Source organism: Myodes glareolus, chromosome 13 (genome assembly GCF_982192425.1).
Source record: "Myodes glareolus chromosome 13, mMyoGla1.1, whole genome shotgun sequence".
Taxonomy (NCBI): Eukaryota; Metazoa; Chordata; class Mammalia; order Rodentia; family Cricetidae; genus Myodes; species Myodes glareolus.
Genome location: NC_142038.1, coordinates 53,874,432 through 53,937,833, shown reverse-complemented (window position 1 = coordinate 53,937,833; position 63,402 = coordinate 53,874,432). Strand labels below are relative to the sequence as shown.

The 63,402-nt window shown below is 43.0% G+C and overlaps 1 protein-coding gene and 1 long non-coding RNA gene across 2 annotated transcripts; both read right to left on the bottom strand.

Moving 5' to 3' along the window:
* Positions 1-3,872: 3,872 nt before the first annotated feature.
* On the bottom strand, positions 3,873-36,771 carry Nrep (neuronal regeneration related protein). Its single transcript, XM_085700006.2, has 7 exons — positions 36,710-36,771; positions 34,692-34,772; positions 32,943-33,023; positions 31,604-31,914; positions 31,114-31,157; positions 10,013-10,090; positions 3,873-5,672 (listed from the first exon to the last, which is right to left on the bottom strand). Exons 1-7 carry the CDS (start codon positions 36,769-36,771, stop codon positions 5,547-5,549), a joined length of 783 nt encoding a protein of 260 aa, XP_085556132.2. The 3' UTR covers positions 3,873-5,546.
* Positions 36,772-39,532: 2,761 nt separating this feature from the next.
* On the bottom strand, positions 39,533-43,188 carry LOC148120028 (uncharacterized). Its single transcript, XR_015734719.1, has 2 exons — positions 42,762-43,188; positions 39,533-41,156 (listed from the first exon to the last, which is right to left on the bottom strand). It is a non-coding gene; the product is annotated as an uncharacterized LOC148120028 (long non-coding RNA).
* Positions 43,189-63,402: the final 20,214 nt, after the last annotated feature.

Genomic DNA, 63,402 nt, shown 5'->3' with positions numbered 1-63,402 from the left:
ATCAATTTTAGGAAAAGAACCCAGAAGACTTTAACACAAACTTTCTTAAAGTTACCCATAAGCATGTGAGCATGCACTCTGGCGAAAGCTGCCATATAACCCAGTTTGAACGTCATGAATCTCTTCTGTTCATATATAGTCTGAACCGATCCAAGACTCCCCCCCCCCTTTCTAGAATCACAAACCCTCAGTTCCTGGAGGAGGATTACTGGTCATTTCCAAGGAGAACCTGAGATGGGGCCGATGATATCGCAGCTGTCAGGCTGTTGGATCAACATGGAGGAGCTTGTTTCTAGTCTGGTTAGTGTTCTGACAAGTAGTTCCACTGTCAAACAAAAACTCTTGATAAAGGTTCCTGGTCCTTTGTTAATGAAGCAAGGGCACCACTACTCCCTGTTGCAAACTGCCTTTCCAGCAGAGGCAGATGATAGAAACAGAAGAAGCAGGGAGTGAGAACAGAGGTCACGGTGAGGGTCAGCTGGAGGAGGAAGCAAGCTGCATCCAGAGGTAGAGTTTGCTCTTCAGCTCCGTTCTCCTGTTGCTACAGCTTCCATTTTTCTACCTCAAGGTTTATGTGGAAGCTCTCAATTTTTAGGCACTTGTAATTAATCAACATTCTTAAAAACTCACTGTAGGTAATGCTTGTGGGGTTTTTTTGTTTGTTTGTTTGTTTGTTTTTCTGCTGGTGAGAGGACAAAGCCTTTAACCAAAGTTTGGGGCTCCTGCTTGACCCTAGCCAGCCTTCAAATTCAGTCTTCCCCTGCCACAACAGGTGTTAACCATTAACAGTTTAGTAGCTGCTTCTGAAATGATTCTTGTAACTTTACAGTGCAGGGCAAGGTCAACCATCTATCATCGGAAGCTTTGTGGAGGCTGAGTGAGTCGTCTTCAGTGGCCTCCCAGAACACCATAGGTTTTTCTTAGAACTGTAGCATCATGTATTGCAACCTCTGTGTTTTTACAACTGCGGGTAATGATTTCTTGTGGGGCTAACAGCACTCTGATTAGAGAATGGGAGCTTTGCTGCCCTGTGTTGTTCTGGATGTTCACCTCATAACCGTGGTCCCAGGGCTCCAAGAACTTTCAATATTTGAAGCATCTGTAATTCCAGGTTTCAGATTTTCCCACATACACCTCTTAAGCTACAATAAAACCTGAGTCCTTTCACTAGAGATGGTATATTATTTCAAAATTATGTCCCCAAATTCTTTGGTTTCCCCTTTTTGAGGAGATAAAACTTGGTTTTTGATCCTGCCGAGTATACTTTAAGGCTATAAACTTAGTAGCTGATTTACATGGTCAGAATATGATGGTATTCAGTTTGGGGGATTTTGTTTGTTTGCTTGCTTTCTATTTTCTTTCTTTCTTGTACTTTTTTTCTGGTCTCACATTGTAGGACAGGCTGGCCTGGAACTCACTATGCAAACCCGGCTGCCTCAAACTGGTAGTAATCCTTTGGCTTAGACTCCTGAGTTCTGTGATTATAGATGTGAGCCACATTCCAGCATGATGGTGAGATCTGAGATTTGATCATAGTTACTTGGACTTGTTCCCAGCTCTTTTTCATGGGTGGTGTGGTGTGGTATGATGTGTGAGGTGTGTGTGTGTGTGTGTGTGTGTGTGTGTGTGTGTGTGAGTGAGAGACAGAGAGAGAGAGAGAGAGGGAGGGAGAGAGAGGGAGAGAGAGAGAGAGACAGAGACAGAGAGAGGTGTGTGTGTGTGTGTGTGTGTGTGTGTACATGTGTTGCTGTAGATAAAGTCCAAGATTTTGCGCATGCAATGTAAGCTACTCTACCAACTCAATGATATTCCCAAACCTATCTTGATAGATAAATTCTTTAGGAAGGCAGAAGTTATGGGGACATCTAGATAGCTCTGCAGAGAGACCTGCGAATAGAGGGACTGAGGCACTGTGGTAGTTTGAAAGAAAATATCCCCCAAAGGGAATGACACTACTAGGAGGTATGGTCTCATTGGAGGAAGTGTGTCACTGTGGCAGTGGGCTTTGAGGTCTCTTTTTGTCAAACTTCCCTCAGTGTGACAGTCAGTCTACTTCCTGTTTCCTCTGAATCAAGATGTAGCACTCTCAGCTCCAGCACCACATCCACCTGCATGCTGCCATGTTCCCCTTCATGATCATAATAGACTGAACCTCAGAAACTGTAAGCGAGCCACCCACAGTTAAATGTTTTCTTATAGGAGTTGCTGTGGTTATGGCATCTCTTCACAGCAATAGTAAACCCTAAGACAGGTGCCCAGCCAACAGCCAAGGGTGAGAGCGTGGTTCAACCTTAGCTAGACCATCAGATAGCTGCAGCCCCATTTGACATCTTGGTTGCAAAGAAATACACATAGCCACCAGCTACACTACTGCAGAAATCCTGACATGTAGAACCTGCAGAATATGAATGTATATGGTTTCAATATGAAAAACATGGTTGTAATCTCTTTAGTAGTAACAGATAATTAAGCTGAATGGAAATAAAATAACAGAGAAATCCACTCCAATGGCTCAGTCTCATCATCTTTTCATAATCTTAGCTTAAGAAGGTAATAAAACAGAATACATCCCCCCAAAGCTGATACCCTTCCAAAACCAGGGAGCTTTTTGAGTAGGAAAATAAGGATTGTTTATAAGTAGAAAGGTAATCAAATAAAAGAAGCCCTTCCCTTATGTGCAGAGGCATTAGCCTCTGGGTGTGTATACAGGTATTGGTATCTCACCTGAGATGTGCGTTAATCCATAACTAAACTCAATAATCTCCCAATTTATAAACTACTTCATGACATGCATAAGCAGGAACCAGGATCTCCCCCAAGCACCTTCTGTCCACACTACTGAGGACACCCTTCCAGTGTTGGGGTGGTAAGACACACATGCTCTATCTCTTTCTCTACAGTTCTTTACCCTCTATTGAGTAGAACTCTCTGTATCTACACCACACCAATGATTTTGAAGCTGTTGCATAAGTCAAGGTGATGCTTCAGTCCTACAATGGACAAGGAAAGCAGCAGAAAATTCCCAACAGACAAGATGTCAAATGGAGCTAGAATCATCTAATGCTCTGGCTGGGGTTGGAGAACCATGCCCACACCCTTGGCTGTTGACTGGGCACCTCAATTCCTCTATTTATAGGTCTCGGAGCTATCTAGATGCCCCCATAACTTCTGCCTTCCTAAAGAATATATCAAGAGAGGTTTGGGAATATCATTGAGTGGGTAGAGTAGCTTACTTTGCATGTGCAAAACCTTGTATTCTATCTACAGCAACACATGCACACACACACACACACACACACACACACACACACACACACCACAGAAAAAGAGCTAGGAATAAGCCCAAGTACTTATGCACCATGAATCCCCAATTTTGTTTTTAGCGTCACTTGAGACCTCTAAAAGGCTCTGATGATGGCATCTTGTCAGCCACAGGGTTCCAAGTGATTACATACCTACACATTAATGGCTTAAACATTCATCCCAGAATTGTATCCTCTTACAAATGTAAGCCTTTTGTCTGTGTGAAGGTGAAAACCCTTCAGAATGGGTCTTAATGGCAAGGAGAGGGTGAGAAAGTGCATTCTGAGTATGTGGGAAAGCCCTAGAGAGTAAACGTCTAGAAGTGAAAGGATTTGGATTTAATTCTCTTTTTCTACTTTGTGACCAAGGCAATGATGTTAATACCATCTTAATAAGCCCCCTACCTTTCCCCAACTCTCATAAAACCGTCAAAGAGAAAATTCTTAAAAGGTAAATTTCTCTTCTGGCCCATGGCCTGATTTGAGGGGTCCTAGAAACACAGTATTACCTTGAATCTGCATTGGCATTAATTAAGAAGTTGGACTCAGCAATGACGACCCAGACCATAGTTATCTTACAGCTTGCATATTTATTGAACAAATACTACTAAAATAGCTAAAATACATTGGGTACTTATGAGAGCAAACAGTAAGGACCACATATTACAAAAGCCAGCATTTTCAGCAGTGCACACCTGCAACTCTACAGAAATGCCACAAATGCACAACACTGTTTTCTTGCTCTATTTACATAGCTGATATGTCTATCCTAACGAAGGTGGGGGTGGGGAGGGAAGAATGCACGAGAAACTCAGGCGGGGGGGGGGAGCAAGAAGAGAAGGAGGAGTTTACAGTGCATGCGTCATTGGTGTTTAACAGTCAGAAGCGCAAACAGTTCAGAACAAGGCCTGCCCTGTCAAAGGAAGAGCTAAAGACATTGTATAAAAATTAAGGTGGGTTTTCAGTCTGGCTAACACAACAACATTCCGTGAAGAGATGGTGTTATCGGATTTTATTTTTGTTTATCCATTTCATTGGGAGCAAGGACAAAAATGTAAAATCTACACCTTGCTTATCAAATCTGCCAAAAAAAAGGTGTTTTGCCTTTTATCATCATCATCATCATTGTTATCATCATCGTGATAATAATCAGTATTTTGTAAAGACATTTTTCTAACCTCAACTTTTGGGAAGGTATAATTTTCAAATTCCTACTTGGATGTCAGTACTTTGGATTTTTTTTCCCCACATGGCACTTATTTAAAAAGAGTTGACATCCCTCCCCCGCCCCCCAAATATCCAGTCAAATGAAAAGAATCTAAAGAGATACCTCCAAATGCCTGTGGAATTATTGCTTTTCTTTTTCTAGTCAGGCAGGTGAGGCTGCAGAACGGAAGAGTTCTGGTAGGTACATTACAGTTTTGTGATTGCTCCCGCTACCATGACGGCATCTCCACCAGGGCCAGCCACAAGAGGACAGCCCCTCACACTCTTGGTAGCATCCACTCAACCTACTACACTGAAGAAGAAAGCCACACTGAAGACACCAGGAAAACAAGACAGTCCAGTCTGGAGAACAACATTCGGGGAAACAGAGTACCAACAACACCTTCTCAGAACATGGAAATAAAAAATAACTCCATCAGAGCTACCTCGCCAAGGAGCATGTTGAAAGTCCAAAATAGCACCATTCATCAGTGTCTCAGGTCCTGTGGCAGCATCTCGGTCACGTACCACAAGGAAACGATGAGTTTCAAACTACTTCTATACATCAAAAGAGTACATGGATAAAATATAGAGATATACAGACAATCGATGAACATAAACTACTAGGCTTGTTACATCTAAGTGAGAAAAAAAAAGTGGGGGGACTCTCAGCCTCTGCAAGAAGCAGTCGGGAGCCATGTGATGAAGAGGTGGGTGTGGACCAGTCATGTGAGCGCAGTGGGAGTTTTGAGTTGTGGAAGACATTGTTGTAGCGAACCAGGCCTGAAGGCCCACCTGTAGGGGTTGTAAACGTGGATTCACAGTGTGAAATTCTGAGCATTTTCACTTGAGTCAGAATGATTAGAAACTGTTTTGATGAAACCTATTTGTCCACTGTAAATTCTCTAAAGCAAGGCTTAGAGTCCCATAGTTTCTTCTTATATTTGATGATTTACACAGAAAAAAAATCCCATATATGATACCAAGACCTCATCAAAACCCCATACACCATATGCAATACAAATGGAGGTGTTACGATTAAAAAGAGTAGAGGTAACTGATATTTGGGGAACAGAGTTCATAGCTGCCTTCTGGAGTCAGGGAGGCAGCGCTGATCTCCTCCATCTTCTTGCGGTTCACTTCCTTTGGCACGGGAAGTCTTCCCTGAAGAGAACACACAGACAAGCAGAGAGACAGACAGACACACACACACACAAAGAAAGATACTTTTAAACCATTTGAAAAGGGTTTTGTTTTGTTTTGTTTTTTACTTCTACCCACGTTTTATTCCTTGAACTTCTGCTATTTTGCAAACAGTTTATATATTAACAGTATTCTCTTATACGTAAATATTAGGTCAGCGGGTGATGAAACCATTAAAGATGGCTTTTCTTTGCTTGTGTGGAGGCAAGTGCTTCTCTCATGGTGGTGCAACGCTCCTTAGAGTCAGTACCCAGGATCAAGCTGGGTTAGGAGAGCACAAAAGAGTGCCAATACATATTTTAAGGATTTATTTCATGTGTACAAGCATTTGCCTGCATGTATATATGTGTACTACATTTATGTCCAGTGTCCATGGAGGCCAGAAGAGGGCATTGGATCCCTGGAACTGTGGTACTGATGGTTGTGAACCATGATGTGGGTGTGAGGAACTGAACCCAGGTCCTCTGCCCGAACAGAAGGTGTTCTTAACCCCTGAGCCCTCTCTCTAGACCCATACTTTTATTTTTCAGTGAGTGATGTGATGGAGGGAAGACAGTAATCTACTTTCCATTACACAATAAAATATTTTAAAATATATCACAATGCATGAATCTATGTGAACTTTCTATAAGCAACTGGCACACTTCATATAAGCTCTAATGTCAGGACTAAACCGGTACCCAAGATGGAAGTGTTTGGGATGTGCACAATGTAAAGAAATCTCAGCTGGCAGCCACAGGGAGGAGGAGGAGAGTGAGAAACCACATCCAGAGGCTGGTGAGATGCAGGCAGCCTAGAACTCAAGTCTCTTCTTACAGAGCTGAGGACTAAGATGATGGGCCTCACCGATGGCTGTGCTGCTTCTGGACACACAGGAGGAGGATGAGAGCCTCCATCAGAACCTAGCAGCAAGAGAGCCGGATAGTGGGGTCCACTGAACAACTGAACAAAAGCCTTAATTCATTAAAAAAAAAAAAAAGACTGCATGCCCCATCCAGACATACTCACAATGAAGACAAAGATCTTTCTTAATGAAACCATTACTTGTTGATATTTTCTTGGGGGTGGGGTGGGAATAGCCTTTGTGGGTTTTGAGAATTTCTTTTCTTCTCTTTTTCTCTTTAAATCTCTTTTTGCTTTGGTTTTAGGTTCTAACAAGAAAGTTTCAATCAATGAAGTTGCCTGGATGGAAGTGTTTGGATTGAAGTGATAGTCTCATTTTGTGACTTGCAAATTACACACTTTGAATTTATATTAAGGATGAATTTGGGAGCCAGGAATTTCTAAACAACCTGAAGCTCAGTATTATTTCCAGCAGCCTCAGGGTAGGTCATTCAAGCCGAAGAAGCAACACCTACTACATGCAACACCCAATGTGCCTATAACTTTGAAAGGAATTCCACATGAAAGCCCTAGATGAAACCCACACAGCGTGTCCCTGAACAGTCTGGTCTAGGTTGTGATTTCAGAGGGTGTTCTGATGTCAGTAAATAGTCAGAAAAGTATAATTCTTCACACATCATTAAGGGTCTAAACAAAATTCCTCAAAGCATGTTAAATTGGGGCACTCAATAATAGTGCATAAACAGTGTTAAAATGGTAATTGTGGAAAAAAATCTCAATCTTGAAATTTGGTATATAATCCACAAATTACAGGACAAAAGCAAAACCCACTGATACTTTCCAAGAAATGCCACCACCCATCTGACCGTTAGTGTGGCCTTGAAACTGTTCCAAAGTCAGCACACCACTGCGTCTCAGTTTATGAGGCTCAGTCCCACTAACCTTTGACCTCCATAAAAAGCACACTACTAAATGAAAACTGGGAAGAGTTCTCTCCCGAAGAGAGACAGAAAGCTGGAGTATTTCAGATGTGAACAGAACACTTGTACTTAGTCTCCCCCATGCACACAATCACTCATTACTGCTCTGAATGCTTGCACTCAGTACTGGATTTTGGGCCTACAGAGAAACAGCAACAAACTGTCCCTACCCAGCCTGCCCTTAATTAATTTGCTCTATGGGAGACATCCAAGTAACTGGATGACAGAAAGACCATCAAGAAGTCATGCAGAGGCATGCTACTGCAAGACCTCAAGGGCCAATCAACCAAAACGCCTTTAAAGGGAGCAAGTGCCAGAGCCAGGCTCTTTGCACCTCCTCTTCAGAGCCCGGATGTACTAGATCACAATCCTCTTCCCTGACTCCTGCCATTCTGTTCAACAGAACTGTCTGTCTCTGGTATAGCTTGTTTTCCCAGAAGTCAGGCTTTATGACAGTTGAGGTGAAACAGTCACCTCTCTCCACCATCCGCACACAATGACTCTTGGGAGACAGAAGAACTTGGGTAATCTAGAAGTCTGAGGGTGCAGGTCAAGCAGAGGTGTTCAGTGTCCACAATAGGCCAGGTCCATCAGAAGTCACATCCACACAGATGGAGTGCCTTCTGGTGACTGCTAGCTTGGTCCCAGCTACTAAGTAAGGTGCTTTGAACCAAGTAAATTGAAATCATCTTTCATGCAGCTATGAAAAAGTATGGTTTTCCAGAAGAAAAAAGGGCAAGTATTTTATGCTTAAAATGCCACTCCATTGTCGAGAAGAGACAACCAAAGGGCTGAAGGTGTGGTACCCAGTACCCTCCATACCCACCCTAGAGCATGCTTTGGTGTAGGCATGGAGTGAAGGGACACACCACGGACCCCACAGCTCATGGAGGAGTCTCACCTAGTCTTTCCAACTTGGTTGATATTGCCAGTATCCAAGGGCACTGTGGGGAGGGCTGACTGAGACAAGAATTGACTACATGGCTTTCTTTTCCACCCTCAGCTGCTAACTTAGGGCAATTATGCTCTGGTCTGGCCCAGAAAAGGATGTCTAAGGACAAAGGCACACATGTATGCATGCAAATAATTTTAAGGGGTGGGGCATGGAGCCAAGCGGCAGAATGTGTACTTAGCACGGGCTCTACCTCTCGGGCCATCAACGCAACAACAACAAGAATAAATAATAAGGAGGAGGAGGCAGTGATGGTAGTGGTGAGGATTGAGTTACTACTACAGGTACGTGGCCCGGGCTGGAGCTGTGGGGTGCAGCTGGATTCTGTACTTCAGCTCCTTTCCACGCCAGCTCTGTCAGACTACCACACTTTTAGTTCCACCAGGTCCCATAAAATGTTCTTCATCGGTCTTTCTGCCAAAAGTTTCAACTTAAACATCGTAAATTCTCTGAATGTCTAAAAACGACTTAAGATTGTATTCTTTCCATGCCAACTGCCAGAAAACAAGACTGCAGTTTCTGAAGATCCTGTTAATCAGGGGAGCTGCTCAAGTCAGTCAGTATAAATACGGTCTTCTTATACAGGAAAATTGCAGCGATATCACATGTGGGGTGGTGCCGATGTTCAACGACATGAAATGTTCATCCTTTCTTGGGAAAAATTATGACTTTTATGTGTAGAGGTCTTTTTCCTGCATGCGTGTCTGTGTACCATGAGCAAATTGTGCCCAGGAGGTCAGAAGTGGGTGTAGAACCCCTGGAACTGGATTTAAAGACAGTTGTGAGCCACCATGTAGATGCTGGGACTCAAACCCTGACCCTCTGGAGAGCAGCAGAACTCTTAACCTCTGAGTTACCTCCAGTTCCCTGAAACTACTGAGTGGAAATTTTACTTTCAATGGAGTCTTTCTTCCTTGTGAAAGTAGCAGATCGGTGCTAAGAAGCACAATCCTCCCCTTAAAGTCAAAATGATACTCACTGTAGTTCACAGAATCTACAGGGAAAACGGGAGACTCATTCTGTAGTTTACAGAATCTACAGGGAGAACAGGAGACTGATAGTGTAGTTCACAGGATCTACAGGGAGAACTCGTGACTGAACTTTGAAATTGTAAAGGACACATTTGACACAGGGAGATTCTTATGTGAAAATTTGCATCTGAGTTATGGATCACAAAAGGCCACGAGGCTGGTTTGCTTGTTTTCTGTTTTTGTTGCTGGCTTGTCTGTTTTGAGACAGGGGCTAACGATGTAGCCCAGGCTAGGCCCAAATCTCTGGCAGTCCTCCTGCCTCAGCCTTTAAGTGCTGAGGTTATTAGGTAAGCACTGCTGAGCCAAGCTCTAGGTTATGTTTTAAAAAAAAAATATGTTATTTCTAAGACCGGCATAGTGTCATATTAGTGGATTATTATGGGAGTGTACAATGGACATTAAGACGAAAGTAAAATAAGCCTGGATTATTTCCTTATGTGTGTTTACACTTCAAACTTGAAAGCAATGTTTACAAACAGCAGCTGGGGCTCTTACCTTAGTAAGACTTCCCTCCATTTCCTTGTATGGAAATGGTTCTTGGCTGACCCAGACCAAGAGCTCCGGGTAGTAAACCTATGGAGACATAAAAGCACACACATTCAAATCACAAAGGTCCATCCTGAAACCACAAGGCTTCACCCCCACAAGCTCAGGTCTTAATGGTCATTCTAGAGCCCACATTCTCCTCTTTCCCTGTCTGCTCAGAGCACCAGGAAACTCATTATACACTTTCTGAATACACACTGTACCCAGGAGAGCTTTGGCTAGTCTTCCAAGATGGAGTCCGACAGAGCAGTGATATCAATCAATGTGAGCGTTAGCAGGCAAAGTGGCAGCTTATGGCGTGTTTGGCAGGGTGCGCTAAGCTGCCGTGGAGAGCTTCCCAAGTATCTTATGTTCCTTGAGGATCCTTGCAAGTCTCCAAGTTTATGACATAAATGTTCAGGTAGTGATCAGCACTCTTAGGCATTATCCTTCACTTATCAGAAGGTTGAAGAACAGGCGCAAAGCCGAGGAGGAGGGCCAAAATGTCTTAAGTTCTCCCCAGCTCCATGCAGCCACTCAGACCACACTGCACCCAGCTCCCTGAAGCAGCCCAGTATCTAAGAGAGGGGCCGGGAGCTGGGCAGCTGCGCAATGAATGATTCAGATAACAAGAGCTGATGAATTCTGAGGGTGGGCGGAGGTAAAGGGAGGGAGGCAAGCTGAGCGAGCCTCCTTTAAATATACAGAGGGCCATTCGCATAAGGTTGCTGACCAGCTGTTCTCTATTTCCAGAAAGCAGGATGGAGGGAGTGTGTGTGGGGGCGGGGGGAGGCTTAAACTACAAATTGCAGATTTAGGTCAGCTATAAGAAAGAACTTGGCACAAAGAATTGTTAAATTACTAAAAGTATTTAGAGTGGAAAACTGTGAAATCTTCTTTAAAAAAAAAACTTAGAAACAGAATCCAACAGCCATCTGTCAGAGCTAATTCACATTTGACACCACGCTGCCTGATGTGGGGGATGAAACTAGAGGCGACTCCTTCCAGGCCTCAGTTTTGTAAGTAACCCTTCTGTACAGTAACAATTAAGAAGCGGATCTCATTAACAGATTAGCAAAGAGACTCACGTGTCGTTTTCAATTTTGGAAGCACTACTTGTTGAGTTAACGGTTACTATTTTGTATGTCTCAACCAGTCTAGTTGGTTGGGAGTGTGAAGCAGGGAACACGGATGGCTAATGCACTCCTTCTCTTGGGGAACATAATAGTAACTGTCTTTGCTGTTCTATCAGTAATGGTTATGGCACACGGTAGATCAGAGTAAGTGTGCACACTATATACACTATTTACAGCAGTGGGCCTATGAATAGGAATATTTTAATTACACAGATGGGAAAAGGAAAACTCATAAAGGGCAGGCCAGCTTGCCCAAAGTACCACACAGTGAGTGGGTCAGTACTGCAACTCGAACTGGGTTCCTAGATCTCAGCTCCCTTCTTCCCAGTATGCTGCTGGTTTCATACTTCCCCTAAAGCAAAATCTCTCTTCCCTACTGCCCCCCCTTTAAAACAGGACCAGTCCACAACCACCACCCACTCTTGGCTCTTAAAGGCCTAGGGGCCCACCCTGGAAGAAGCAGAACCATTTCCTCTCCTTGGAGTGCAGCTGCTTTCTGAGCCCTGTGATTCCCTCAAGTCTACCCCACCTTCCCTTCACACATTTCCCCTCCTCTGCCCAGCTCCTTCTTACAGAATGACACCATCTGCCTTGTTTGGGACAGGCAGATAGTCTTGGCGTTCTCTCGAGCCAGAAAAAGGGGAATTAAATTACAATCAATTAAATTCAATAAGCTTTTGTTTGTGTTGTTTGTTTCAAGGCATATAGCAAAATCATAGCACATAAAATCCCAGTTTAGCCTAACATCCCAGTTTGACCCCAAATCGAAATCAGGAATAAGTTCACGTCATATAAATTGGCCTCAGTGACTGATCACTTTTCAACATTTTCACTGCAATTAAACACACACACACACACACACACACACACACACTAATGAGAAATGGTTTGCTCAGGAACCAAAGGCAGAGTCAAGAGGTGACATCTGTGACTGTGTGTTTCTCTGGGGAGATTCCATTTTAACAAAGTCACACCACCTTAGCATAATCGAAGCTACTAGAGCATGTGTCAACCAAGAGCAAACAAAATCAACATTTAGTGTAACATTCGGAACTTCTGGCAGGACACAGGCTGCTTGGCAGTAAGAAGTTCTAGGAAGGTACTTTGCTATTAGATACTGATGTAGGAATAGGCTGATGGGTAAGTTGAAGGGGAATGTGCTCCAAGCAGGAAGCCTCTCCGGTGACCTCTGTTGGCTCTCAGGACCCAACGGTGTCACAGGCTGTTGTACCCTGCCTGGCTTTCCAACTTGTTCAGAATATTAAGAGCTGGCAATGAGTCCCAATGAAGGCCTGCAAATGTTGCTGGGAATCCGCAAGGGACCCATCTGGAGTCCCTGTGTGATGCCTGAAGCCTCTCTTTCTCCTTGGTACCCATTGGTTCATGCTGCACAACTACACACGGCTCTAACCGCACTCATTTTTCTGAATTCAGGTTCATGTTTTTCATGAAAACTAAAGTAACATTCTCCTTCACACTTTGTTGAGTTCTTACTTTTGGGAACGGTACCTTGCAGCTCAAAAAAGCCAGTATTCTGGGTGACGTACATGAAAGTACCCTAAAACTGTTTTATTAAACAAGTAAAACAAATTATGCCTTGGTCATCACAAGAGAAACAGTCTTTCAAAACTGTCTTCCATGTAGAAAAATAAACAGAGTTTTCTGTCAAATCCTTCTGAAATATTATTCTTAGAATTCAAATAGGGGACCCAGAAATACAAGATATATATGTATATATATACATATATATATATATATATATGTATATATATTTTTGACAACTACAAAGATATGAGTGTTTACTCTAAAATATAGAGAATTGAGCATTTTTTATTTGATGTTGCCTGAAATTGTGTTCCTGATTGTCTCTGAGAATACTAATTAATGTACCTTTTCACACAAAGCTATATTGACATGACTATGTAAAGGTGTTTTAATACATTTAAATGTGGCTTATGATAAAATTTATGATTTCTTTTCTCTAAAGTACTGGACTGCTCGACCTTCATTTTAACTATCCCAGCACAACATACAAACTGAGAATAAAATGTCCATGTTTTTTCTTTCTCTCTCTCTTTCTTTCTTGCCTTCCTTCCTTCCTTCCTTCCTTCCTTCCTTCCTTCCTTCCTACCTTCCTACCTTCTCCCCTCTTTGCTTCTCTCTTTGAAGATTTACTTTACTCTGTCAAGTGCATAATAAAAAAAAATCTTCATTTTTTTTAAGCCTATAGGTAATAAGCTTGAAAGACATTTGCTATCTGGTGATATTATAACTAACAACTAATATTCTAAATTAGAAAAATAAAGTATGTGTGTGTGTGTGTGTGTGTGTGTGTATGCGTGCGCGCGTGTATTGGAGAATAATCAAAGACCAGTCTCATGTTTAAAAGAAAAATAAAAAAAAGCAATCTAGAACACTGCCTAAATTCTTTCAAGCTTTTCCTTTGAAAGTCTGCTCTTTTTTGTTTTATTTTTATTTTTTCCAGTAGTCTTGGGGTCCACATTTAGGGGGCTGGAAAAGTCCTTTGTCCTATTTCCTATGATTCCCAGTACTCCACGGCAGAATTTGATTTCTATGTATTACCAGCTGGTAATTTAGAGGCTTCTAAATTGTCCCCTACTTGTTTACTGCTTTTCCCAACATTTCTTTGAGAAGACTGTCCTGAGATAATGGCCAACAAAGGCGCCATTCTACCTTTACTCTGAGCAAATATATGCCGCCTAGCTAATCGCCACTTACTTAGCTGTTTAACAAACCTTCACAGAAATCTGAAGTAAAGACAACGGCCTGGCTTAGCTGTTAATGACCACAACTGGAATGCAATTCTTTATCCTTGGAGGGGTCCATTGTGTTTCAAGGATGTACACAAATGGCCTGTTTAGGACTTTAAAGGATAGATGCCTACCCCTTGCCATTAAGAAAACAGAGGAGGGGAGCGGGTGCCCAACCTCCACGATTAATTCTTTTCATAGCAAAGGGGTACATTTCATAATTTAGCTGCCAATTAAACAGTGGATGCCTGCGTATGTACATGTTCTACAGGCCTAATTGGCCTGGAGGTTGTGAAACCTAGTCCTAGAATTTGAAGGGAATTTATGTACATATTCATACAGCTCATTTCGGTAAATACCCTCTGAAGTAGCACAATTATGAATCTTCCTCAAAAGCCACTGAGTCCCAGGTGCCGCTGGTCGCATGAGTGAAGACTGTAAACTGAAACCATAGATGAGGAACAAAGATCATTTCTCTCTAAGCAGCACTGCACCGAAGACCACATGGTGCCAAAGGACGATGCACTGTGCTGGCTCTCTGGCGCTCCGACAAAACCTCTCCCAGGGAAAGCACACAGGGAGAAAGCCATGGCCACCGGAAGGGGGAAAAGAAAGCGTGAACACCACTGGGCCACCCAAATGATGTATAGAATCCTTGCAAATTTCAGAAAGCAGAATAAAGGTGTCAGTGCCTAAGTTGGCAAACATTTGTTGAGAACTAAATCACACACACACACACACACACACACACACACACACACACCCTAGCAGTCAGAACAATGAGTAATTGGAGAGAAAACATTGTGAGTCTTGCTGCCAAGAAGGAATGGCTGGCTCGGGCAGTTCTGCGGACGCTCATGCCAGTCTCCACGGTCTGACAAGTCCCTACCATGGAGAAAGTGGGGTGGGGGAAGACAACTGGACCTCACCAGGAAGACAGGGGCAGCTCCCAACTTGGTCAGACCCACTGGTATCAGCTTGACCCTAGGTGCTTGTTCCTCTGATGGGCCGAGAAAATGTTCACGGCCGATTCATAGTCTGAGCGGATTATATGACCACTTCACATCAGGTGTTGCACTATCATCCAAAGACGGCTCATTCTTTGCTGGTGCCTGAAGCAGGTTGCGTGGGCTTTAATAGTAGAATCCTCTGAACTCCTTCTGCTCGCTGTAAAGCCCCTGTGAGAGGCGCCGATGAACACGTGGGAACCTGACAGCTGTGGGATTTTATTTCTAGACTTCAACTAGGCAGAGAAAGGAAACGAAAACCTCCTCGCTGGCAACCAACCGAAAGTATTTACATGAGAAATTAATTGTCGGCACAAAGAGCCCTCACAGCCCTCCCGTTCCACAACGTAAGAGTCTGTTTGGCTGCTGACTCTTTTAGATTTTGTTTTCTAAGAATAACAGCGAAGAGACTTTCAAGGGTAGCAACAAACCAAGGCAGGGACAAGCCACAAAAGGTTGACAATCGCATCTGGCTTTTCTCTTACACCATTGTTTAAACCCATTCATTACGTGAATTCTCTAGGTTTTGATGGGACAAATCCAGGTAGGCGGCACTGACGTGATAGCACAGAGCAATGCTGAGGTCACCTGCAAACACTGACACCAAGCAAACACCCCCTCTTATCCCAGCCTCATTCCTTCCCAATAGGAACTTGCTTAGCACAATAAAAATCCACCTAAAGACGACAGACACCCAAAACAGAGAGCATGCATCGAGGGATTCCCAGTTTTCTGCCAAGACACCTCCCTGGGACTGGAGGTCAGTCTGGTACGGGAAGCAGAGCCAAGTGCGGTCTAGACTCAAGGAAGTAAGCTCAGTGCTTCAAATCTGGACTCCAGTGGTGACTCCTCAGCAATGAAGACAAAACAAAGTCTCCGCAGCCTGTTACAGCTCAAAGCAGAGCACGAGGTGAGGCACAAGACCAAAGCTCTGGAACCCGCTCCTGCTCCCCGCGCCTGAGAAAAGACTTTCCAAACAAAGAGCCAAAAGCTAAGGGAGCTTTTTAAATTCCGAGATTACAGAGCTGCAGCTGAAGAACAAAAGAGAGAACTGGGCGGGGAGATGCCTCAGATGCCTCAGCGAGTCAGGCTTGCTGCCAAGGCTGCCAGCCTGGGTAAGAGCTGGATCGCGTCCTCTGACCGACGGGTACCTGTGCGCACATATGTACACGCATGCGCGGGCACACGCGCTAATTAGTTAACCAAACAAATGTAATTAAAATTATTTTAAAGACGAGGCCACAATATATTTGCCTTTTTCGGTAAAGGGGAAAAATGAATGAGAAAGAAGAGAGAATTAAAAAGGGGAAAGGGAGCTGCAGTCAAAAAGCCCTCGAGGCACGCAAGCACAGCATACGCTCTTCTCTGCCCCCTGACTCCAACAAATATGCTATAAAAATCTTTTACCTCCGTGGAGCAGACCCAGAGTAAATATTTATTTAACACATCTGAACTCTGAGTCTGGACCACCTTATTCCATTAGATGAATTTGCTTGGATGGGTCAGCAAGAAAGGAGAAACATTCCGTCTTGTGATAGTTCTTCAACTTTGAAGGTCCATCAAAAGGAAAAGAACACTGGGCTGTTAGCTCTGTGTCCCGATCTATGTGCTGACCTGCAGCTGTCCACCTCAGGACCGCACTCTCCACCACCGGAAGACTAACACCGCTGTTCTCTCCACAACCCGCAAGCCCAGCGCCTCAGAGCTCCTTCTCCGGCCATCCCAAGGCTAGCAGGAAACTCCAGACTTCAATCTTTTTTAACATTTTAAATTTTATAAACTTTATTATTAAAAAAAAAAAAACTTGCACCGAGTGATGGTGGCGCACGCCTTTAATCCCAGCACACGAGAGGCAGAGGCAGGCGGATCTCTGTGAGTTTGAGGCCAGCCTGGTCTACAGAGAGAGTTCCAGGTCAGCCAAGACTGTTACACAGAGAGACCCTGTCTTGAAAAAAAAACTGCCAATAAATAAAAATATCACACAGCGAAATTGATCATGCCCCAAGCTTAAACAGACTTGATGTTATTGGTGTCAGTCACTTTAGGCAATGCTTTTCCAGGTTTCGGTCTTCAAATAACTATTAGAAGTCTCACCTCTCATCACCAAGGATGCTTTTTCCTCTTCTTTGTACCAAAACATTACTGTGCTACCCATTAAGAATTAAAAAAAAAAAAAACAAAGGGAAGAACAGTTACTTAAAACTGTCTTTCTTTAGCTAAAGCCTTCAGTCAAAGGCTAGTGAGATACTTAATAATCTAGACAGAGAATGCTGGATTTCCCTGGTCTGGGCAGATAATGAGACGGACTTTTGCCCAGGTCTAAAAACATTCTGGAGCCTTCATCTGGTTGACTTTAGTCAAGAAGACCTAGAATACGCTTTCCAGAAAACCTGCATTTCCTCTGTAAGTGTGCAGCCCCAAAGGAAATATTCCCTCTTTCCATCAGTGCCCTGCCTTCTGCTTGGCATTTGACAAAAGTCATTTCACAGGCCAATGCTAGTGAAGTAAGCGCTGCCCTGTTGTGTAGACTGAGGTACCCTCACAGCCTCCTAACAGACAGACCTCCAGGACTGGAGGGAAAGTAGTTTCTATGTAGTAAAACACGGCTTATAAGCACCCTGGCCTTTGCAAGAAAAGGAGCTGAATCCATGGATCTGTATGTACACCCTATGGGTGCTCAGGCCAAAGGGAGGCCACAAAGCAGTTTTCCGGGCCTGTCCTTTAGACAAACCAGCACACACCTAGCTGGACAGGAGAGATGAAACAAGCTCAGAGAGGGTGTGCTACAGCCCTGAACACTTCCTAGTTTTCAACTACTAGGTGGAGCGAGGGATGAAGGCACCTCCCTGTTGAAGAATCCCGGAAGGCAGAGGACCAGAGGAGGACTTCCACCCCAAGTGGAAATGGTGTTCCAGAGCAAGACATCAAGAAAGAAACAATGCCTTAAGACTTGTGACACTGTCTGTAAAGGGGACTCCAAGTTAGAAGGGAATGTGCCCTCCCTGTCTTCCAAGCACCAGGAAAACCCTGTTTAAACTGAGACCATCATTATAAACCTGACTTTACTCCACAGCCTTCTGTTTTATCCTCCATCTTCACTCCACTGTTCACCAAACATCAGAACTATCCTTTTCCAAGAGAAGAGACTAAGGAGAAAGATGTGGGTGTTGTGGGAACCCACGAGGACAGAATGTGCAAAGTCATGGATCCACAGGTACACATGGAACGGCATCACAGAGTCCATGATGATGCTTGCCTCCCTCCCTTCCCCCTTGCAGAAGATGAGTCCAGAGCTAAGCGTTCATTCTATCACTGAGCTACACACCTCAATTTACATGCGTGTTTTAGGGGGAAAAAGTTGTAGGCATGTGGTACTGGGGAGGGAACCCAGCATCTTATCATGCCAAGCCATGAGGTTTCACCCCCAGGCCTGGGCAATAATTTAATCCCCACCATTTTACTGTAAGGATGAAATGAGTCAATACACAGTATTGGCACCAGGGCCCAGTACACAGGTGGGTGCTCCCTGAATCGCTCTCCTCTCTCTTACCATTCTACAGATGAGAAGACTGAGTGAGAGCTGGGGGTTTCCCCAGGGTCACACAGTCAAGACATGGAGAAGGTAGACCATCTCTATCCTCCCAGACTCACCTGTCACTACTTACACTGTGTGTTCTTCCTAGAGCCACCGGAGTGTGTCCCTGAGACCCTCAACAGTATAAAGAGGCCTGCTCCCCACCCCCAAGGGTGCTTATTACCCCCTCTTAGTGGCCTGGAGGTGAAATGTAGAGAGAGGTCTGATACCCACTGTCAAAACCAATTTTCTCAAATTATTTGTTTTTCCAAAGCCTATTTCCAGCAAATAGCCACTCCTTCAAATAGAACTAACCTTAGGGAGAAAAAAAAAAACAAAAGTCTTACATGGAAACACAGGATTTGGTCCCCAGCGCTCAAGTGTTACTATTGCTGCTGTGGAAATCTCCTTAATGCATGGCTGCATTAAGGTTTTGGATGTTACTGAACCCAACCTGAGAAACACTGGCAGTCTCCTTTTTCCAGTTTCCTGTCCCCTTCCCTCCCCTCCTTCCCTCCCTCCCTTCCTCCTTCCCTCCCCCTTTTCCACTTCCCTGGAAGGAAATGATCAACACAGCACCAATGTATCTAGCAATTGCTGCAGCAAATGACAAAGACCATTTGCTGAAAAAAACCACGTCATTTTAATCTGACCCCCAAATGAACTCCCCGACAGCCCCTCCTCAGATGGCCCTCAAAGGCCGCTCTAATTCTGCACAGGGTTCTCTTTCATGGAAGAGACTTGAAATCTTGCTCACTATAACTCTGCTTTTCAAAAATTTAGTCAGCTTTAAAACACACTGCTAAGAGAATTCGAATCTTATCTGTAGCAGTGATCTGTGGAGACAGACCATGCACTGCACAAAATATAAAGTGACCTTGACCAGAAAGGAAGAAAATAAACACTCGTTAGAGCAGAGAGGCAGCGAGAAAGCTCCTAGAAATTAGAAATTCAGAAAGAAAATAGATTTAATGTGATTTAATTTGAAAACTTTTAATTAACGTAGCAGAGATCCAGACAGTTCTAAAGACAGGCTAATGAGAAGATGGAGAAGGGGTAACAAGCCAATTACCAGGTAGTCATGGTCTAAAAACACCAAATAACAAGCAATAAAATGCGTCCTATGCCATGTTCAGACCACACAGAAGACTGCATTCAACCATAATCAAAGTTATAGGGCAAGAACAGCTGGCGATTTTAGTAAAAATTCACAACATCAAAGAAGTTGCTTCTATGAGGCCAAGAATAAATTTAATTGAACCTCTGATTGAATAAATTGTGACAGGGTAGACAACCAAGCCTCATATAATAAAATTAAAGTTTAAAAAACAGTCCTCAGGAAAAGGGGGTAGGGTGGGGAAAGACTTTGTAAAGATTAAATAAAAAGATGTGGAGACCTGGCTCCCAGACCATGATAACAAGATTTGAATAATTTAAGATTCTATTATCAAGAACTAATCAAGCTGTCAGGCCAAAGCACTGGATGATGTGTAGTTAGACCCAACTCTAGAAAAGGGCAAAGCCCAGAGACTTAACCTGGTATAGATCATTGAGACTTTGGAAAAATCAAATCCAGACAATTAAGATAAAAAAATATGAGGCAGAGGGCTTAAAGATATGAGCAGATGTGTTGATTCTGAATTAACTAACATATTAATTAATTATATAATTTCAATTGCCCAATCAATCCATGAAAAAATATTACAAAGCCCTTACTTTCTGTGAAGTAGTAGGCATGGTGGACACTTTGTAAAAACAGCACATTTTTATCAATTAGTAATGTCCCATTAATTTAGACTGGGTCCACCAAAGAAGTAAATACAATTTCCCAAAAGACTTTTAGGGGATAGGCATGCTAAGGAGATGTTTCAGTGGAAAAAGTACTTCTACACAACCAGGAAGACTAACGTTTTGAGTACCAGTACTCAGGTACTGAGTGTGGCAGTGTGTAACCTCAGCGCTGGATGGGAGACAGTTGCACCCAAGGGCTTTCTGGTCAGTCTCTGAAATGTCAAGTTCCAGATTCAATAAGGAATCTGGTCTCAAAAAACAAGGCGGATAGCAGTGGAAGACAGTGGACACCAACCTCTTGCCTCTGTGTACACACGCAGGGTGAGCAACACACACACACATACATCACAAGCTGCCAATCAAAGAAAGTCTATTCGGGAAAGCAATGCGCTGGCTAATATCACTCATCTGTTCTAGTTCTAATTATCTTAATCATATAACATCTGATACCCTTTGATGCTGCTTGCCTGACTTCACCATGGCTGTATGTCGTGTACGCTGTTCTCTCTTTCATCTGGTTTAGCAAAGTTCCTATAATGCATTAGGGTGAACACTCAATCCTATGCTGCCAACCCCACACGTGCTGATACGCCCACTTAGCAAGAGCCTGACAAACTTTCAGACTATGGTCTCAACGAGCCTTGGGGGGGGGGGTAGCTTTCACAAGGATAACCTAGTGAAGGATATGAAAATCTCCTATGGTGGAGTACTGAGTACTAAATAGCACTTATTGGGTCATGTTTACCACTGCTTATCCATCTAAGTACTGACTATAGATTTTCCTTCACAGAGAATGTCCAAGAAGCACTGTTTTCCCTCACTTTCTCTTTCCTGTCCTTCACCCCCCCCAAAATGGTTTCCTTTATTAGACACCAACTTTATCCTTAATAAAAGTGTCCTCAAAATGCCTAGGCCTATATTAAACAAAACAACTTTTGTAAAATTCTCCCTCTTCAGCCTGCGGTGTTTTTCCCTGCTGGAATCGTATCAAGCCTAGCTCCAGCAGGAAGGCTGGTACCTGCCCCAGTAATCAAAGGACAGCTGTGTGTGATTGTGACCTGAGGGCGGGCGCTGAAGGGCTAGAACTGGCCAGCCACACCTACACTTCATCACACTTTCTTAAGCTTTCTGCTTTAACTCCCTATCGGGAAGGCTCGGATTCAGTATTCTCACTGGCAGCAGTTATTTGGCTATTTCCCCCTCTTTTCCAATCGGTGTCTCTAACTGCCAATTTTAGCCAGAAAGGAGAAACAGACCTTCCTTTCTTCAGCCACACTCTCTTGCATCTTTTCCTCCATCTCAAACTCAAGTTACTCTTGTATTGTCCTCCGTGAAAGTTTGGACGGACGCTGAACCAAGCCTCCTGGAATTGGGGCTTTGAAACACCTTCAGCTATAGAATCAAAACACCCTGAAGGCAAACGGTTTTAGAAAGCAGGCCAAGGAAGTACTGAGCAATAATTTTGTCTTGAGGATTTCATCACTGTGAAGCCAGAGCAGATTCTGCTCAACTACATCCATTTGAGTACTGAGAGGCTACCCCTGCTGCCTGCTGGAAACATGTCACTACTGAGTGCATAATGGTACTCCAGAGCCAGCACCCTGGGTGAGGTCTGGGACTCTCCCCGGAAAGAGCAAACCATACAAACCCAGCATCCTGAGCTAACACTGTGCTTCTAGGATGGTTAGATCTGACCTAACTGTCCCCCTTACCTTCTGACTCTTCAGGATGCTCAGCGACAGAGGCTTTGCTCAATGAATGCATCAGCTGTCCAGATTCATCTCATTTCCTGGACCACAAGATTAATAATCTGAGAGATTGCAACTCTGCCCAGGGCCAGGCTGTTAATGGTCATAAATCCCCAAGTAGGCCACCTGGTTCTGGCCAGAAATGCCAGACTGTCATGTATCTATGACCACTGACTCATTTATTTATTCCACAAGCATTAGAGCATTTATTGATCACTGGGGACATGCCAGATCCTGGTTAGGCATTACAGCAGAGATCACCGTGGCTTACAGATGGCTGTAGGCGCCATTCCAAGGCCCCATTAGAGCATGTTAATGAAGGCTAGGGTTTGCTTCCACACTATGTAATGAGAACATCAAATTATTTTACTAGTTGTTCTAAAGTTCTGAGTCACGAAACTTTCCCATCTCCGAATTCTCCACCCTACCCACAGACGAGGGGGGGCGGGGGAGCAAGGTGTTACAGCCTTACTGCTACCAAGAAAGACAGGCTAATGGAATGGTTAGGGGGTCAAGGTCACAACCTTGTCAGGTTAGGAAAACATGCTGTAGTAGGTTAGCACAGGAGGGATGGCGCTGGTGTCATACACGGACAAGGTACATGAAAGTGTCCCCTACAGGGATAAAGGGGTGCTAGGGTTATTTCACAGAGATCATTCTCAGTCTTAAAGCCCACCTCTATTTTTTTGGGTGGCACATTCCATATAGACCAAGTGGGGGGAGGCTCAGAGGAAGAACAATGGGACAAGTGACTTGGGCTAATCCCAATCATGGCTACAAATAAAGGATTATTTCAAATGGTTCCAAACAAGTTGGTTTCACCCCAGAAATTAAGGAAGATCTAGGACATGATGGATAAACCGTCCGGGAGCAATGTTCAGCTATGTTGTCCTTGCTGAAAGCCCTGGAGAAGAGCCCAATTCACCTGAGGGAACTACAGGTGCTGGCCGATACTAGAAAACTGAGGGATGGGTCCAACTCACCTAAAGAGGTTGTGGGTTAGTCCCATAGAGGCCAGTCCTGTCACTTCCTGTGGAGACCTTGAAGCTAACACCTCCCAAAGAGGGTCTCTGAGAAGTCCCTTGAGGACAGACTTGACTTTCCCCAACTTTGGTGAACCATGTGAGGAGATTCCCCTCCGATACGCACAGTTATTGCCCACATATACTAAAGTCTACAGGACCCAAATGGCAAACAGTTTTATTAAGACGCTGCTTGGAGCTGGCCTGTACTTTAAAGTCTGTCTCGTTAACGTTAGTCAGGGAGACCTGAGGGTGACAAGCAGCCGAATCCCTAACACATCTGGTCAGCCTGAGCATGCACCCAGTCTGCCTAACTGGAAGGAACAGAATGCTGGCTACCTCCTTTCAGGCATCTGGAACAGCAGGAAGCCCCGCTCACCCAGAGGACACCACGGTCACAAAGTGGGGCTGCTGCTGCCTTGGGAGAGAGAAGAGGTAGGCTCCTTTTCCCCTTTCCAGATCACTGGCCAGGGGTACCCCTTTTCCTATCATGTAAGCCCTGGTCCAAGGACAGTAAAAGTGAGAAATAAAGACAGCTGTACCTTTCTTTAACCAGAGTATGGGAGTAGGAGACATGCTCTGCTCAGTCGGAAGGCACAGAACCTGAGATCGTCTGGTAACCGGAGTGGGTGCCCTCGGCCATCTGGAGGATGCCTACTCAGTGACTTCTTATTGCTTAGGGCATCAAGTCCTTGACTTCTAGGTCTACTTTTTGAGGCCTGTCCTTGACAGCACAGAGGACCTTAACAGGGAAGAGGTGCTATTGCAAGTATAACTTCCTGATCCATCCTTTTCATCTAGAATTCTCTTCTGCCTCCTCTAAAACTACCCGAAAATACTTAATTCTTCATGTGTCCAATGTTTATTAAAGACTATTTTCAAGACTTTAGAATAGAAAATGTAATATCACATACTATTTGCTCTCAAGGAGAAAACAGTTCACTTGTAGGGCTCAAATGTTGGGCTAACAGCAGTCAAGTGTGCATGTCTTCCTAAAATACTACACGGAGGACGTTGATACCACAATGAGGATGAATGACAAATGTCAAGGCTGACTGAGGCCGTTGGCCACAGGTCCAATGGGAGGCAGAGGTGGCATGCATGGCAAAGCTGCCATTTCTAGCTCTAGATTAATTTCTATTCCACCAGTAAGAAAGATTTCCACTGGTACAGCACACCCTGCGCCTCTGAATCTTATACTTCTAATCTTATCCTTAGTCCTGGATGATAGAGTCTTGCAGTGCCTGTTAGACTGGCTGTGCATGCAAGTCTTCCTCCTGCAATTAAAATATGGGGGTCACGTGATGTCTGTTTAGGTGAAAATGCTGCTCACTTGGCACACAAATGGTGCACAGTCCCACTGCTGGCTCTTCTTGTGTTTCCGTCAGGCTGCCTTTGTGTCCTTTACAGAGTCAGAGTATACTGGAAATAAGTGAGTGTTGATGTCACAAGGCTGACAGTGAGGCTCCCCCTGTAGGATAAGCTGCTGGGAGCTTTGAGGACCATGGATGGATCAAACCCCAGAGTGGCAGAACCTCATTGCCTACTCAGAGCATGGCTCCGAACACTGGTCACCAGCACAGTCCAAGCTACTCTCTCTTGGCAAGTGTCACACTTTATGGTTTAACCACAAAGTTTCTTACCCTTTGAACAAAGAATGGCAAGCAGTTTGCTGTGTAAATGAAGGATACATTCGTTTCGGGTCCCCGGCACTTTACAAGGAGGGGTCAATGATGCAAATTACTTCTACTTCACAAAAACTAATCATGGTAACTCATTAGAGCCAAACTGTAAAACATCCACCTTAATAGATATTAGCATGTACAAACAAATTTTTTTTAAGCTTCTATAGCATATTTACTATTCCTAAGCACGACGTATTAAGTAGATAATTCCTTTGTAGGCCTATAATCAATTGGGCAATATGAAAAAAGCTATGCACCACTAACAAGTTACATCACTGGGGTTAGTAGCATGTCATTGCTACCAACGAATGGATTGAGACTGAGAATTTAGTGGGGAGAAATTTAAATGCTTAAGTCACAAACTAACAGGGCTGGCAATGTATACAATGCACTAGACAGAAGCATTGTGAATTTTTTTCAGCCAATGAGATGAAATATTACTGAAACTCCCTCAAGGAAGAAAGTATTCTAAATATCCATTTGGGATAAATTTAGACCCAGTGCTAAGCTGTTTTCTAGTGCAAGCCAGCAGAGCAGTTTAAAGTTGGAATCTTGCAACACATCATCAGACTAGATAACACGGTGCGAGCACGCTTGAATCTTTCTCCCTTTGCATATCTGGATTGGATTTGCTGATAAGACTGCCTTATCCTTAGCCCTTTCTGCACAGCAGAAGAATTACACAGATAAAGCAAGCAAACCCTTCCACCACCACACCACTCCAGCAACATTTGAATTACCAAGTTGAATCAGATGAAATCAAGGGTTTTTTTTATATATATAGCATAGTTGTTCAGGTAATCATTTCAGTCTTCCATTTCACTGAAGCTGTAAGGGCATGGTCTTCAAAGACTCTCCAGCCAGGAAGAGCACTGATCAGAGGGCTTGGGACCAAGGATGTGACAGCACCACCTTTCAAGGATGTTTAGGGACCAGGTAAATGAATATTTAAATTCTTATTTCAGGATTACCCATTCATCTGCGCAAAATACTTATATTTTAGAAGTGCATTTTCTGATTTTGGAAGAATTTAAGATTTAAAATGAAGTGGATTCCTTTTGTATATTTATGATAACTTGACCTGTATCTAACTTTTCAAGAAATAAATAGTGTTAAAGTGGGACACACTTTGAATAGCTAATTATTCCAAGATTTGTTACACCAAGACAGTAGGTACATGAGTACCATCTCCAACCCGACTACCTCTACAGCTCAGGAGGAAGCTGGCTGAGGCTAAGCCCAGACACACTGATTATCTCTTCTGTCCTACTTCCCCCAAACAATCGCCAATTCTCCCCTTCAAGCACAGCAAGGCCTGGGGAAAGACAAGATGGCACCATATAAAATTACCTCCCGGGTAGTAGCAAAAGTCACTGCAGCTACTTGTCAATTTACAACCCAAACCTAGTGGCACAGGCAACAGGTAAGACCAACCCTCCCCAAGCCTAGCCTTTTTCTTTGAGCCAGAAAGTTAATGTTAAGGGGGCACTGCTGAGGGGTCTTCTTAGGAGCCCATGAACGCTCCTGCACAGCCTGTGCAGAAGCAGAGCACCACAGGCGGTCCAGTAGTGCCAACCCATCTTTCCCAATGCCCAGCATCGGCCACAAAGAGAAGGGAAACTGCTCCGGTTCCTACATCTCTGTTAAAACATTCCGAGCGCATGCTCATGCACTGGGAGTTCATGACACACACACACTGGGAGGCAGGTTTACTCCACAGAGGGTAAAACCAAGACTTTAGCTTTGGCAGTGGATTATAAACCTGGTTTTTCAAACTAGTTCCAATATATACTCTGAAATGTCTTCTCTTCTTTGACATATACAAGTCAAGTACCTTTAAAATAAAATACACAAATCGACTACACATCATAAAATTACAGGTCTAGAAATTAAAAATTTGCAAAAACTTTCATGAAATAAAAAAAAATCCTGAAGATTGCTGTAGACTCTCAGTAATTAAAAAACTATGCAAAATTCTACAAATTGTAAATAATAAAGGCAAGGGCCTGAGAAAGTTGGAGAATGAGTCATTGATAAAAATATTACGGCCAATAAAGATGCGGAAAATATGCTTAGAACTAACAATTTAACAATATTCTTGGGTTCTTACCACCTCAGGCTTCACCTCCAAAACCATCATGTGATTGGCACCCTCTTTGGTGTACTCAGAGGTACAAATGTGCTGTGAAAGGTGTCACAGGGTTGAAGACAGTCACATCATCTTATGTATCTATTTATTTTAATAACACAAACAGCACTCTATGACTCTATGACTGGCGTGCCTCCAATTTACTATTGTGAAACCTTAAGTTCTAGTTAGTTTTCGGATGCTGTAATAATATTATGACCTACAGCAACCTGGGGGAGAAAGGATTCATTTGGCCTAGAAGTCCATCATTGAGGGAAGCCAGGGCAGAAGCCAAGATTTGAACCTGAAGGCAGAAACTGAAGCAGAGACTACAGAAGAACACTGCTTGCAGGGATGCTCCTCACAACTTGCTTACCCTGCTTTTTTATACAACCCAGGACCACCTGCCTGGGGTGGGACCACATACAGTGGACTGGACCCTCCCACATCTATCATTAATCAAGAAAAATGACCCATGAACCTGCCCATAGACTGAGGCCATTTCTCAACTGGAGTTCCCTCCTCTCAGGCTATTCTAGTCTGTGTCAAGGAGAACTAACCAGTACACCTTACCAAATTAGAGTGTGTAAAAAGACCAGATATTTAATCCCAACCTGTAGAAGTCTACAGTTCACGGACTAATTTCTTACATTGGACTGAAAAGACTATAAAAATGTGTTTGAAATGAACCCGTATAGCATATGGAGATTAGATTCTCTGTAATGTTTTATACACATAGATGAAAATATGTGCTTCAGAGATAAAGCAACACACACACACACACACACACACACACACACACACACACACACACACATTCATTCCAGAGATGACCAGTGGCTAATCAGGCCGCTTCCTGTAAGAAATTTCTACTGTATGTGAGCCAAATCTTCAAGTAAATTAGATACAGAGTTCTACAAAGCAATCCCAGTTTTAATCAAAGAAAGGAAATGAACTTCATTTTGTTAAAAAAAAGAAGAAGGAGAGTTGAAGGTATCTCTAATATCAGCCTTTTAAAAATATATTTAAAACTTTTTTTTTTTTACAATACTACACACAAGGACTTTAAAGAACTTAGACTTTCCAGATACAAGAATTTCTAGAAAGTGACTTGGAATCACCCTCAGACAATAACTGCCGGGGGTTTTATTTCAGGCAATGGGCTTGTGCCAGAAGGGACTGACGTCTTGACGGAGGAGCACGGAGACGTTGTGAGAACTTTCTTTCTTTCTTTCTTTTTTTCTTTCTTTCCATGAGTAAAATCCTCCCAAGAGAAACAAACTGTGATGGTCCATTCTACCACCGCACAGCATGGACACATGAGGAAGATTGGTGTTTGATAGTAATTTGTCTTTGTTTTTCTGCCTTTGAATGGTTCCAGTTTTCGTTCACAGCTTGGCATGCATGCCTGCCTTCCACAGAGCACCCTCCACCCCCTCCCACAGAAGCCTGGTGCTGTGCTTTGACCTTGATCTATAGGACTGGACTTGGCAGGGCTCAATGGTCCTATTTATGTTTAACTAAAACTCTCACTTGATACATTGCAACATACAGTTTCTGTGGTCTCTCTACAGCGATACAAAGTGAGTGGGCTGGAGGGCAGAGGCAAGTGAGGCGGCCCCTCCAGCAAGAGAACTGAATAATGGAAGCTACACTCCACCACCACCTTGCAACTCTGCAAAAGTGGCAAACTGGGAAGGGGCTATGAGGGTAACTGCTGGCAAAGAGGTCATTGATTAGTTTGATTTTATGTTCACCTCTTTTGTCTTTCTGCCCCAATTCTTTAATTTCATCATCAGCAAGCCAGTCCAAGCCAGACCGACTGTGCTCAGCGCTTTGACACCCACTTGTTGAAATGACAGGCAAGACATATGTTAAAAAATTAAAAAAGCTCACTTCTTAATGAAAGCCAATCTGAACTCACTTAACTGCCTCTGACTCATCTCTCTCCCTGGAAGCTAATTCTTGGTTGTTCTCAAAGAAAACATGAAGTATATCAAATCCAGTTTTAATTCACTAAATTCCACCCTTGTTTAAAAGAAAAAAAATAAGAGACAAATTAGGAAAGCACACATTGTAAGTATAAGATGGGTGCATTGAGGACCATCGGCATCCCAGGAGGGCATGCTGCACAGAAAGCTGCAGAACGTTTTTGTCTCCCCCCCCCCCCCGCCCGAAGTTTAACATATGTACCTAGCTGCTTTTAATGTATATTTTCTATGTTGTTTTATTTAATCAGAAATTTAACTATCCTCTCTTTGGTTTACACTCCTTAGGTGAAATCACTATATTTTAATTTAGAGGTTAATATGCCTGCCTTCTAAAACTAAAATGTCTCTTTTAAAGGAAGTTGTAAATCAGAAAAAAATATGCATATATATTTTAATAACAATACTTGATGCATTCATAAAAAAATCCTATCTTCTGCTATTAAGGACAGCACATGCTATAGCTTGGTCCTTGGACTCATAGTTTTGGGTAAGTTCTGGCTGTCTGTAAAGAAGACCCATTGCTTTCCTCCAGCCCTGACGCCATTCTCCCCTCAGGTATGGCACAGCACATCAATCTTCTAAAGAACAGAAGAGTCCCTGCTGTCCGAGCTAAAACATCCTCGCTCTGCAAACAAGACTTTTCATTTCCTGTTCCAAAGGACTGCAAGTCTAATTCACCACATGCACTCCCTATAGCCTGCTGCACCGCAAGGCTCCACATGCTGGAGACAGAGCCTTCGAAAGGTCAGATGGGGTAGGAACAATAGAGAATCAGGCAGGATGAAGGTGGGTGGCTGGTACTTATACGGAATTATTGATAAGGAGCTACTGAGAATTTCTTCTGATGGCCATGTCTTACCATTTTGAGAATCTTAATAGTCTCGGGCTTCTGTTCTCCCTTGCTTCAGTCCAGGGAGACCAACCTGCAAAATATGTTTAAATACAGTAGACACCTTGTTTCACCACAGGTTAGCAAATGCAAAGAAAAAAAAATGCCTCCTCAGGGGTCACAGACAAACCCTATGTGAGCTGGAGATGAGTTCCATGCAAATGATTCCAACCACTGGAGTCCCCAAAAGAGCTTCCCAAGTGGTCTACAGGTCTACATAGGGGACAAAGGAATCCCTGGCACCTGGCTCTGCAGTCCTGGGCTATTCTTAGTGACTGGTTCATCTTTAAATTGCAGTTCAAAAGGCTTGGCAACTTAAAAGTAGACCCAAGTGATAAAAATAGATTGTTTTCTGGCTGCCCTTTGTTCCCAGACATACTACTGGCAGTATATTTGCAATCAAGACGGCAGAACAAGAATCAGCCTTCCACCGTAGTGTAATGCCTCAGAGTGGATATTTTTGGAAATGGCACTGCATTACATAACCTTCCGTGTTTAAAAAAAAAAGAAAGAAAGAAAGAAAAAGAAAGAAGGAAAGAAAACCTACACAGGGGAGAAAGCCAGGAGCATACACCATTATGCCCTTCTCTCCAAACCAAATAAACATTCATGTAGATGCCTAGGTGGCTCGCCCTCCGCCTTTATTCCACTAGATCACAACTCTTTTGTTAATGTAAGTTATGGCAAAAATTAAGATGAATGGAAAAACTAAAAGTTCTCCAAACGGGTATCAGAGGCACTTCGAGTTTTCCTATAATGTTGTTACAGAAACACAAATGCAAATCAGGTTATTAGCAGCACCGAGAAAAAGCAGTCATTTCTTTTTAATACTCCCGAACCCCAAGTTCAACTGCTTTGAAAAAAAAAATACAGAGAAAAGTATTGCAAGAGAGAAAACATGAAAGACCCACGGCCGCAGCAGCAACATTGAAAGAGTAATCAAGTGTAAGGATTTTACACGGGGAGAGGGAAGCTTGCATGCACCAAAGTGCACTTAATGCAAAGGAACAAAACGGCTCCTTGTTAACAATGAGCAAGAACAAAATTAACCCCACCAGCGAGCAAAACCCCACCCCTTCACAAAAGAATTCATTTCTCTCAACTTGTGCATTAAACAAAGGAGGGGCGAGGTCAAGTTAAATTCCAGCCTTAATGCAGCAGGAGCAAAATGACATAATTTCTCCAAGGTGTCAGCTTTAGCTCTAAAATTCAGAGGGAAAAAGCATGAACTCTGCAAGGTTGGAGGGTCCAGCTTAGAGCAAAGGCAAGGAATCAACACAAAAGAGAAAGCAGCGCTCCCAGCTGGGGATGAGAAAGGCATATACTTACAGACAAAAGCCCCGCTCCCTGTTCACTCTCTCTCCTCTCTACACCTGAAACACAAATGTGGATGAAAAAGGGCATCATGCTAGAAAGACAGCTGAGGGAGGGGGAGGGCAAAGGGGTGGAGGAAGAGGAGGGCGGAGGGGGAAGGGAAACAAAACCCCAACCCGCTTCACTTCCAAGAAGTGCAGCCTCGGAAGAGGAGGGGAAGGGTTCCCTGCCTTGCGCGCTCTCTCCAAGTGTGTGTCTTGCGTCTCTCTCTTCTTCTAAACCGATCTCTCAATCTCAACTCTCTCTCTCTCTCTCTCTCTCTCTCTCTCTCTCTCTCTCTCTCTCTCTCTCTCTCCCTCTCCCTCTCTCTCTGTCCCCCCCCTTCTCCTCCCACCTCCTCCCCTCTCTTCTGCTAGTGTACTAGTGAACAATGAGCTAATTCTGATGGAGCTGGCGCGCGGCCAGCGCCCCAGCCTTGCTGCCACCGCGGAGCCAGACTGCTTACTCGGCAGGAATCGGCGGCTCGCGGCCCCGTGGGCGCGCGGCCAACACGCGCGCGCTCCCCGGCCCCCGCACCAGCGCCGCCGCCGCCGTAGGGCACTGGGCCCTGGGGGGATGGGGGGGGGGGGAGACCGCGCCGAGCAGTCCCGGGAGCGCAGCGCGCTCTCTGGCGGGTTCTCCGCCTCGCCGCGCGGCGGCTTTGCAGACAAATAAGGAGGCGGAGGCGGCGGTTTGGGGGCGTGCCAGGCGCGGAGGCGGCCCGCCAGGGAGAGGCGGTGCAGCCCTACTGTAATAATAAACCTGCGGCCGGGGCATCTGAGGGAACCGGGACAGCCACGGCCCTGCCGCCTTCCCTTTTATGTGCCTGTCCTGAGCACAGCAGAAAACGGTGCCCACCGCAGCCCCGGGGCGCGCACGAAGGTCCCTGTCCTATCTGCTCCGGGCTACCCGCTGTGCCCGCCCCCGCACGGGGGAAGCCCGAACCTGGAGTCCGCCAGGCAGGCGGCGCAGCAGGTCAGGGGCTGCGGGCAGGAGAACGCACACACACAGGGTCGCGTGCACAATCTCACGCGCGCACTCGGACACTTTCGGTCGCGCCCGCGCGCGCGCACACCCATACTGCAAGAGCGGCCTGGTGGGTGCAACCGGAGACGCTCAGCCCTAGAGCTTCCTTCTTCCCTCAAGGATTTCAAAGTTCTCATGCTCAGCTCAGCAACTTTCCTTAAGTTATGGATTGCTTAAGGGGGGAAAAAATCTGTTTTGTTTTATTCTTTAAAATTCATGTAAAAAATCGCTCTTTCCGTAGTAATGTCATAGCTTAAAATGTTGCAACAAATTGGTGGTGTTGCCAAGACGGCAGGATATCATATACTATGGTGACTGTCAGATGTTTCATGGCAAAGATTAATTCCTAATTAAATTGCTTTGCCGGAGGTGGGGGAGGGAAATAAAGGTTACTAATGTCTTCCAAATTTTCTATCTATATTTTACCTCTAGTCATTAAAAAGAACATTTTCCATTTTAACAACAAAAAAAGAGACAGATTTACAAAACTCAATTTTAAGTCATATGTTTACAGAATGTCTTTTTTTTAAAAGAGTCAAGCACTGGGTACAGAAATAGCAAACCTTGAAAAGTAATCTTTTATAAGTATAATTCTAAAATAATATAAGCTTATTGGAAGACTGGAGTGCTTTTCAAACTACAAAAGCCACTATAGCAACAAGTACCTTTCAGAAAGACATGAGTGTGATGCCTGGAAAGCCCAGGAGACCTCTCTTCATTGAAAATTTGATCGTCATTTTTTCCCCCAGAAGTGTTTGGGAGGGGAGGCTGGGACATACTTGGGAAGGATGGTGAAGAACAAAGCAAAGAAACCCAGCTCATCGAACTCCCCTGGTGCATTCGTGGTGGACAGGAAAACACTGGAAAGAAAGTGTGGAGAACAGTAGTCAGGTGTGGGAAAGGAGGCTGTTTCTTCCATTTGAACCCCTGAAAGGCTGATCAAGGGGATTTCACAGGAGAACTCTGCCATTCAGCCCACAGTCGCTACCACATCAAAGATTACCGAATCCCAAGCCAGCAACTTGTAAGAAGTTGGATCTTGGACAGGAGAGATGGCTCAGTGGATATGCCACCAAGCCTGAGGTGATTCCCAAGACCTACTTGTTAGAAAAAAGGAGAATGCAGCGAATTCTCCCCTGAGCTCCACATGCGCACTGCGGTGGGACCAGTCTGCAGAGCATTTCCTGCGCAAGCCTGAGGACCCGAACGCGCCTTCCGACAGGCAGAAAGAGGCCCATGAGGCAATGAATGCAACCTCGGTGCTAGGGGAGCCAAGACCAGAGATCTCCCCAGAGCTCTCTGGCCAGCCAGTTTAGCTGGTTATGTGAGCACCAGACTCAGCAAGAGACTTCCTCTCAAAAAACAAACAAACAAACAAGGTGACTGCACCTTGTTTGTCTCACAGCAGTTCCCTCGGAATGGAAACGCTCCCACTCAGGGTAGAGGTTGGAGCTCATGAATTTTGCACTTTTCTCGGGACAAATGGAATGTGGAGGATCTCTATTCCTTCCCCAACTTGATAGCACAATTAAAGAAAGTCCTGGGGAAGGTACTCTGACAAACCAAGCCATGAGGAAGAAATTTCTTCAGTGGGTCAAGCTTCCTGCAGAGTGTGCAGAAACTTCTAGGAATGTAGCCTTCCTGAGTTGTGACCTGTGTTGGGGTTGGCTTTTCTATGACGTAGCTGCTTTTGAGTCATCCCTGGTCCTGTGAGTGACTTCTCACCCATATTTCTGTCAGTGACTATGGTAAAACCTCACTAGTCCGCCAAGTTGGACCTCAGTGCAATCATTACCTTGGTTTGTCCTGGGTTGCCTTTTTGGAGCAGCTGGACATATGTGTATCATGTCTTCACAGAAAATGGTATTCCTAACTTCTGGTCTCCACATGAACCTATGCACACACGCATAGACCCATAAACATCCAACACACACACATGCACACTGGTTCTACATGGACACACACAGGCATTGACACAGACACATGGATTTTAATACTTACAAAAAATTACCTTAAGATATTTTTTCAAAAGCAAAACAATTTTGTATTTGTTAAATGCTAGTTTTTCATCGTAGTAACCATAGACATTTACGTGACAGATATTTAGGAATGCTGGCTCAAAATCATAGCCCTGTCATCTGTAATATTCCAGAAAACAGCTATAATACAACTATTCAAGATATATTCTTGAGTCCCTTCTAGGTCATAAAGGGATGGGACCAACAACTCAAGGATAGGAAGGATGTCACTCCAGGTCACCTCGCTCAAGAGCTTAAGCAATAGCCGTTTCGTGGTTGCATGAGTACCGTGTCCTGCTCACTATTATCTAGCCTGCAGATTTCACAACTGACCAGCTCTTTTTTTTTAATCGTGACATGCTTGGCTGTGTTAGCAGATAAAAGCCATTTGTACCTCAAAGTGACTACAGTCCAACCTTCCATCCTCATTCTTTGTTTCTCTCCTAATCAGAGTCCCTCACTTTGGTCTGGCCAGTTATGCTGACCCCTAGTTAAGAGAAACTGACTTACATAGTCAGAATCGAGTCTTTTCCTTGGGATGCAAAGGGGCTGTCTGGAGTAATGTGGACAGCGTAGAGTAGCGGCAAGTACCTGGATAAGATCAAGATTTTCTTCAGAAAGAGAAAAACGGAAGTAGACGATGTCTTTATCTTCACAGGATTTGCAGTGTGAAGTTAGAGACGGGAGAAAGAACTAAAGCCAATGATTTTGTGCAATGTAATAAGGACAATTATAACCTCCTCCTCTGGACACACTGCAAACAGCAAGTTCTAAACCAAATTAGGCTTCACAGAAAGTCCCATGAGGAGCCACTGCCTAAGTTGCATTTGTCGAGAAGAAGGAAGCAGCACTCTGGGGAAAGGGGAGCAGAGTTTATCAAGCAGGGCAGAATCATAAGCTTAGGAATTCTGCAGCTGGTGACACTAAGTGCTTTGAGAGCAGGAAAGCCCTAGGTTAGTACTTGACTCATGCACTCTGTCCCTGGCTGCAAGTATACCAAGGAATATTCCATCCCAGAGTACATCAGAAGGAAAGGGTGCAGGCAACGCTCAAGGAAAATTCATTCTCAAGTACAGCCTCGTGCGGCCCAACGCATCTCACATGTGCATTCCTGTGACTTTGGTGTTGGGTTTGGAACCACAAATTCCAGGCAGAAGGCTAAATAGAAAGTAGTTAAAAACAGGCCTATGAAGATATTATATATATCTTTTGTCTACACTTCATCAGCTCTCAGTTAAAGCTTATCCCACAGAATTACATATGTACCATTGTGGACTGTGTTTGACATAGAGTTAGCAATGGGCACATGGTAGCAACAAGTCTTACAGGTAAGTTTTGAAAATAAATCTTAGGTGATCTGTCATGCCGTGCCCTTGTTTTTCACTCTGGTCTCGGCTTTTGCCCTTCTCTGGTGAAAACGAATGCTGGGCTGCTCCCCAGTGAGTCTCCCAACTGCTGCTCTGACTGCCGGGGAAGCCCTTAGCCCCTTCAACTTGCTGCCACTTGCTTCTTCAAAACTTTAGCTTAGACACCCAGTGTAGGGAGTCACGCCTACAATCCTAACACTGGGAAGGCTGAAGTGGCTCTTGAGTTTAAGGTCACTTCGCAAACATAGCACAACTCTACCTTAAAAAACAGAACAAAAATAAAGTCAGGGAAATTTCTCAACCATGGGAGCATGAGAACCTGTTTTTGTTTTTTGGGGTTTTTTTGTTTTGTTTTTTTGCTTGTTTGTTTGTTTGGTTAGTTGGTTTTTCAAGACAGGATTTCTTACTAGCTATGGAGTGATCTTGCTCTATAGACCAGGCCTCAAACTCACAGAGATCTGCTTGCCTCTGCCTCACGAGTACTGGGATTAAAGGAGTGCACCACCACCACCCGGCTAATTTGTTTTTAGGTGCATGGGTGTTTTGCCCATAGAGGCCAGAAGACAGTCAGGAAAGCAGTCTCAGACTTTGTGAACTGCCATGTAGATGCTAGGAATTGGACCCAAGTCTTGTACACAAGCAGCCAGTGCGTTTAAGCTCCAGAGGGCCTGGTTAAGGATCTCCAACACCCGTGTAAAACCCTGAGTGTTGGTTGAGGAAGCAGAACGAGGAAGCTCACCCAGGCTCTCTGGACAGCTAGTGTAGTCAAACAAGTGACCTTGTCTCAAAAACTTAAGGTAAAGAACAATTGGGGAAGAGATTTGACTTTGACCTCTGACCACTCCCTTATGGGCACACAGGAGCACACACATACAAATGGAACAAAGACTTAGAGGTTGAGGGGTAGAGCTTCGTGGAAGTGTTTAGCATGAATACATCTCTGGATTCAATCCTCATCACTTCAACACACATACACACACACACACACACACACACACACACACATGCACAGACACACACACATACACACACACACACACCAGTCTGTACTTTTTAGAAATCTATCATTAATCTCCTGGTCCAATTTAGAGAGTTTCTGTGCTCCTCTATGCTGAATTGTAACACTCATCCTTATCACATGACAAGTGGCATCAACTTTACTTTTTCAATCGTCTCCACTGCAAGCAGATTACACCATTAAGGATCACCTGCCTAGCAGCCATTGTTCCTTTCCCCATTATTAATGAAACACTGACTTTTTCCTGGTGTTCCTCACCCCCTATACAACCCACAAGTACAGGTGAGATGGCTCTGAGAAGCAGAGCCTAATTATTTAGTCGATGTGAATTGACATCCTCAGATTTGATAATAGACTAGAGATAGTGAGAATATTATTGGAAACTCAACCTACCCAACCGATAGGGAAGAATTAGATTGCATACTGTAGTGACATAACGTAAATGCAATCCTATTGCAACACAAACCAAGAATTAAATTTAACCAGAAAGTGACATGACTGATTGTTTTTCTCCCTAGAAACATTTTTTTTTGTAAATATTTTGGAGTATTTCAACTAGTTAGATTTGAGTATGGAGGAGGGACAGCATTGAATGAGTGAACTTAATAAAAATAATAGTTCGCTAACCCCAGTGAGGAATTATGAATGGCTCAAGTTAAGCTGGAGACCCAGAAAAGAAGGGATCATTCAACTTAATTATGCAGATGGGCTTGCAGGTTTCCTTAGGGTCTCCAGGCAGCATAAGGGACAAGCTGGAGGAGAGGCTAAGATGATGCCAGGCTTCTGGTTTTGCTCCTGGTGGGATAATGATGGTCTTTCCTAAAAATCAAAACACAGCAAGAAAATGAATTTGGGCAGAGAAACTGGTGGTAATAGAGTTCATTGTGTGCCTGTTAAGTGTATAGTCACCATGTATGATGTTCTAACCACTAGACTAGAGGAAGTTTCTTACCAGGGTCCCCTTTATCCTTACACTTCCTTTCTGCTGAGAGGTAAATTATATCCCCCCCCCCCCGCAATGGTGCGGGAGAATTGTCTGTATTCTGTCAATCATGTTTTAAATAAATGCTAATTGGCCAGGCAGGAAGTATAGGCGGGTCAACCAGACAGAAAGTAGAGGTGGGGCGATGAGAACAGGAGAATTCTGGGAAAGAGGAAACCCATTCCTTGCAGTTCTGTCCAGATCACCGAAGAAGCAAGATGTGACCTGTTCCGCTGAAAAAGGTACTGAACCATGTGGCTAACATAGATATGAATAATGGGTTAATATAAGTTATGAGAATTAATAAGAAGCCTGAGCTAATGGGCCAAATCAGTTTATATCTAATGTTGACTCTTTGTGTGATTTTCTTTGGGGCTTACCACCTGCGGGAACTGGACAGGAATAAACCCTGACAAGCCAGCCCTCATGTTACACCCCAACTCCCCCTGAAGCTATAATCCTAGTACCTCAGATTATTACTATATCCAGAGAGGTCTTTAAAGTGACAAAGGTCAAATGTGGTTGAATGGTTGGTCCCTGGTCTCAGGGCTAAGTGATTTATCCTTTGAACAGGAAACCGCTAAGACTCAAACATAGACACAGGCAGAGGGAGTAACCGGTGAAGACATAGGTGGAAAGAGTTATCTACAAGACAAAGAAATTTCTAGAGAAATCAAAATAGGTATTGTCTTGATCTTGTATGAACAGCTTCCAGAATTATAAGTTAACATATGTCTATTGTCTAAACTATCCAATCTGAGGTATTTTGTTAAGACATGCCAAGTTTAGCAAGCTAAATACATTCCCTTGCACCAAATATATAGAAGAAGAAAAGGCCCGAACCCCATGTTTGTTATAAGAATTGAGCTATTGTAGAGTGGAAGATGTTGTTGTTCTGGCACATCAAGGGCAAAGTAGTGTCCAACCCTCAAACGTCACTTAAACATGTACATGAAAGGTGCATTGTGGAGACTCTCAGAGCAGCATTCCAAAACACATAAGGGAAAGGAAAATAATTCACAACTGCCCCTGTCTACTCGGAGCTTCCCAGCTGTATTTACACAGCTGCTGAAGGCAGCCTGGAGAGAGTCTCCGCTTCACCATTGAGAGACACACACTGAAAACACGCAGAGAGCTGCCTTCCCATTGAGGGACTCAGTGTGTCATGAGAAATGACATAAAATACCAAAAACCGAGCCACGGAGAACGGGGCAGTGAAAGGAAACTAGGTAAGAACTTGACAAAATATGATTGATAGACGCAGAAATTTGATAAAGGATGACTCACAAGTGCCACTGTGCTATGAAATATAATGAAAAAAATCCAAAGTATTTAAAAGATAAAGGGTACATGTAAAAGTGAAGAGCTTTTGAAGATCCTGGTATCGTGATCTTTTATTTTGCTCAACATCTGGAAAGAGTTGACACTCCCTGGAACAGCCAGGCGAGTCCTGGAAGGGAGAAGAAGGGGGGCTGCAGCAGAAGCAAAGCGATGAGAGAAGGCAGTTTCCAGGAAGACTCTCCAGCTTCCTCACCACACAACACCAAGCATTCAAGACACATTAAAACCCTTTCTTCTTCATTCTTGAAACTGTTCTGAACTACGGCATGAAAATTTAAAAGTAATGCTAGTGCTTAATGCTATGCTAAAATAAGTAAAGAAAAACTGTTTTAAAATCCCAGCATCTGTGGTGTGTGTGTGTGTGTGTGTGTGTACATGAACTAATTTGCCCTGACAAAGAATTTTCTACCTTGCCTAAGTTTGAATTTTTAAAGTTGATTAGAATAATGAATGAGTATTTTCTACAACATTGGGAAAATGCCAAAATATACTCAAAGATGCTGAAAATGTCTTTTATTATAGTAGGTACTGCTTGTTTTTTACCAATCAGGGAGATTATAACAAAACAAAAACCTACTTCTATATTTACATATTTGTCCCGCGCTACCGTCTCGCCAGCAAGAACCATGCGGTACACATAGGATACTTTTGCAGTAAAGCTTTAATGCCCCTTGGGAGAGCGGGCATCAGCCAACATGGCGGAGACCCAGATAAGATGGAACCCATCCCTTATATAGGAAACAGACCCTGCTTTGGACGTGTCACTCTTGGATAGGTCCGCTGCTCCCAGTCCCAGGTGATGTCTCGGGAGTAGGCGGGGACTCAGTGGGAAATTACCGAGCACATGTGCGTTCACCTGGCGGTGAAGCCGGATGTCAGCGCCATCTTGATAATGGAGAATGTGGCTGCGGCCTTCTACATCTCCCCCTAATTTTACTTCTTTGCAGAAAGGCAACTCCCTAGGAAGGTAAAGATAGAGGTCGCACTTCCCAAAATGAAAACATTAAAATGGGCTTACACGGAATCTGCCCCTAGGCTCATGACACCTGGAACCTATCCGGCCTGCCCTCTGCCAATTTTCTGGGAAAGGGAATATACGGCAGGAAACCCTTAAGCAGAGCGACTTATCTCTCAGAGAGGGCCATTCTCTGTGCGATGCTTTTCAGCTCGACAACCTTCAGGGCTAGCTAAGCCAAGCACTCCACCCTGTGCAATGGACCACAGTCCTAGGGGTGCAGGAGCTGGTTGGCTTAAACCTTACTGCTTTAACATAGATAACCACATATCAAAAGAGGCTCCCTGTTCCAGGGCAGCCAGCGCTGTGCAAAAACCACTTTGTCCCTAAGACTTTGGGATTTGAGTCAGCAGACCATCCAGAGGAGAAACACTATTTCATAGCATAGGACTGTTTCAAACATTCCAACCCCCACCCATTCTTTGAAGTAGGAGATGAAGGACATAATCCAGGACTGGAATTCTTCGGCCAGGCTTATGTCCACTCGCGTGGAGTTGATTGTCATGATGGACCGTCTCAAGGAGGACAGCAAATCATCAAAATTCTCCTGCAAGATACAAAGACAATTCTCGGGACAAGTTAGCCATTTTTATAAAGTTCTCATATGGTACACTGGTCACACATAAGGCTGGAGTTTTCCATTTATAGCCCAATTGGGCAAGCTGCCATAAGATATCCACCTGTTCTTTATTCTACCTCTAATAGGTATATCTATGGTAGCCTGTTGATCCAGGGCTGTAGCCACTGTGGTAGATAACTGATTGAGGGTCTCTGTTTTTCATGGTATAGGCCGTGCTGCCATTTAAAAAATTTATAGTGAACAGAGCCATGGCAATAGCCATTTTTGGCATCGGGGGCAGTTCCTTTATTATTCCCCCCCTTTTTGTTTAAATAGATATTTATCCAATTTTTAATTTAAATAACCATGGCATTTTGTAACCTGTCTTGAAGATACCCATAGTGTTTAGCAGAAATAACTGACAGGATAAGGGAAACTGATAGCAAGCAATAACTGACAAATCAAGGGGAAATTCAGCAGCACAGCAATGGCACAGCAACAACAACATTGCAATGTACAGCAACAACAGCACAGCAATAACTGACAGACCAAGGGCAGGAGCTGGACCATCCCTCAGGAACCCGCCAGCTCTGCAGCAATCAGGTCAGACAGCTCCATAGCAGAGGCTTTGTCCTCAGGCCTCTGGACAGATGAATCCACAGCATGAATGTCAGTAGATGTATGTCAGCATTTCTAGAAAAAAACATCTCCCAAAATAACATTTAAGAGTATTAAAAAACTCAGTGTAAAAATTTAGCATAGTCAGTATTGGAAGTAGGCTGGTCTTGAACTTAGAGATCTACAGGTCTCTGTTTTAAAGAGCAGATCTTGTTTGTCTGTGCCATTACAGCAGGCCCTGTTTGTTGATATTAGATTTAAGATTTATTGGCTCCCGTATTTTTTGCCGGTACGGTGGCCTCGGGCTCCAGAGCCCGCCCGTCATCCAAGTGCTGTGCGCGGCCCTGGGCCTGCTCGCTGTGCAGCTCCCTGTGTCCCAGGCCAGGAAGTGGTGGCTCCACCCCAAGGCGCCCCTGCCTTTCCCGCGGGGCTAGCCTAGTTCTCTGAGGCTGTGTTGGTGGCGGAGTGTGGCGGGAGCCGACACTCAGACCGAGGCGGCATAGGCGGCAACATCTCAAGGTCCGCGCCAGAGCCGCTGCTGCTCAAGGGGCCGATGGGAGAGGCGGCGACCAGGGCCGCTTCCCTACTAGCAAACTTTTAACATCTGTGTCACAGCAAAAGCGGCTATAAACTCTCATAGGTCCAGCCAACGACCCAATCACCCCAAAATCCAAGGGCCCTTCGCATCCACCTCCCTGCGGATCCTGAAACACCAGACAAGCCAAGCGTATACATAGCAATCTTTTAGGAGGACTTGAGTTCTTAAAATGTTAAGCAGTTCTTAAAAACTTAAGTCGCACTATGTAGATGTAATACGGTACTGCCTGTTTACTGCATTTAAACCTTAATTGCGCTTTTATTATGATAAATACGACCAGTCCTGCCTGAAGTCAGCATCGTTTAGCATAGCCAAATGGAACCAAGCCATTTTACCCTCAGAGACCAGCACAGTTTTAGGTACATTGTAAGCCCTCTGGCCCGGCTGCCTGTGGCACCGCTCTCACTCTTGGCATTGCTGTGACATCCTCCAGGCCAGGCACCAACCGAGCCGCACCAATTGAGCCGGCGCAATGTGCTCCCCACCATAGCCATAGAGCAAAGCTCCGTTCCAGCCGCCCTCCAGCCCCAGCTGCACCCATTCCGAGCCCAAACCGGTGTACGGAGCAAAGCGGAACTCAGAGAAGCAGGCTTGCTGCTCTGCAAGGACCTCATTTAATCTTTTAGGGAATTTGGGCGTCGTTTAGTCTCTTTGGCTGCTTCCTGCTGTTATTGGGCCGTTGCATTCTTAGGGGTATACACTACAACATTTCAGGAGGTCTCGGTGATTCAAACCATATAAATCCCAAGTACACCCTTAGGCTCTCCTTTTCTGTGGAGACGAAAACAGAACCTCTTTTCCAAAACATCATATCCTTAGCAGTTTTTAAGTTTAAATATCTTTTTCCTATCCAGTACACAAAAGACAACATATATAACATAACATAAAGCTTTTGACCTTGTAAATCAGCCTTCTCCCCCATTTTTATTTTTTTAAAATCATTGGGGGGTCCTTTTTAACTTATTTTCTTTTCTGTCTCCCCCATTCTTTACCGGAGGGTCATTTTTTAACTTATCTGGGTGCGCGCACAACCTCCCACTGCTGCTCAGTTTCTGATATGCTCTCTGGACTTTAGAACGTACCTCTCTGAGCACGCATGCCTACAGTTCTGAATCCTCCTTGTGTCCAAGGGGTCTCCGGCGGTGCAAAGTTCTTCTTTTTCTTCTTCTTCCCGGGTTTCGGCACCAGATGTCCCGCGCTACCCGTCTCGCCAGCAAGAACCATGCGGTACACATAGGATACTTCTGCAGTAAAGCTTTAATGCCCCTTGGGAGAGCGGGCATCAGCCAACATGGCGGAGACCCAGATAAGATGGAACCCATCCCTTATATAGGAAACAGACCCTGCTTTGGACGTGTCACTCTTGGATAGGTCCGCTGCTCCCAGTCCCAGGTGATGTCTCGGGAGTAGGCGGGGACTCAGTGGGAAATTACCGAGCACATGTGCGTTCACCTGGCGGTGAAGCCGGATGTCAGCGCCATCTTGATAATGGAGAATGTGGCTGCGGCCTTCTACACATATTCTTTGGCATTGTGGTATGGTTAGAATGAAAACTTGAACATATGGAATAAAATTTTGAAATTAATGCAAGTACCCAATAGCTAAGCAATGTCCTGCTGTATTAGTGGACATTGTCCCAGATCCCAGGATTCAGCCTAAGGTGTAGCGGGTTAGAGCTTAGGACCCTTTCCTTTACGCGTCTTCTTCATCTGCCCGCTAAATGTGGTGCTGTTGTACTTGGAAGAGATAGAAAGATTTATCCCCAAGATCAACAGCTGGGTGGAAGACAGAAGGGTCTTTGCCATTAGGATGAGAAGGCTCCTCCTTCTCCTCCTTTTTCTTCTTATTCTTCTTATTCTTCCTTCTCCTCCTCCTACTTTTTACTCCTCCTCCCCTCCTTCCTCTTTCTTAAAATATGTGAAGTCATTACCCTCCCCTCCTGTGGAAAGACCCTTCCAAGAACTTAGCACATCAGACAATGTGGTTCCCTGAGAACTTGTGGAAATATGCATGTGAAGAGCAGCAAAAGGCATGTGCATGTGTGCGTGTGCTTGACAATAGTAACATCACATGTTTGTTATACTTTCTTTTTAAAATTCTATCTTTAAAATGTGCTGGGTGATGGTGGTGCACGCCTTTAATCCCAGCACTCAGGAGGCAGAGGCAGGCTGATCTCTGTGAGTTCGAGGTCAGCCTGGTCTACAGAGAGAGTTCCAGGATAGGCTCCAAAGTTGCAGAGAAACCCTGTCACAAAAAAAGAAAGAAAGAAAGGAAAAAAGAAAAACTCTACCTTTTACTGTATGTCTTAAAAGCTATAAAACCATATCTCTTTATTCCCATTTCAAGTTGAGAAACAGAGGTAGAAAAAAAAAAACAAGTGAAAAGATTTATTAAGGATCACAACTTTCACAAGCAAAACTGCGTAGGTAAATCTTGGCTACTGCATCACTTATTTCACAAGAGCATACATTCCCCCAGAAGACTGGTCTCAAACCAAGCATTCTCCATGGACAGACACTTTAGTTCAAGAATGACAGAGTCCTTACATTGTTGCTTAGCCTACATACTAACATCAGTAGCCAAACTTCACAGATGAATGAAGGGTAGAGAGAAGCAAGTCATCAGATCACAGTGTTCCTTTGGTATCCCCAGAGGATTGATTCCAGGATCCCTCTCTGATTCCCACATCTTCAAACCCCTTGTGTAAAACCCCTTGTGTAAAAAAAAAAAATGAATGTAATGTTTGCATAAACCAAAGTACACATACTTAATATACTTTAACTCATCACCAGGTGACTTATAATATCTGATGTAGTATAAACACTGGATAAATAGTTATTACACTACATTACTTTGGATTGATGACCAAGGTAGTCCATAAAAATCCTATGTGGCTGAAATATTTTTTTTATCCAAGGTTGGTTGAATTCATATAGAATGCAATGCACATAGGATCTACTGAGTTTCAACACTGTAAATGAAAGGAAAGAGGCTTGAACTCAGAAAACTTAGGTCCAGAATCCAGTTAGCCAGCACGCTCATGAACTATAGCTGCTCTCTTTGACTGGGATCCATTGAACACGGCCACACTACGTGTCTCATTGCCCTTAATCCCTTGACTTTGTTGTCTGGCTACTTCTCTGACCAGTTCTTCTCATTTACACCCTAGACTTCCTCGCTTCAATTTCATCTTGAGTTTGGTGTTGCACACACTTTCTTGGACCACATGAATCACTTTACAGGAGTGAAAGAAACATCCTCGTCAATATTTTATTGTAAACGTTTTGCTTTTGTTAACTATGTGTCTTATAGAAAGAAATGAAACAGTCAAAAGTTAATGCTGAGGTTAGGATGACCTCTGAGACTTCCCTTACAAGTTTCAGATTTCTCACACTTGAATAGGACAGTTTGAAGAAGAAAAGTAAGCCAAGTTTCTTTTGAAAAGCTTTGTTTCACTTTGCACCAAAATGTCAGCATCTTTAGATGTCCAGTTGTTGTCCTGTAAAGACACCCTGAGCGTGGAAGAGGCAGAACACAGCTGTTCATCAGAGAGAATGACCCCAGACCGAGCCAACCGAGAACGCAGGTGGGAAGAGGTAGAGGAAATCGTTCCCTATCCGCCCCTCAAAGCCCCACCCCCATTCTTGGTCCACATCAGGTAGATGTCAGAGCTGCTGTTCGCACTTCTTTCTCAGCTTTCTGAGGCTATTGTCTCACATTCTAGTTGTCACTCCGTGGCTGTCTGCTCTGTGCCGCTGGTTTCTCTCCGTTTCTGGTGGCCCAGGAAGAGATGGACACGGGTGTTTCTCTAGAATGGTTTGGCGAGAACAATCCTTTCCCCACTGATTATATGAATGATAAGTCTTTATTGGTTTCTGTGATGCCTCTTCTTGGTTGTCAACTTGACTATGATATGGGATTCCCCTCTGTATGCTGTGAATATGTTTTATTACCATTGGTTATTAAAGAAGCTGCTTTGGCCTATGGCAGGGCAGAACAAAGCCAGGCAGGAAATCCAAACAGAGTAGGATAGAGTAGGCAGAGTCAAGGAGACACTATGTGGTTGCCAAAGGAGAAAGACACCACTGCCGAAACCTTTCCAGTAAGCCACAGCCTCGTGGTGATACACAGATTAAAAGAAATTGGTTAATTTAAGATGTAAGAGTTAGTTAAACAGGTGGATCTCTGTGAGTTTGAGACCAGCCTGGTCTACAATATCAGGTTCCAAGACAGGCTCCAAAGCTACAGAGAAACCCTGTCTTGAAAAACAAAAACAAAAAAAGAGCTAGTTAATAAGAAGCCTGAGCTAATAAGCCAAACAGTGTTATAATTATTATAGTTTCTGTGTGATTATTTGGGTCTGGGGGGGCCAGGAAACAAACAAGCAGTAGTCTCCTTCTACATGACTATATCTGTAATTAACTGAAATTCAAAAAGTGGAATTTTGTAAAATTCCTGTAAGGGAATTTTGCTTAATTTGAAGTAGGTAGATTCACTAATCTGGATTTTTGAGGTAGGCAGACACATGCTTTTAATCCAGATCCTGAGGTGGGAAGCCATACCTTTAATCTGAGCCACACTTTCTACTGGAAGTCTATGTAAGAACACGGAAGATGGAAGCTTTTGATCTTTGACTACGTGCCCTCACCTTGCTAACAAGTCCATTCTTTCACTGGCATTAGAGCCTATTTCTTCAGGATTTCAGCATCCACTAAGATCAGCGGAGACATCTAGCCCCATAGACTGAGCAACTACTGGATTCTTGAACCCTCCATTCACAGCCAGCCATTGTGGATTAGCTATACTGCAGCCCATAAGTCATTCTAATAAATTACACACACACACACACACACACATATATATAGTTATGTAGTTATGGTTATATATATATATATATATATATGATATATTATATAGGTGAGATATGTGTGTGTGTTGTTACTCTAAAGAACTCTGACTAATTATTTGCTAAGTTCATAACCAAAAAAAAATTTCTTCTGTCAACAATTTCTTATAGTTTTAAATGCCCCAACTCTTCCTCTTTTTCTCTTTGAGTTTGAGGACAGTCGTACTACCTTTTAAAAGAAAAATATTCCAGGACAGGCAACGGTAAATCTCAGCAGCTCCCCAGAGAAGAATGGAAGAGAGAGGAAATGCAGCCACACTCTTTAAACCAACATGGAGGTCTGTTGGCCACCGAGCTTTTCTGAACCAAGCCCACGAGAATGGATTAATATCCTAAGGGTTGAAGCACAAAGACAGCAAGAGACCTGCTCATTCACCAAAGAGTAAATGGCCACTTTATTAAACTCAAGTCGGGTATATATACTAGTGGACTAGGGGGCAAAAGGGCAAGGCCCCCTCCCATCAGGAGCAGTGGAAGAGGATGACAGGCGCCCGGTGCCTCAGGCAGGAGGAGCTACAGGAGGCAGGCGTGGCAGGCGCATAGGGCCCATGGCTGAAACCTTGTTTACAGGTGGAATTACCATAACAAAAGAGAGCCAAGTTCTTTCTAAGCTATACCCTCAGACCAGTGCTAGTGCAGAATCTCCAGGGAGCCAGAGGTCAAAAGGCCCTGTGAATCGCCATGAACAAAAGGAAAAAAGACCTGGGTACCTACAGAGGTCAGACACATGGTGAACAAGAAACTACATGACAGAAAGGGTAGCTTTAGAGAAAAAGTAAGGAAGTCAAAAGTATCAAAAAACTTAGGTTCTGGCCACCAGATAAAAGAAAGATATAAAGGAAAAGGGAGGGTTTTGCTTTTTTGACTCAGGCCTCAGAAATCATGGTGGCTCACAGAGATTATGCTGGGCAGGTGGGGGTGGGTGATGAGGGGTGGGCTGGAACTCAGGGTTGAAAAAGAACAACATTATACTAAAAAAATGGTTCTTCTTGTCTCTTTTCCATGGCTTAAGGGGATCCCCACCTTCCTAGGGGTGCTCTCTTGGCCAGGTGTTTCACACAGGCCAACTAGAATGTTAGATCTCTACCTAGGGCAGAGATTGTTCTCTGAACCAGAAAGAGTTTTCTTAATGAGTTGTTATTGTTACTCTAACACATCTCTCCTCCAAATAAGTACTCTAACCTCTCGCAAGAACAAAGCTACTCAGAGACTCAAAGACTCTGGCTTTTAGTAAAAAAAGAAAGAAAGAAAGAAAGGAAGGAAGGAAGGAAGGAAGGAAGGAAGGAAGGAAGGAAGGAAGGAAGGAAGGAAGGAAGGAAGAAGAAAAAAAGGTTACCCAAAATGCCAGCCAATCTCCCTCCCACCCCCAAAACTCATTGTCCTCATCGGTAGGGTTCCTTAGTTTTTGGTTCTGTTTTTTGTTGTTGTGTGTTTTAGATTATAACATTGTTCCATCATTTCTCCTTCCCTTCCCTCCTTCCAGACCCTTCTATAACACCCTCACTTATCCTCTTTCAAATTCACTTTCTCTTCTTCTAAACTGTTCTGTGGTAGTTGTTGTGCTATGCGTATCTCTGTTCCTAAAGATACCATTCCTTGGAGGTAACCAACGGCTCCATAATTGTACTGAAGACCCACTGAACAAGAGGAAAGTCATACCTAATACTGGAAGCCCAGCCAACTACCCAGGGCTAGTGAAATCGTGGGCCTTGGTGGTGAACCTACAATCATCGCTTCCCCAAGCATAACTTTGATCTGCTGTTCTAATTTCTCTCTCCGAAGAGGTACATCTGACTCTCATTACAGAATTGGTTAAGTGCCCTATACTCTTTTAAAACATTTCAGGGGGCTGGAGAGATGGCTCAGCGGTTAAGAGCATTGCCTGCTCTTCCAAAGATCCTGAGTTCAATTCCCAGCAACCACACGGTGTCTCGCAACCATCTGTGATGAGGTCTGGTGCCCTCCTCTGGCCTGTAGGCACACATGTAGACAGAATATTGTACACAAAATAAATAAATAAATAAATATTAAAAAAATAAAATAAAAAACATTCCATAAGTTACAAGTTAGTTTAATATACTGGTACACTAGGCATTTAAGAACATGTGAACAATTGGTGAGATTGACCATGTCCTCAAGAGTTCAGATAATCACCCTTCTAGTTCAACCTGACTTAGGATGAATTGAACTCAAATAGAACTGTATTTTCACACATGTACAAAGGAATATTTTATGAAATCAAATAATGCAATAAGCAGGGCTCTGATTCCTGAGAGTCAGTCCTAAAGAATCTGGGTGTAAGTGTCGTTCAGCAGCAGCTTCTAAATGGCTGGACAGTGTTTTGTCTTTTTAAGGCAGTAATGTCCGGCACCTTCGTGGACAGATTTCCCCTTGTGTAAGTGTCCCCAGCCCATCACCCTCTATAGGGTCCACAGCACCATAAGTTTGCTTTATCTAAATTTAAATTGCCTTGAAAAGTTGAGACCATCTTCTATTCCCTATTTTTGTAAATGGGCACTTTTCCACATATTCTCTCAATCAAGGTAAAAAAGTTTCTCAAACCCCTCTTCCTCTTAATCCTGAACATTCATAAGTTCTGCATATCAAACAGAATCATTCAAGCATTAGTCTGAGCATCACAATACCTCTCCTACTCACCCTGAACCGTTTAATTACCTTCAAGATTTATTGAGCATTTCTTAACTATGCATAAGACAAGGTGTGAGTCATCTCAGATAGAGCAGTGTCCACCCAGTTGCATTGTCCTGGCAGAATCTAATGCTGCAAACAGTCAATAAGACACAAACAACAGCAAGTAAGTTATTTTTAGATAAAGAAAATTAATAACAATAACATTATATGACAAAGAATGCCCGGAAGGGGACTGATGGGAGACGGATTCAGGAAAACCCTTTCTGAGATCTGACTCCTGAAATGGAGCCAGAAATTGAAAGACCTGAGAGATGAACATTCTTCTTAGAGTGGAAAGTCAATGCAAAAGTCTTCAGGCATGAACTAGTGGGAATTTTCAAGAGATAGGGGCAGTTTGAATGACATGGTGTGGCTAGAGTATAGGAAGGTACAGAGGAGAGCGGGAAGTCAGTCCATGCCTCTAGGTGACTCTGGGATGAATGGAGGCAGGGTGCCTCTGAGAAGCAGGTGGAGGGACAAAATGAGTGGAGGGAAAGAGACTGAGAGAAATAGTTGTTAGTCTGTGTCTTCCGAGAAGCATTGTATAAACACATTCATTTGCATAGCTTCCCTAAATTTAACAAAGTTTGCTGTGATATATTCTTCTTTATTATTAATTAAAGTATGATTTTATTATTAACTAAGATATGGTAAAAAAAAAATGGTAATTACACCATTTTCCTCTCTGCCTTCCCTTCATCCAGCCCCTCCCAAGGCCCTTCCTTCCAACTCTTTTCATGCCCCTCTCAAACTGATAGTCTCTTCCTGCCTGATTATCATTGTTTTACACACACACACACACACACACACACACACACACACACACACACACACACATACACAAATTTAAAAATACATCTTGCTGAGTCTGTTATTGTTGTTCGTGTGTGTGCAGTTTCAACACTTACTACTGTGCACTGGACAACCATCAAAGGGTTCATTCCTGAGAGAGGTTAATTCTCCTTCTTTCAGCCATCATCTTCCTCCCACAGTTTGCTGTCCAGAGATGTGACCCCTTGAGATTTCCCCGATTCCACTGCAGCATGTCTAATGGTGTTGCTCCTTTTTGAATCCTGTTTGTGAAGCCATTTCCTTGAGAGAAAGGTTCACAGCAGTTTTTCTGGTATTGTGGATTTTGCAGTCTTTGCACCCGCTCTTCCAGGATGTGGTCTGAGCCAGATGCAGGAACTGTGGTGAAAATGTATCCTTTGGTGCTAAATTCTTTGAATATGATCTTGGATTACCAAAGAAATAATCTGGCTGAAATCACAGACAACACACACAATTTATAAGCAACAAAGGGTTTAAAAGCAACATTTTCTGACCAGAAGTTTTATTATATGTTATATACACATGTAATTTGAATATATACACATGTATTATGTGACTACACACACACACACACACGTATATATATTCTAGTGGAATATTTAGAAACAGAATTTTACTGTGCCAACAAAACCTAGCATCTCTCTATTCCACTGTAAACCAACATCTCCCTATTCCAGTATAAGGCAACATCAGGTCAAAATCCATTAGAGAGATCTCTGTGACTTTAGTTACAGGGAGTGAGCAAAAATTCATGATTGTAGAATGATTTTTAAATCTCCCTTTAACGTAGGAAAAGTTTTAGAGGAAGTGGCAATATTATAGGTTTTATTAACTTTGAAACTAGGGCATTCTCCAGACTCCTTTCACTGTAACACAAAAATCCCAGAACTAGAATCTGTGATAGAATTACTGTGTGCAAACTTAGAAGCTATATCTTATGCCTAAATGTAATACTTCAGTCTCCCTCGAGCTGTGGCTTATAAATTATGATTTTAAGTCCCACCAAGACCTTATATTTATAGTCTCCCTCCCCCCAAAAAAATCATCAGAAATTAGAAGATGAAGAGGCTGTATTTTTTTTTACTTTAAATTTAGAGTTCTTAGATAGATTTGAAACATTATTTCTTTGATATTTTATCTGTCTTATATCACTAAATATATAGAAATAATTTTGAGAATATTTTATCATTAATGAGAAGTTCTCAAAACAGAAGTTACATTTCTATTTAACAAATATTCTAGTTTTCTTAAAGTTCAGAATTTCAATTACAATATCCTCATGGTGTCTGGGATAACATCAGTATGTAGTTGATGAGTGTATGCCTAGCCCTCCACCAAGGAATAAGTGTATGGCCTCAGATACGTAAAAGCCTCATTCAGACAGTCATTAACACATGACAGGAATCTTTTGGCCAGGGGGAACAGTATGGTACTTATGAAGAACATAAGTGAAATCCCCTTCACAGATCATCACAGGTAAGTTATTTTAATGAAAAGACAAATTCTTTTTATTATATATTGATAATCATAAGAGTTTAATACAAATAAATCTGTGTTTCGTGGTACAAAAGCTTTGGACTAGGTAACTGTGGAGGCCCAAAAATGTGAAACTATTGTTACCTTGTCTGATGGCCAGAGAATTTGGAGGTTGCTCAAATTGGTTCACAAGTGTAGCTACACATCCTGACTAAGGATGTGTTTACTTGTTTGTTTGTTTTGTTTGACATTAAGATGGCTCATACAAGTAGATCCAGATGGTCAGGATATGCAAGTGTACTTCTGGAGGTTACCTGGGGAGTAGCTGTTTTCAGGATACTTCATCTAGAGTAGTTTCACTGCCTAAACAACAAAATGCTAATGACTTGATGCCTAAAGTGTTAAAGCAATTTAACTGCTTGAGTTGTCCTTTGTATCACGTTAAATAAATCTTTTGTTGCCTTCTTCCCTCTTTTGTATTGGGGTATAAGGATAAATAAAAAATTAAATGCAGATGATTTCAGTATTCTCTGAAATGCCCTCCTGGTACTGTTCTATGGTTTCTGTTTATTATTTTTCACATGGACGCACATTCCTTACTTATATTTCTAAATCCCCGTGCCCCCATCCTGGTGAGAGGAGCCAACATAAGGTGCTCAATGTGGGGCTGATCAGTAAACCCCAAAAAACGCACAAAAGTGTGGCCAGGCATACAAGGGAGTACATAAGGGACCCCACAAAACTTCGTACCACAGGTGGAGAGGTGAATAATGAGCACTCAAAAATAAATAGTAAATAATAAAAAAGAAAAGAAAAAGGTAGGGTAAAAAAAATCGAGAGTAAAAGTGTAAATATTTGTAAATATTGGACAGGTAACATTGTTCTGTTTTTAATGGTTTCTTCTTAATTTTTCCTAAACAGAAAATTGATGATATCTAAGTGATCTATTTTTACATTCTGTGTTTATTTGTATTCAACTAAAGTCAATAGTCTTGAGACTTTGAGACTTTTAAGAAGTTTATGGTACTGCTCTCTCTCTTTTTCTTTCTTTTTGGTAAAACAAAATACCATAAGATGAAATAAAACTTTCATGTTGAAACTCGTTGGACACAGCAACCCAACAGGAAGAGTCCCAACAGCAGGCAAAAGAGTCAGAGACAGATTCCTTCTCTTAGTCAGGTGTTCCATAAAAATACTAAGCTAAGAGCTATAATATATATATACATACACACCAAGGATCTGGTATAGACCCATGTAGGTCCTGAGTATGCTGTTTCACTCTCTGTTAACTCATATGCACCTTGCTTAGTTGGTTCACAGGGTCTTATTCTCCTGGTGGCCTCTGCTCCCTCTGGCTCTTACGATCTTTCTGCCTCCTCTTCTTCAGGATTCCTTAAACTCTAAGGTGAAGGACTTAATGGAGACTTCTAATTTAGACTCTCTCTCCACATAATGTCTGGTTATTGGTGTTTGCATGTGTTTCCATAGGAAGCCTCTCTGATGATGGCTGGATAAGACACCAATCTAGGAGTATATAGCAGAACATCATTAGCAATCATTTTATTGATACTTTTTTTTTTAACACCAGTAGTGTTTGGTTTTATCCTAGGTCTCTGGGTATTCTAGTCCCTGGTTGTTGGTTCCCAAGTAGTGTTGGGGATGGGTTTCCTTTCATGGATTATGCCTTAAGTGAAATCAGATATTGGTTGGCTGCTCCCACAAATTCTATGTCACTGTGCCCTAGCATATTTTGTAGGGAGGATATAGTATAGTCAGAGGTTTTGTGCCTGGGTTAGTGTCCATGTTTCTCTTTCAGTGGCTTGCAGAATACCATCTAACACCAAAGAGACTAGAATGTAGGAGTGAGAGCTCCATGTAGGTACCTACAGCTCAGTTTCTTCATGTTCAATGAGTTGTGTGTTCTTGGCAATGGCATCCCCACCCATGCTGTCAATTTATAGAGATCAGTGTATCACCACAAGGCTGTGGCCTACCTGGCAAGGTTCTGGCATCTGTCTCCTTCAGCAGCTACGTGTGTGTGTGTGTGTGTGTGTGTGTGTGTGTGTGTGTGTGTGTATACACACACACACACACACACACACACACATATATATATATATATATATATATATATATTCCAGCCTGGCTATATTCTTCTCTGTCATAGGCCAAAGCAGCTTTATTCATTAATCAATAAAAGCTCCACATATACAGAAGGACCTCCCATGTCAGTTGCCTCTACACTTTCACTATACATATATTTCTCTGCACTTATCCATCACCAAAAACCCTGAAAAAATAAGTGAAAGAGTTAAAACTTGAAAAACAATTAGCTTTAAATCTGCTTTTCAAGACACATTTCTATTACCTACATTCCACTCTTTCCCATACCTAATATTTACCTTTCTTGTTCTCCTTTCTACATGTTATTCTGTAACCATACATATATTTTTATTTGGTTTATTCAGGCACACACATGCACACTCATACACGTGTACAGATAGGATCTGCATATAAAGGAGAATATGCATTTTTTTCTATTTCTAAGGTTATGTGGCCTCACTTAATAGTAGAGTTATAAGTCTATAAATTTTCCCACAACTCCTTTGAGATACCACCTAACCCTAGTTAGAATAGCTATCAGGAAATCTGACAGCCAATTTTGGACAGAATGTGAAGAAAGAGGAGTATTTATTCACTGCTAGTAGGGGTGCAAATTAATGCAAGCTATTATGAAAATCAGTTTGGAGATCCCTCAAAAAAATTAAAAATAGAACCATCATTTGACTCAGCCATTTCATACCTAAGCAAAAACCGAAAGAGCTCCGTTCCCTACCATAGAGATATTTCCACCCTCATGTTTATTGTTGCTTTATCCGTTACAGCAAGAAAATTGTACCAGCCTAGCTGTCTATCAAAGGATTAATGAGTGATGAAAATGTGGCACACATATAAATAGAATACTATCTAGCTCTTAAACATAACTTTCTTTCAACTGGTAGATATAGTCACATCTCTTGTTCTGGATGCAAACAGATGGTTGAGGAGTGTGCAGGTTATTGGGCATGTGTGTTCTGTTTAATTCTCCAAGCTTTTACTTATTTTTTCTTTTTTACTTTTTACAAGAAATTGTTGCTTGATTTAAAAGAAATTGTTGCTGCATTTGGCCAGCTGTGGCTCTCTGTCATGGCCGCTGTCTCTGGCAAAGGGAACCCTTCTCTATTGAGGAGTGAGAGCAACACTTCCCTGCGGGTATTAGGATGACTATTAAGAATGCTGTTAGAAATTAAACTGGTTCAGGAAAGTGGCAACAGTAGGTTCCAAGGCATTTCTACCCATGGGTTGTTGACAAGGCTTACATTACCAGGCATAAATTCCCTCCTATTGAGTGGACCTTAAATGCAAGTAGATGACTGTTAGCTATGCCCAAGAGAGAAGTGCCACTAAGATACCCATGGGGGGCATCTTGCTCCTGTACTCATTGTTGAATTTTGTAAACATGACAGTTGCTAAGACTACTGGCTGATTTTTCTCCCTTGGCAGATTGCATAGCACCTTCCAGTACAGCGAGTGCTGGGCCTCATAGAGGTGGCTTTCAGGTCAGTATCAGCTCAATTCTTCCAATGTCCTGTGTCAGAAATACACTGTCTTTAAATGCTGGGTAGCAACCAAGGGCAGCAGCAATAGCCTCTACTGTTTTGAAAGTCTCTTGGCTTCACTGACCAGCAATTTAAATAGTACTCATGTCTGGTACTGTGGATTTTATTGGGTAGATTATGGTCTTGGTAGCAATCATTATCACCCTAAATGGTATAACTTCATTCAAGCAATATATGCAAGTATACATATATGCACATATATATGTATGTATACATATATGTGAAATCATATACATATATGATGCAATTTTAGATAGATGTATCTAAATATACATTTATGTTATAGATACAAAATAGATACATTTATATGTAAACAAATGTACATATGTTTACCTATATAATGCAATTGTAGATAAATATAATGTTTTCTGTGAGTTTATCAAACATTGTTATTTATCCTTCTTTCTTCCTTCTCCCTCCTATTCTCCTCCCTTCCCTTCCACAGTTATCACTTCTCCAATTTTCCTAATTTCTCCCTTCAAGGCATACGTGTCCTGCTAGTTCCTTCTCTACAACTCCTTCATTTCTCCCACCCCATCACTGGTTCCTTTTACTTTCCCAGTTTCTGTGTTTACTCAAAATTATGTACTTGCATCCAAAGATTTGGAGCTAGGAATCACAGTTAAACGATAACATGTGGTGATTGTCTTTCTGGGTCTGAGTTACCTCATTCAGTACGGTATTCTCCAGTTTCATCCATTTCCCTGGAAAGTTCATCATTTCATTTATCTCTGTAGCAGAATAGAATTCCATTGTCTATATGTACATTTTCGTTGTCCATTCATCAGCTGAAGGATATTTAAGGCTGTTTCCATTTCCTATCTATGCATAGAGCAGCAATGAACATGGGGAGCAAGCATTTGTGGAGAATGCTGAGTCCTCTAGGCATAGGCGGAGGAGTAGTGTAGCTGATACATCTACAATACAACTCCTTTACCTAAGGCTGACGAAGCATCTTGAAGAGGGGGTGAGAAGATTGTAAGGGCCAGAGGAGCAAGGCAACTGCTGAAAGACTGTATCTTCTAAATAGGACATGGATGTTGTACCCACAAAGATATCAACAATGTGGTAGCCTAAACAAGGCCTACAGAATGGCCACACTAGTTGTCATGCAAATGTGGCTGGGGAAGATCTCACAGGGCCACACCTCTAGATGAAGAACTACAGGTAATTAATGACTGTTGAGAGAAAGAGAAAACAATTTCCTGAGCTCCCTCGGTTGGCAATCCAACACTGAGTAGCCAGCCCAAAATATATACACACGAACAACACAAAAATGAATTCAGCAGGTTGTGTTTATATATTTACACATGAGTGTGTGTGTGTGTGTGTGTGTGTGTGTGTAACAAGCAATGTGTAAAGAAAATAGGGATAATACATGCACTCAGAAGGTGGCCTTTGAAAGAAAGAAATTGGGGAGGAGCGTGGAAAGGTGTAACATGAAGGCTGGCTGGCTGGTTGTGGTTTCTGTCCCACCCAGTACCCCACAGCCAGCAAGCTCCAATCAAAATCACACACAGGACTCCATAAGATTATAAACTGATTGGCCCATTACGTCAGGCTACTTATTAGCTCTTATAACTTATGTTACCCCATTATCCTTATCTATGTTAGCCACACGGCTCAATACCTTTCTCAGCTGCGCAGGTTACATCTTCGGTGGTCTGCGCAGGAACTGGCGAGAGAGCTTCCTGCTTCCCAGAATACGCCCGTTCTCTTTGCTCCACCTCTACTTCCTGTCTGGTTTTCCCACCTATACTTCCTGCCTGGCCAATCAGCATTTATTTAAAATATGATTGACAGAATACAGACAATTCTCTCGCACCAGAAAGGGAGGCAGAACATGATAATAAAGGATTGAAGATGATCAAAGCATCATGCAGTTATGAAACATCATAATGAAACCCACTACTTTGTACTAATGTTAGTAAAATATGGTGTCTTCCTTATTCTTTACTGTATTTTTCTTCTAGAAATGCTGTCGGGTCATACTTGTCTTGTGTCATCCCAGAGTTTAATCTGTTTTATCCTTAGCCCCCTACATTATACAATAATTCTAAGATGCTCAGAGCGACCAGAAGGGTTAAGCACAGATTCAGACACACAGAACTTCATCCCCAGACCAGAATATAGAAGAGAAATGTGTGTGTATATCAACAAATGACAGTACAAATCTTTTAACAGCAGCTTTATTTAAATTAGCCCTAGTCTAGAAATGTTCCATATACTCATCAACAGGAGAATGAGCATATAAACAGCAGTCTATTCATATAATGGAATAATACTCAGCAACAAAAACAGTAACCCAATGGAAACATAAGTCTTTACACAAATATGGAAAATCACTCAAGCCTACAGAGGGAGCAAAGAAAGATCCAGTGGTTTCAGTAATGTGAAGTCTCCATTTCAACTTTTATCACAGTAGTTGGTACTGCATTTCTCCTTTGAGACTCAGTACACACAAAATTATTTATGATTCTTTCCCATGGAACATATAATTAAAACCATTCCTGGTGCTCAGAATAAAAATTAAATATATTACATACAATGAATGCTGTAGGCTACGAGAGTTTTATTTTCTCAAGAAACCCTAGATGAGAATGCGCACTCTACGGCATTTTATATGAGTATGAACTTACATATGTACTTACATGAAACCAACAGTGATTGTCTCAAGAGGGAACTGGATAATGCTCTTCTCACTGTAGAATGTACTGCACAATTGGAATTATGTGCTATGTGAGTGCAAACATAAATTTCCCTTCAAATGTGATAGTGAGATATAAAATAGGAGAAGCTGAAGACAATAAAACAATGCTTTGTTGTAGTTGTGCCTTAGTTAGGACGTGTGTGTTTGTGATTTAGCGGTGGAAACATGCGTGCTCAGAGGTCATCTCCCAGCTGATTCCAGAACTCTTTAAACTGACTAATAAGATTAACCATTACACCCTTCAAAAGTTCCAACTGTCAAATATCTCCAGAGAAGTTTCAAGATCATATGATTTCTTAAGAAAGTTCTCTGAGCTGGGCACAGTGTGCCCACCATATTTCTAGGAGGCAGAAGCAGGAGGATTACCTGAACCCGAGAATTTGAAGCTATTTAAGTCATCATATTAGGGTCTGGTCACAAAAACTAAGCCATCAAAACTATTCTTAGGTCACTTCAGAAAAGAAGCTCACCACGGCAACGTCATTCAGTACTAGAGTATATTTGATTTCTCCACACACTCAATAGAACTGTGGTTATCACACATAAATCTATCAATATGCCATCCCAGATGGGGTTCATAATGCCCATCTTCCTCCTGGGTGTTTATTGGTAGTTAATGGTTGCTAGGGAAAAAGATGTCATTGGCTTCAGAGGCACAACCACTGTCCAGTGAGCAATCTCTCACCAACGCTCCTGCAAACTGCTCTCATTAAGCCCAGTGGGTCACACATAAGAAGACATGAATGGAGGAGGGAAACATTCGGGAAGAAGAAGGGTTTGGTTGGGAGAAAGAGGAGGAAGATGGAAAGGAAGGGGGGATAAAAATACCTACAGTGCATTATATACTCATATAAAATTGTCAAAAGATTTAAAGACAGAAGAACTCTTGGATTTTGAAAAGGGAAATAACAGATAATGAAACTCCTAGACTAGAGGAACAGCAATCATGCTTCCTTGAAATCCACTCACACAACTGTTTTCACCACTGACAGCATGCACGCTCAGAAAATAGTTCATTATTAACCAGCAATAAAGCATAATAATCTTTGATTGGTTGCAAACTAGCTGAAGCAGTAAGTGTTGGGGAACATCAGCAAAGCCTTTGGCATGAGGGGCCCCCGACTTCCCAAGGCCAGGTGGCAGGGATCACCTGGTTTTCACAGGTGCATTTCTCTCCGCAACCGTCAGAAACCAGTTCCCATCACGTCAGCCCTCCTAGCAGTCGCTCTGGGCTTCTGCTGCGCTAAGTGGCTTTGTTCTGCATTGCTTAGGCTTTTTTCCCCCAGTTTTACAAGACAGGGTTTCTCTGTTGCATTGGAGCCTGCCTTGGAACTTGCTTTGTAGACTAGACTGGCCTTGAACTCACAGAGATTCACCTGCCTTTTGCCTCCGAGTGCTGGGATTAAGCTCAGGCATTTTAAAAGCTGTCTTTCCATCTTTTATCATTGTCTTAGGAAAACAATCTGATTGGATTATGTTGTGTCAGGCATTCAACATAATATTCATTCAGCTGGAGACAGGTGTGGAGGGCTTCCTATCAGTACGTCCCTTAGCCACTCTGTGGAGCATGGGAAGAGTTAGGGCAGCCTCACTAAGAAGGCAGGAAAGCATAGAGGGATAGCAAGGACCAGAAGCAAATGGCTGCAATTTACATCATAGCTGTCATGTGGGAAGCATTATCCTCCCAGAGTCCAGCTGTTTAGGGGCTAATTTAGAGAGCATGTCTTTTACATTTAGTATTTCCATAAAAGCCTCTCCTGGATTGATCTATTTCTAAAATGTGTATAGTTTAAATTGAAGGATGAGCTTAGAAAAGGGAGTCCATTTAGAGAGAGGAGAAAGAGAGGGGAAGGGAGAGAGAGTGAGAGAGAAAGAGAGAGAGAGAGAGAGAGAGAGAGAGAGAGAGAGAGAGAGAGAGAGAGAAAGAAGAATGAATGACTTTCAGGTAAGAGAAAAATTTAAACTCAAAAGTTACATCTCCAGTGAGTGGTGATCTTTTTTTTGCCTTAAGCAATATTCATAATGTCTGAGGCTGAGGCTCCCCACCCCCAGTGTTTTGGAAATCAGAGATGGAAATTTTAAGTGGACAGTCCTGGCTCCAAGCCAATGCATGCTAGTTGGAAGCAGAGGGGAAATGGTATTTAAAACCACAGCTGAATGTAGCAACTTCTGCCCTTTCGGCAGAGCAGACAAGAGCAGGAAGAGGAGTGATTCATTCATATACGGGGGGAATAAATCTCACCAGCGCCCTTTCCCATACAAGATGAAACGGAGAGGAAGTGAGGGTAGGGTTCGGCGCAGGTGGCCGTGGCTTAACAGACTGTATCAATGGTCTTTTGAGTGCACAGAATTGTCTTTGCCCTGAGTGTGGGTGTGCAGGGGCCGCAAGTCTAACTGCATTGCTTTGATAGGAAGACAACTAACAGGAAGAAACAAGGGAAGAGGGAAACTATTAGAGCACTTCCCAGTGGGGTTTCCAACGTTGTATTTTAAAGGTTTTCTTTTCTGGGATATAAATCCATTATTTGTTATAAGCCGTGTTGCCCATAGCACAGAAAAAAAAATTAATGAAGGTTTTAAATTTTTATAATTATATGGTAAGTATGCATATTTATAGGGTGCCGACAGTAATTTACTGCATGTAGACAATAGGTAATAAGCAGATCAGAATAGTTAGCATTTTCATCTCCCTTGGCACTAGACTATTTCTGACTAATAAATAATAGTTACATATTTATGAGATCCGTTATGAAGTTTCAATACATGTTTACAAAGAGAGTTACTAAGGTTTCCATCTTTGTTACTTTATGGTTAGACTCCTCTTATTACCTATAAAATATATAATAGGTTATTGTGAAGCACAGTCACCTACTGTGCTGGAGAACTCATCACTGTCTGTGTTTTAATATATATTATTCAACTTTCCTTGGATTCCGCTTCTACCCTTCCCTTCTAGTAATAACTGTTCTATAGTCAGATCAATAGATTTCAGCATCTACCTGGGAAGGAAAAGATGCAATGTTTGTCTTCTCTGTCTGCTTTGTTCTGCTTTATGTCCTCTAATGCCATCCTTCTTGCTACCAGTGAGAGGACAGCATTTCTTTCCTTCTTAAATTTTGTTAATGCCTGGGGACTGCATATAGAGTCTGGTGTGTCATTATGACGTAATAAGCTTTCAGTCCTCCATCGAGTGCCACCCTCAGCTTCTGGAGAACATTCTTTTGATGGCTGAATCATTATTCATAATTCACAATTCATAATTCACAATTATGACCCATTGAGAGTGTCTGTCACATTTTCTTTATGTATCCGTCAACTGATTCTGTGTTGGTTTCAGTAAATAGTACAGCTCTTAGCTACTGTGAATAGTACAGCTATACACGTGGTTGTGCAACTGTCGTTTTATGCTAACACTATCTGCCTTGGAAATCTATGCAGAAGTAAGAGAGCCGGATCATGTGATGAATCATATGATATACATGTATATGGTAAAGTATATGAGAGAGGGTCTACACTGTTCTCAGCAATGGCTCTCCTTATCAACACTGAGCCTGCGGTGCACAGGAGCTCTGCCTCCCCTGCTCTTCATTGTGCACTTATTGGCCTTGTGTGTCTCATAGCCACCACACCAGCTGGTGAGACAAGAGCTCCCTGTTTTGACATACTCCCCCGATGGCCAAAGAGGTGGAATATATTTTTCTTAAACTACCTGATCACTTGAATCACTTCTTCTGAGAAGTAACTGTCGGTTATCATTTGTCAATAAATCTTTTCTTTTTTTTTTCAAAGTTTATTAAATTATGAAAGTTTCCATTTCCGCCCCTCCTCCCAACACCCTCCCACTCCTCCCCTCCCCCTCCTCCTCCCTTTCCATCCCTAAGAGCAGTCAGGGCTTCCTGCCCTGTGGGAAGTTCAAGTTCCTCCCCCCTCCCTCCAGGTCCAGGAAGGTGAGCATCCAAACAGACTGGATCCCAAAAATCCAGTATATGCAGAGGAAACAAGTCCCAGTGTCATTGTCAATGGCTTTTCAGAAAGGCTCCAGGCCAGCCACATTCAGAGAATCCGGCCACATTCAGAAAATCTGGTTGGATCACATGCTTGTTCAATAAATCTTTTCTTAAAGATTTTCTTTTCCTTTTTAATGATGAGTATAAGGGCGTGGCAGCATGTGGGCTTGTGCCTGTGGAGTCCAGAAGAGGCTGATAGCTCCTCTGGAGCTGGATCCCACAGGGAGGCATGAGCCATCCGACAGGGGTGCTCCAAACTGAACCCAAGCCTCAACAAGGGCACACCATGCCCTAACCACTGAGCCTTCCCTCCAGCCCTCATTTGACAGTTCTTAACTGTATCCCTTCTTCCTGATTTTTACATTACATATATTAACTCCTTATCTATTTTGCATGTTAATCCTTTGTCAGTGATCAGTTTGCAAAGCATTCTCCTTCCGTGAAGTCTGTTCCCCACATCGATTGCTTGCTGTGCCTGGCAGATGTTTTCTGGTCCCACCCACTTGGCTGCAGAGGACAGGGAACAGTCTTTAGTAACATTTGCCTTCATGAAATTACGTGTTTGGGGTGGGAGAGATTGAACTGAGGCTCTCCCACGTGCAAGCCACTCATTCTTACAATGAGCAACAAAAAGTTATCTTTGTCTGTGTTAAGGAGCCTGTTTTCTTTCTAAGTTATTGTTTATGCCAATGTCTTAGAGTGCTACCTATGTTTCCTCTTCAGGACTTACATTAACATCTTTGTTTGCTCTGAGTTGACTTTTGCGGGGAGGCAGGTAGGGTCTAAGATTTGCATGTGAGTATCTGATTTTCATAAGACCTGTATTACAGGGCTGTCCTTGCTGCAATGCATATTTTTGGCACCTTTGTGAGAGTCAGTTAGCTGTAAACGCATGGCGCTATTTCTCTGCACCCTCGTACAGGAACTCTTGTGTTTGTTTGACTGGGGAATGAGTCTCTGTGCATCTTAATCGCGGAAGAAGGTCAGGTTTCAAAACAAGAGGGAAATAGCATACAGAACACTGAAACTGACCGAACTAACCTAACAAAAGCAGACGCTGCATCACCGGTGACTGGGACATTTTAAAATTCCTCTTTGTTGCTCTCTTGTAAGAACCTTTACATTTGTAAAGTCGGCAGCACCAATTTGTCCTGCTCACCCTGGGTTTCTTTTCACAGCAGAACGTTGTCACATTCCCATTGCAGTTTAAGTGAGCGAGCTGAGGAATGGCGCAGAGTGAGGCAACATGTCATTCTCTGGACACGGCCTGACCACTGCACCTATGAACACACAGAAACTGTGCTATCTGCACAAGATGGAGCCAATCAACGGTCCAGAATGACTCGGGGGGGGGGCACACTCATGAGTCCCCTCATCAGCTGAGGAGTTATTGGCATTTAAGATCTACTAGAGGAGGGGAAGCCATTTTTCTTCAGTGGTGTA

What these genes read in the sequence shown, in the direction of transcription:
- Nrep (XM_085700006.2), bottom strand. Translation starts at nt 36,771, where the DNA reads ATGGCTGCTAGGCAGGTGATCCTTAATGGTGTAATCTGCTTGCAGTGG. An exon ending in GAGCCGCCGATTCCTGCCGA is followed by an intron (nt 31,158 to 31,603) that starts GTAAGCAGTCTG and finishes TTTGTGTTTCAG; the next exon opens with GTGTAGAGAGGAGAGAGAGT. An exon ending in TGGAGGGAAGTCTTACTAAG is followed by an intron (nt 5,673 to 10,012) that starts GTAAGAGCCCCA and finishes TGTTCTCTTCAG; the next exon opens with GGAAGACTTCCCGTGCCAAA.